Source organism: Ornithorhynchus anatinus, chromosome 17 (genome assembly GCF_004115215.2).
Source record: "Ornithorhynchus anatinus isolate Pmale09 chromosome 17, mOrnAna1.pri.v4, whole genome shotgun sequence".
Taxonomy (NCBI): Eukaryota; Metazoa; Chordata; class Mammalia; order Monotremata; family Ornithorhynchidae; genus Ornithorhynchus; species Ornithorhynchus anatinus.
Genome location: NC_041744.1, coordinates 36364939 through 36435462, shown reverse-complemented (window position 1 = coordinate 36435462; position 70524 = coordinate 36364939). Strand labels below are relative to the sequence as shown.

The 70524-nt window shown below is 51.6% G+C and overlaps 2 protein-coding genes and 1 long non-coding RNA gene across 4 annotated transcripts in view; 1 reads left to right on the top strand and 2 right to left on the bottom strand.

The window, feature by feature from the left end:
* The window catches only part of LOC100680940 (T-cell receptor-associated transmembrane adapter 1), a 29284-nt gene extending 3510 nt beyond the window's left edge, over positions 1-25774 (top strand). The window contains exons 2-6 of one of the 2 annotated variants that reach the window (XM_039914566.1): positions 4754-4861; positions 12447-12510; positions 18433-18494; positions 19936-20018; positions 24955-25774. In XM_039914566.1, coding sequence (XP_039770500.1) covers positions 4754-4861; positions 12447-12510; positions 18433-18494; positions 19936-20018; positions 24955-25245 — 608 coding nt within the window. In that variant the 3' untranslated portion in view covers positions 25246-25774. The remainder of the gene's footprint in view (positions 1-4753; positions 4862-12446; positions 12511-18432; positions 18495-19935; positions 20019-24954) is intronic. The other variant, XM_039914567.1, reaches the window with a different exon arrangement.
* Positions 25775-43040: 17266 nt separating this feature from the next.
* GUCA1C (guanylate cyclase activator 1C) lies at positions 43041-52524 on the bottom strand. The gene is made up of 4 exons (XM_029081832.1): positions 52333-52524; positions 47287-47436; positions 44743-44830; positions 43041-43189 (listed from the first exon to the last, which is right to left on the bottom strand). Exons 1-4 carry the CDS (start codon positions 52522-52524, stop codon positions 43041-43043), a joined length of 579 nt encoding a protein of 192 aa, XP_028937665.1.
* Positions 52525-60147: 7623 nt separating this feature from the next.
* LOC120638956 lies at positions 60148-62234 on the bottom strand. Its single transcript, XR_005661007.1, has 2 exons — positions 62147-62234; positions 60148-60590 (listed from the first exon to the last, which is right to left on the bottom strand). It is a non-coding gene; the product is annotated as an uncharacterized LOC120638956 (long non-coding RNA).
* Between the last annotated feature and the right edge of the window lie 8290 nt (positions 62235-70524).

The following is a 70524-nucleotide window of genomic DNA, read 5'->3' as shown; positions in this document are numbered from 1 at the left end:
TTTACAGATGGGGGAACTGAGTCCAGTCTAGATGCTCGGCCCAGGCAACTCAGGTCCCAGACCAGAGCGGGCAGTGGGAGGGGGCGGTTTACGTCGTCCTCCTGCTCACCTTCTCTGAGAACCGAGCAGTCGATTGTGCTTCGGGGCAGATCTGAGCCCGAAGTATAGAATGGTCCAAGTATAGAATGTCTCGAAGGGCAGGAGGAAATGTGAGACTGCAGAGAGGGAGAGAGATCGGGGCTGGAGATGGAGATTTGGGAATCATATCCAGGTTGCATAACGTTTTCAGGATAAGGAGGTGGTCGACAGCGTAGAAGGCCGCCGAGAGGTCGAAGAGGAGTAGGATGGAGTAGAGGTCACTGGATTTGGCGAGAAGGAGATCATCGGTGACCTTTGAGAGGGCGGTTTCTGTGGACCGAAGGGGACGGAAGTCAGACTGGAGGGAGTCCGGGGGTGAACTGGAGGAGAGGAACTTGAGACGGTGGGTGTAGACTAAAGTTTGGAGAGAAGAGGTAAGAGGGTGACGTGGCTATAACTGGAAGGAGCCGTGGGGTCAAGGGAAGGGGTTTTTTTAGAACAGGGGAGACCTGGGAGTGTTTGAAAGCAGTGGGGCAGAAGCCATTGGAGAGCGAGCAACTGAAGATGGCGGCTAGGGAGGGAAGAAGGGAAGTGGCGAGAATTTTGACGCGGTGCGAAGGAATGAGGTTAGATGCGCAGGAGGAAGGGGTAGGTTTTGATTGAAGACAGGAGATCTCCTCTAGAGATATTGCTGGGAAAGGTGGGAGAATTGAAGAAAGGGGAGGGACTGGGGAGGTGCAGGGGAGATTTTAGAGAGGTCACCCCTGATAGTGTCAAGTTTCTCAATAAAATAGGTGGCCCGGTCACTAGCGGCAAGGGAGGATGAAGGCTGGGGGACGGGGGGTTCGAGGAGGGAGTTGAATGTCTGGAACAACTGGCTAGGGAGATGGGTGCCGGTGTCAATAAGGATAGAGAAATCATTTTGCCGGGCAGAGGAGAGGGCAGGGTTAAAGCACGCAAGGAAAAACTCGAAGTGGACAAGGACGGCCCGATAACGAGATTTCCTCCAACGGATCTCTGCGGCTGATGCGCAAGAGCGTAGGAGGAGGACCGTGCGGGTGATCCAGGGCTGTGGGTTAGAGTTACGAGATCGACGGAAGGATAGGGGAGCGGGTGAGTTGAGTTCAGTAGAGAGGATGATATTGAGAGCGTCGAGGTCCCACAGAGACGTGTAATGGAGCCAAAATTAGAACCCCGGTCATTCATTCATTTATTCATTTAATCGTACTTGTTGAGCGCCGACTGTGTGCAAAGCACTGTACTGAGCGCTTGGGAGAGTACAGTATGAGGTCCTCTGGTTCCCTGGCCTGTGTTTTTCCCGGTAGGCCATGCCGCTTCCCTGATGATCCTATTGACGACCTCCTTAGCGTTCATGCCCTTATGGCCGCTTTATTCCGTGCCAGAACTTTAGTTGTAGGTGTTCCCTTCTCTGCTCCGTTAGAGTGTAAGCTCCTTGTGGGCAGGGAATGCATCACTTTGGCATTCTGTCCTTCCCAAGCACTCAGTACAGTGTTCTGCACCAAGTGAGCGCTCAATACCTATCACTACTATTAGATAATGTGATAATATGGTTATCTAACTCGCCTCCACGAGAGGTTTTGCCGACAGAGAGCTACGGGAAGGAGCACAGGGTGGGGAGGGAGGAGACCTGGGTTCCATCCCAGCTCTGCCACCGGGCTGCTGCGAGATCATCGACATTCATTCAATCGAATCGTATTTGTTGAGCACTTACGGTTTGCAGAGCATTACGCTGAGCTCTTGGGCGAGTACAGTACGACGATAGACGCATTCCCTGCCCACAGCGAGCTTACGGTCTGCAGGCAACAAATCTGTTAGCCGAGGAGCTAATAACAAATCTGTTAGCTCTGAGGAGCCTCAGTTTCCTCATCGGTAAAATTGGGATGACACGATAGCTACCTCACACACGACTTGGGAGCAGGAGATGATGGATGTAGAAATGCCTTAGGGAAAATCCAAACCTCCGGTATAAAATAAGAATATCTGTTATTTTCCTAAGCACCTTCACCCTCTTTGTTATTTCACAGTAACAAGGTATTATCATTCACCCTAATCATCATTATTGTAATTATCATTCTAATCTGGCTGGTACCCCTCTCAGGGGGGCACCCGGAGAGTTTCCAGTCCTCTACCAGTCTTGGCTACGGGAGGGAGAGTCGAACAGAGGCCTGTCCGTTCCGTTCCTAGCTCGGCCAGTGGCTAGCGAAGTGGGGGGCCACCTGCTACAAGTCGAAACTCACCCACACTGGGCAGCAGCGGCAGGGGACACAGTCAAGGGCGGAGACTCGAGCGTACGGCGCGGAAGCCTTCCGCTTCCGTATCTGTACCAAGAAAACTCTCTGGATCCACTACCGGAACGTTTGTAGATGGAGAGCGGGGCGTTCTGGGAGAGATGCGTCCGTGGTGTCGCTACGGGTCGGAAACGACTCGATGGCGTTAGGCAAGACAAATCTGGCCGGTATTTGTTAAGCACCTAATATGGTCAAGCACTGTACTAAGCATTGGGGTAGATACAAGATAACCCGGTTGGACACAGCCCTTGGCCCACATGAGACTCCCAGGCTAAGCGGGAGGGACAACAGGCATTCAATCCCCACTTTACAGATGAGGAAACTGAGGCATGGGAAAATTAAATCGCTCGCCCACGGTCACGAAGCAAGTGGTGGAGCTGGGGTTAGAACCCAGGTCCTCGGACTCCCAGGCCCTTGCTCTTCCCACTAGGCCACACTGCTGCTCTCACATATAATCATTATTATCATTTTATTTGTTATTTCTTATAGACCGTAAGCTCGTTGTGGGCAAGGAATGTATCTACCAACTCTTGTTATGTTGTATTGCACTCTCCCAAGTGCTTAGTACAGTGCTCTGCACATAATAAGTGCTTAATCAATTATATTAACTGAGCACTTAGGTGCAGAGCACTGTACTAAGCACTTGGGAGAGTGCAATACAATGTAACTATAATTGATTAAGCGCTTACTACATATCAAACACCGTTCTAAGCACTGGGACGGATGCACGTTAATCCCCCGTCCCACACGGGACTCACAAGTAGGATTTTGCCCTCACAACTGCCCCATGAAATAAGGAAAGGAAAGCATATTATTCCCAGGTCAACAGATGAGGAAACCGAGGCCCTGAGAGATGAAGCGGCATGCCCAAAGTCACGCAGCAGGCAAGCGAAGGAGCCGGGACTTGAACTCAGGTCCTCTCACTTCTGAACCTGGACTCTTTCCCCTCGCTCCCCTGTCTGGAATGCCGATTTTGGACAGAGAGTCTTTCCGGCCTCCTGGTGGGAAATCGGGCTTGAAATTCGGAGTTGGTAGCCTATTAATTCCTCCGATAAGACAATTCGAAGCCGGGTATTGAGTCTCAACGAAAGGACGCGATTATTTCTTCGCAAAGGCACGGGGCTGTTTCTGTTTGACGGTGTAATTGTTTGTCTAGAGTTGGTGAGAATGAGCTCAACAGACTCGGTTGCAATTTCGCAAAGACCAATTGCCTGTTCGCAGACTTGGAAAATTAGTCGGAGTCGGGAGCCATTTCCAAGAATAGATTAAGGTTGAAAGCCGCCCCTTCCCCCACCCCCAACCGGCCAGTAAACTGGAAAACGGCAACGGGGTCAACAGAAAGTCCTCAAGTCGGGCGGGACTTAATGCAGTGCCCTGCCCACAGTCAGCGCTCAATAACTACGACTGATCGATCGATCGACCGAGGACGGATGGGTACGGAGGTGAGGAGTAGAGGAGTACCATTCGGAGGTTAGGGCTTTCCTTCACACCGTCGGCCCTCCTCCCGTGACATTACGGACCTTTCCGGCTGAAATTGTCTACCGTGGGGGGTTTTCCGCCGTTTCCTATGCGCCAGGTACTGTCCTAAGGGTCGCGCTGGATACGTGCTAACCAGGTACTATCCAGTCCAGGTCCCGCACTGGGCTTACAGTCTTAACACCCATTCGACAGACGAGATGGCTGAGGCACTGAGAAGTTAAGTGACTTGCCCAGGGCCCTGCAGCGGACGAGTGGCGGAGACGGGATTAGAACCCTGGTCCTTCTGACTCACAGGCCCTCGCTCTATCCGCTAGATCAATCCAGTGATCAATAGTATTTATTGAGCGCTTACCATGTGCGGAGCACTGGACTAAGTACTCGAGAGAGTAATCAATAGTGTTTATTGAGCGCTTACCATGTGCCGAGCACTGGACTAAGTACTTGGGAGAGTACAGTGCGACCTAGTCGGGAGACACAGTGAGCTTAACGATGGCGGAACTTTGGCCTGGACTCCTGGGGTTAATAACATTAATAATAAATGTGGTATTTGCTAAACACTTACTACGTGCCCGGCACCCTAGTAAGCACCGGGGTGGATACAAGCTAATCGGGCGGGACACGGTCCCCGTCCCACATGGGGCTCCCAGGCTCAATGCCCATTTTCCAGATGAGGTAACTGAGGCACAGAGGAGTCAAGTGACTTGCCCGAGGTCACAGAGTAGGCAGGTGGAGGAGCCGGTGTTCGAACCCGTGACCTTCTGACTCCCAGGCCCGTGCTCCATCCGCATCGCCACGCTGCTTCAGCCAGTCCCCGGAAGAGGAGCGAGGCCGGCCGGGTTGAGCAGCCGGTATTCCGCCCCTGACCCGGAACCCCCTTTCTGTTTCAGGAACCGACTGCCACCTGTTAGTCTGGGTCTCCCTGATCGTTCTGATTCTGGCGCTGGTCATCTCTCTGTTCTTCAACGTTTCCCACTGGTTGGATTCCCGGAGAAGAGGTGAGAGACCAACTGAGTCACGGCTCCCTATCCCTTCCCACGTGGGATCGATCCTCCCTCCGGGGTCCAGTCCCAGTGTCCGATCGATCGATCGTATTTATCGAGCGCCTACCGTACGCCCTGACTGTCGGAGCAGCCTCAGTCGTTACTCTCATCATCTGGGCAATCGGTGGATCGATCGATGGTATTTATTGAGAAACAGTCAATCCATCGATTGTATTTTCTGAGCACTTACTGTGGGCAGAGCACCGTAGTGAGCATTGGGAAGAGTACAATAGGACCGAGTTCTTCCCTGCCTCAACGAGTTTACGGTCCGGACGGGGAAACGGGCATCTATACAGATAAATTCACAGCCTGACTTAATGGAACGAGCCGGGCCTGGGAGTCAGAGCACCTGGGTTCTAATCCCAGCTCTGCCGCTTGCCTGCTTTGTGACCTTCCACGAGTCACTTATTTTCTCTGTGCCTCAGTTTCCTCATCAGCGAAATAGAAATGAAATACCTGCTCTCCTTTCCCCTTAGACTAAGAGCCCCGTGTGGGACAAGAATTAGATTAGATTCCCCCGATTAGACTGTAAACGGGGCAGGGACCGTCTCTATCTGTTGCCGATTTGTACATTCCAAGCGCTTAGTACAGTGCTCTGCACATAGTAGGTGCTCGATAAATACTATTGAATGAATGAATGAATGAATGAAAGGAAATGGGTCTAACTGATTATGTTATACCTAGTTCAGTGTGTGGTGGAATGTTTAGTGCAGAATAAGCGAGAAGCAGCGTGGCTCAGTGGAAAGAGCACGGGCTTTGGAGTCAGAGGTCATGGGTTCGAATCCCAGCTCTGCCCCTTGTCAGCTGTGTGACTGTGGGCAAGTCACTTCACTTCTCTGGGCCTCAGTTCCCCCATCTGTAAAATGAGGATGAAGACTGTGAGCCCCACGTGGGACAACCTGATTCCCCTGTGTCCACCCCAGCGCTTAGAACAGTGATCTGCACATAGTAAGCGCTTAACAGATACCAACATTATTATTATTATTATTATCACTTGAGTGGGGGCAGACCAGGAGCAGGAGGAACTAGCCACCGCCCACCCTGCCCTCCCCTCAGATCTGGTTTTCTGCCCTTTCCCAACCTCCCAACCCACCGTGGTAGTCGCCTAAGGGAAAGAGCACGTGCTTGGGAGTCAGAGGACCTGGGTTCTAATCCCAGCTCCGTCACTTACCCGCTCTGGTAGCATCACAGTTCCTCAGTTTCCCCATCCAAGGGGTATTAAATACCCGTTCACCTTCCCACCTAAGCTGTGAGGCCCGTGTAGAGCGGGGACTGTGTCCGATCTGATTATCCTGTATCTACGCCCGCACTTAGTACGACGCTTGGTGAGCGTTGAACAAATACCACGGTTAGTAAAATAATCGTCTCGGCTCCCCGGATTGCCAGCTCTGCCGCACTGATCTATGGCAAATCACTTCACCCGCGTCGGTTAGCGCGGACTCCTCGGGTAGCGGCTTTAAATCTGTCACGCCGAGCTCCCCCGCTCATCTGGGCCTTGGGCTTTATCCTCCGATTTACGGTGTGCCAACATCATCTTGGCCTTGGGAACTTGATCCGTCAACTAGCTTGGAAAATGCCCCGGCTCTCTCCCTCCTCCTCCTCCTCCCCGCCCCGTGCAGCCGACACCTCTCTCCGGACAGGTAAGTCGTCCTGTGCTGCTTCAGCGGGCGCGAGTGACAGTCCGCCAATGCGTGGGACCGTGGGAATGATCCTTGGCTCCGCAAAGCTTTCTCCCAAAGTCAGGAATTCCCTGTTGATGAACCAAAGCCTATTCTAAGTGCTGGGGCAGATACAAATAAGTTAGGTTGGACACGGTCCCCATCCCCCGTGGCGCCTGTAGTCCAACTAGGAGGAGCATGATAGGGGAACCGAGGCACAGAGAAGTCAAGTGACTTGTCCAAGGTCACACAGCAGACAGGTGGCCAAGCCGGGATTAGAACCCAGGTCCTCTGACTCCCAGGCCCGTGCTCTTTCCATCAGGCCATTAGCGCTTCTCACTTACCTGAGAGACGGTGTAGCCTAGCAGACAGAGCGCATGCTGGGAAGCAGGAGACGTGGGTTCGAACCCACATCGGCCCCTCGCCTGCTGTGTGACCTCGGGCAGGTTACCTAACCTCTCTGGGCTTCGATTTCCTCATCTGTTCGGAGGGGCACTCCGTAGCCGTCCTCCCTCTTAGGCCGCGAGCCGCGTGGGACGGGGGCCGTGTCCGATTCGATCGCGTCTACCGCAGCGCTCGCTTAGAGCGGTGCTCCCCCCCGCACGGTGAGCGCTTAATAAATCCGACTGAATGAGCAGAGAGCGCTTGATAAACGCGACTACTGTGTAATGGCTTTCTCGGGAGACGTCTAGCACCAGCCTCGATGCAAGCACGATGCCAGGAAGCCTGGTGTTCTCTTTACAGCATCGCCCGGGGCGGGGGTGGTAAAACCTGAGACTTTTGCTTTCCCTGACTGACGGAAAATCCCTACCACGATCTCGAGAGCAGGAGGACTCTGATTTCCAGTTAGACGCCCCTCCCCGGCTGAAGATGTGGGTTCCGTCGGCCGGGGTCAAGGCAGTCTACCCTACTTCCTCCCTGTCATTCAGTAATGATCACGGTATCTGTTGAGCACCCGCTACGTGCTGAGCGCCCTTCCCGGGTGGGACTCGTACTCTGAGGGGGAGAGAGAACCGGCGTTTAATCTCCATTTTCGAGATAAAAAGATAGAGGCACAGGGAAGTCAAGCGACTTACCCGAGTTCTCAGAGCAGGTAAGGGACGGGGCCGGGATTAGAACCCAGCTCTTCGGACTTCCGGGCCTGTGCTCCTTTCACTCCGTCGGGCTCGTTTCACGTCGCAGGGAAGGCTCGGGCATCGCTTGGTGAAAATAGCCACTGGCTGGGAAGTCCCTTTTTCTGGGAGGCTTTCTTTGCTTCGCCTCTGGTGGCTACGAAGTCACGAATCTTCTCGCCAAACAAACGGCGTTGGAAGGAGCCGTTTCAGGTCCAGTAGACGTACTCTAAATGGAAGATTTTAGCCTCTAGACCGTAAACTCGTCGTGGGCAGGGAATCAGTCTAACCAACTCTATCGAACTGGACTCTCCCGGGGGCTTAGTACGGTACACGGTAAGTCGTCAATAAATCTCATCAATGACGATTTTAGTTTAGTTTACTTATCCCCATCTAGGCTGTGAGCTCGTTGTGGGCAGGGACTATGTCCGCCAACTCTGTTGTACCGGACTCTCCCAAGTGCTTAATACAGCGCTCTGACCGCAGTAAGCACTCGGTTAATACCGTCGATGACGATTGTAGTTTAGCTTGGATTATTTATTTAAAATGAACGTCTGGCCCTTCCTCTAGACTGTAAGCTCGTTGGGGGTAATAATAATAATAATAATGTTAATATTTGTTAAGCCCTTACTATGTGCAGAGCACTGTTCTAAGCGCTGGGGTAGACACGGGGGAATCAGGTGGTCCCACGTGGGGCTCACAGTCTTAATCCCCATTTTCCAGACGAGGCCCAGAGAAGTGAAGTGACTCGCCCACAGTCACACAGCTGACAAGTGGCAGATCCGGCATTCGAACCCATGACCTCTGACGCCAAAGCCCGTGTTCTTTCCACTGAGCCACGCTGCGAGAATATGTCTACCAGTTCTGTTGTATCGTACTCTCCCGAGCACTCAGGTCACTGGTCTGCCCACAGAAAGCGCTCACTAAATATGACTGATTGATGGATTGATCAATAGCGGCGTTTTCACTTCAGAATACACACGTTGAGTCCTCACTGATATTTTATCAAATCTTTACTCGATTATGATTGTTACCATAAAATGATCGGCATTACGCTTCTGTTATGCCCTCTCCTCTGTTAATCTGAAGCAAATATAGACCACATTGATGGCCATTTCCTAAACCTTCAAGAGCCCTGTTGTTTAGAAACACCCGATACACGGAAGAGGAACCTGGGTTTTTAATTCGGAACCGTTTTTCCGCCGCGCGTATCTTCTCAAAGAATATATCAGAACTCCAAGCGTCCTGCCAGGTGGTATCCAATGAATCAGTCAATCATTGGTATTTATAATAATAATAATAATAATAATAATAGTAATAATGTCGGTATTTGTTAAGCGCTTACTAGGTGCAGAGCACTGTTCGAAGCGCCGGGGGAGATGCAGGGTCATCAGGTTGTCCCACATGTGGCTCACAATCTTAATCCCCATTTTACAGACGAGGTAACTGAGACACAGAGAGGTTAAGTGACTCGCCCGAGGTCGCGCAACTGACGAGCGGCGGAGGCGGGATTCGAACCCATGAGCTATGACTCCCAAGCCCAGGCTCTTTCCACTGAGCCACGCTGCGGTACATTAAGTACTTGAGAGAGTACAGAAAACAGAGTTGGTAGACACGTTCCCTGTCCACCGCAAGTCGACAGCTTAGAGGCTAAAATCTTCTATCTGACCTGGGTCGATTCGACCTCAAAGAGCTCGTCCAAACGCTGTTTGTCCGCCCGGTAGTCGGAAGGACCCGGGTTCTAATCCCGGCTCCGCCACCTATCTGCTGTGTGACTTCGGGCGAGTCACTTGGCTTCTCTGAGTCTCAGTTCCCCCATCTGTAAAACGGGTATTAAGACTGTGAGCCCCGTGTGGGACGCGGATCGTGTCCCACCCGATTAGCTCGAATCTACTTCGGCACTTAGAACGATGCCTGGCACAGAGTAAGCGCGTGACAAACATGATTTGAAAAATAACAAAGAGGAGCACACCGTCTAGTGGGGGAGACGGGCGTTAATATGAATACGTAGTCTACTGCCGTATGCAAAAATTCTGTGGGTGGGGTGAATACAAAATACCCAAAGAGCCGGGCAGATACGGCTCTCTTTCTCCCCACGCCAATTCTCACTCCTTTCCCACCCAACCCGGCCCACGCAGTTGGCTCCTCTAACGTCAACCCGATCACCGCGCCTCCATCTCATCTCTCTCGCCCCCGACCCTTTGCTCGCGTCCTCCCGACCGCCCGGAACTCCCTCCCCGCTTCGTATCTGGCAGACCCCTGCTCTCCCCACCTCCAGAGCCCCACTCAGATTACATCAGCCACTCCGTCGGTGGCGTTTATCGAATACTCGCTGCGCTGAGCACTCGGGGGAGTACGAGCCAACGGAATCCGCAGGGACGTTCCCCGCCCGTCGGCCAGGAAGCCTTCCCCGACTAATCTCCCATCTTCTCACCCTAGTTCCCCTCATTCTGCATCAACCTCGCACTTGAATCTTCACCTCCGAGGACCCACGTTGCCCCTGGACACCTCGACCCGCTCGACGCTCGTCTATCTTTAATCTCGGTCGTTTCCCCTTCGCCGTATTGACCTCTGTGTTTCTCTCGCTCGACTGTAAGCTCCTTGTGGGCAGGAACCCCGTCTACCAACCCTACCGTGTCGTCCCAAGCTCTCAGTACGGTGCTCCGCGTAAACGCTCCGTAAATGCCTTCGGTGGCCTGGGTTCGAGACCGTAAGCTCCCGGTGGCGGGGAATGCGTCTGCCAGCGTCCTGAAGAAGCAATTTAGCCTAGTGGATAGAGCACGGTCTTGGGAGTCAGAGGGACCTGGGTTCTAAACCCGGCCCTGCCGCTTGTCTGCCGTGTGACCTTGGGCAGGGCACTTGATTTCTTCTGTGCCTCAGTTTCCTCATCTAAAAAATGGGGATTAAGTCTGTGACCCAGCCCCGTGCGGGACGTGGACCGTGTCCGACCTGATTTTCTTGGGTCAGCCCCAATGCTTAGAACGGTGCTTGTCACATACTAAGCGCTTAACAGATACCAGCATCACCGTTACTAAGAGCGTAGTCGTACTGTTCTCTCCCAAGGGTTTAGCACAGTGCTCTGCATACCGTAAGCGCTCAGTGAATGCCATTGATTGACTGCTGATTAAGCGACCTCAATAGCCAAAGTTTGGGAGGAGAAGAGGGATCAGTAGCCCCAGTGTCTGCAGAAGGTAGCGACGGCGGCCATTTCCCCCAGATCGGGTCTGGGATCCTCCCTGAGAATCCAGCCCCGTCCCTCTTTTCCCAACCTCCCTCCTCCCCCACTGAATCCCGCTCCCCCCATCCCGGACTCCTTCACGGCATTCCGGCCCCATCCCTCCTCCTCTGCCAAACCCACCCCCACCGCGGCTGAAGCAGAAGGAGACTCGAGACCTCTGTCAATTCCAACTTCCCCGCTCTCCTATTCAGCCACTTGGTTCATTCGATAGTATTTACTGAGCGCTTACTAGGGGCGGAGCACTGTACTAAGCGCTCGGAATGGACAAATCGGTAACAGATGGAGACGGTCCCTGCCCTCCGACGGGCTCACGGCCTGATCGGGGGGGAGACAGTTCTTCCTCGCACTCGTTCATCCATTCGATTGTATTTACTTAGCGCTCGCTGTGTGCGGAGCACTGTACCGGGAGCTTGGGCGAGTACCATCCGACGGTAAACACAGACATTCCCTGCGCACAACCAGCTCCCATCCACAAATTGTGTGGCGTGTGTCTTTTCCTCTTAGCTCCTGGAGTACAGGGACGATATATTCCTCCCCCGTTTCTCTCCCCCCAGGCCCTTCAGACCCTGCTCCACCCACAATATTATATCATTTATTTATTGCCGTTGTTCTCGTCCGTCCGTCTCCCCCGATCAGACCGTGCGCCCGTCGGAGGGCAGGGACCGTCTCCATCTGTTACCGATTTGTCCATTCCGAGCGCTTAGTACAGTGCTCTGCACGTAGTAAGCGCTCGATAAATACTATTGAATCAGAGAAGCAGCATGGCTCGGTGGGAAGGGCCCGGGCTTGGGAGTCAGAGGTCATGGGTTCGAATCTCCGCTCTGCCCCTTGTCAGCTGTGTGACTGTGGGCGAGTCACCTCACTTCTCTGGGCCTCAGCGACCTCGTCTGTAAAATGGGGATTGAGACCGTGAGCCCCACGTGGGACAACCTGATTCCCCTGTGTCTCCCCCAGCGATTGGAACGGTGCTCTGCACCTAGTAAGCGCTTAACAGATACCGACGTTATTATTATTATTATTATTATTATTATTAACAATCCGTGCTCGATATATTCGATTGACTGATGGATTGGATTCAAAGGATCCCCAGATCTGCCTCTTGCAGGGTCCGGCCTATCGTTGGGTCGGGGCGTGGGGGAGGGTGGTGTCTGCCGTTCCTCTCAAGCAGCGCGGCATAATGGAAAGCGCACGGGCCCGGGAGTCGGGGGTCGGGGGGTCCCAATCCCGGCCCCGCCACCTGTCAGCTGCGTGACCCCGGGCAAGTCGCTTCACTTCCCTAGGCCTCAGTTACCGCGTCTGTAAAACGGGGATTACGACTGCGGGCCCCACGTGGGGCAACCTGATTAACTTGTATCCACCCCAGCGCTTAGAAGCGCTTAACAAATACCATCGTTACTATTGCAATCGATCGTATTTACTGAGCGCTTACTGTGTTCAGAGCACTGTACCGAGCGCTCGGGCGAGGACAACACAACAGTGAAAGCGACACATTCCCTGTTCCTTTAACGCGTGCGCCCTCCCCTGTCTTCCAGAGAAGGTCATCGACGGCTACGTCGATGAGGACGAGGACGAGGACGTCGACGACTACGTTCCAAGGTGCGTAGGAGGCGACCGTACCTCTCGGGCCTTTCGGCTTCAGGGGTGAGGGGAGCCACGGGATCTTGGAGTTACCGGAGAGTCCGCGACTCTGAGGAGGTGATTGGCTCAGGAGACGTGCCTGGGAGACTCAACCAGTCGGTTGTATTTATTGAGCACCTACTTCAGGGAGAGCACAACACTGAGCGCTTGGTCGACTGCAATGCAACAGAGTTGACAGATGCGTTCCCTGCCCACCACGAGCTTACAGTCTAGAAGGGGAGACGGATGCTGATATAAATAAGTTACCGTCAGTCAAATTAAACGAATTAAATTAGTGCCGTGGAGCTGGTAGGGGAGATGAATAAAGAGAGCAGGTCAGGACGATGCAGAAGGGAGTGAAGAGGAAATAATAGTAACGTTGGCATTTGTTAAGCGCTTACTATGTGCAGAGCACTGTTCTGAGCGCTGGGGGAGATCCAGGGTAACCGGGTCGTCCCACGTGAGGCTCACGGTTAATCCCCATTTTACAGACGAGGTCACTGAGGCACAGAGAAGTGAAGTGACTCGCCCACAGTCGCACGGCTGCCAAGTGGCAGAGCCGGGATTCGAACCCATGACCTCTGGAAATGGGGGCTTAGTTGGAGAAGGCCCCCTGGGGGAGATCTGCCTTCAAGACGGCTTTGGTGGTGGGGAGAGTCATCGTCTGTCCGCCGGGAATTGGGAGGCCCTTCCGGGCCAGAGGCTGGACGCGGGCGACGGGACGGTGGCCGGGTGTTTATCGTGAGCATCCCGTCGGGATCAGCGAAGGAGATTTCCTCCTGCTCACTCTGTGACAGCTTTCGCTGTTGCTGCTGCCGATTCTTGGCCCACGGCTCAGCGGGGCTTGGGGGACCGAAGGTGGCGGTGATGGAGGTGGGGGTTGGCGGGAGACGACACTGGCCCCAAATGCTTCCGGGGCTTACGGTCCCGGCAACACGGATGTATTTTTCAAGCGCTTAGTACAGTGCTCTGCACACGGTAAGCGCTCAATAAATACGACTGACCGAATGAATGAATATCAGAGAGCGTTGCTGGGGGGTTTTTGCACAATAATAATATCGATTACGGTATTTAAGCGTTTTCTGTGCGTCAAGCACCGTACTGAGCTCTGGGTTAGACGCGAGATAATCGGATCCAACGCAGTCCACCGACCTCGCGGGTCAAGTCGGAGGGAGAAGAGGGATTGAATCCCCGTTTTAGAGATGAGGTGACTGAGGCCCAGAGAAGTGAAGGGACTCGCCCGTGGTCACAGAGCAGGTGAGTGGCAGGGCCAGGATGAGATCCCAGGTCTTCTGACTTCCAGGCCGTGTTCTTTCCACTAGGTCAACAGTGTGGTTTTTTTTTTTTATGGCATTTAATAATCATAGTATCTGTTAAGCGCTTACTATGTGTCAAGCACTATGTTAAGAGCTGGGGTAAATACAAGCAAATTGGGTTCGACCCAGTCCCCGTCCCACATGGGACTCACAGTATTAAATCCCCATTTTACAGATGAGGTCAATGAGGCACAGAGAAGGACCGAGTTCACCCGGCAGACGAGTGGCGGAGCCGAGATTAGAACCCAGGTCCTTCTGACTCCCGGCTCCATGCTCAACGCCCCCCCCCCCCCCCAAGGCCACCCCGCTTCTCTTCTTCCTATCGAGATTGTTGTCGTTTTCGCCCTTATCGTTACGTTGGTTAAGCCCGTCCTGTGCGCTGGGCACCGCGGTAGAAGCGGGGTTAGGAGATCGGGGATCGGAAAATCTTCGACCAGGGACACCTCCCCGCAGACGGCGCCCCGAGACCCCCAGCCGGACGCGGCCCTGTCCGCCGGCCCGGACTCTGCCCTCGATTGCCGGGAAATCGCGTCGGCGGCCGCCGAAAGAGCCGAGCGCGGTGGACTGGAAATGAGGGCTCAGTTTGGCACCACAGAATTCTCACCCAACCCCGGCGGGGTTTCCTGCGCTCGGGGTGTTTGAGATGTGGCCCGAACCGAGCGTAGGAGTACTGTCTTCTTCTATTCTGAGCCTTCTCAGTGTACCTGCTCCCGACCTCACATCCTCACTTCTGGGGGTGTCCCTGTCTCGAACTACCCTCTCGCGCCCCGCTCTACGCGGTCTCCACGGCGAGGCCTACAAGTCACAGCGCCTGGGTTCTGCTCTCTTCTCTGCCTCAAGCCTGCTGTGTGTCCGTGGGCAAATGGCTTGCCTTCTCTGTGCCCGGGCGTTCTCATCGGTCGATCAGTGAGTTGCGGCTCTATACGTAAGAGCTGTGGGGCCGAGGGGGGGGGGGGGGGGGGCGGATAAAAGGGAACCAATCCAAGCGCAAAGGCGACGCTGAAGGGCCCGGGAAAGAGGAGACGAGCGCTTACCGTGTGCGGCGCACCGTACCAGACGCTCGGGAGAGTACGATACGACAGAGTCAGTGGACCCGCTCCCTGCTCATAATAAACTTCCGCTGGAGCGGGGGTCTAGAAGTCCCAAGGACCCGGGTTCTAATCCCAGCTCCGCCCCTGTCTGCTGTATGACCTTGGGGAAGTCAATTGACTTCTCTGGGCCTCAGTTTCCTCATCTGGAAAATGGCTTCCTAAGCTCCCGCGGGCAACACGGTCCAATACAACTGACCCCATAGACACATTCTCTGCCCAGGGTGAGAGTAAAAGTAATGATAATGATGTCAAAATGATAACAAGCAAGGGCTTACTGTAATACGTCCATCATGGTGCTAAACGATAAAATAGTCAAGATTAGTCAGACAGAAGGTTCACGGTCTACGGGGTGGGGAAGAATGGGGTATTTTACAGATGAGGAAACGGAGGCCGCAGCAGGCAAGCGGTGGAGCCGGGTTAAGAACCCAGGTCTCCTGACTTCCAGTCCAGCGCTCACTCCTGGGCTCGTTAGTAGAAATAATAGCGATCGATCAATCAGTGGTATTTTTTGAGTCCTCACCGCGTGCAGAGCACTGTACTAAGCACTCGGGAGAGCGCGACGCGACAGAGCAGATACGGTCCCTGCCCATAACGAGTTTGCAGTCTGGAAGAGGAGACGTACATTAATACGAATAAAAGACAGTAACGTGAATGAAAGTGATCGTCGTGATTATTATTCACCCACTGTACGTCTTCCCTTCTTCGGAAAGCAAAAAGCTCTCCACAGACACACACACCCCTCTCTACCTGCTCAAGGAGTAATTCAGATGCTCACGATACCGTGAACCTCCGCTGGCATCGGAAGGGAAAAAGCGTTTGTTTCAACCTGTTGGTGTGGAAACTGCATCTGAAGGATGGCTCATTTGGGGTGATTAATCACCAGAGACCTGCGGGGACAGTCGGAGAGGCCGTTATCCATCACATCTTGTTTTCGTGCGCAGGGAACGAAATGACGTTCACAGTCGGACGGGACTCATCGTTCGCAGGGCTGCATCTGATATCCGCGCGGGCCCGGGGAAGGGGTGGACGGGGGCCCGATTCAAAAACGTACGGGTTTGGGGCCTTTAACCGGGCAGGGCCGAGAGGGCCGGCGTCTCCTTCGTCTCCGCGTCCTGACCCCGGCTCCGGTCCGGGAGAGTGGCGAGAGGGGTGGAAGGAGCTCTGCTTAAGCACGCACGCGTGATGTGTGCTCTCCTTCTTCGGCTTTTACACACCCGTGCGTGCCCAAACACCCGCTCACAGAGAGCGAAGAGAAACCTCCCCTCGTTAACACAGGGAAGCAGCGTGGCCTAGTGGAAAGATCGCAGACCTGGCGTCTATTCCCGGCTCTGCCATTTGTCCGCTGTGACCTTGGGCGACTCGCGTGTTCATTCGGTCGTATTTATCGAGCGCTTACTGTGTGCAAAGCACCGTACGAAGCGCTTGGGAGAGCACAATACGACGGCGGACGCATTCCTCGCCCACAGCGGGCTCCCGGTCCGGAGGGGGAGATGGACATTAGTACGGATAAATAAATTTCAGATGTAATAATAATGTTGGTATACGTTAAGCGCTTACTATGGGCAGAGCACCGTTCTAAGCGCTGGGGTAGATACAGGGCGATCGGGTTGTCCCACACGAGGCTCACAGTCTTCCTCCCCATTTTACAGATGAGGTCACGCTGAGGCGCCGAGAAGCGAAGTGGCTCGCCCACAGTCACACAGCTGACAAGTGGCAGAGCCGGGAGTCGAACCCATGACCTCCGGCTCCCAAGCCCGGGCTCTTTCCGCTGAGGGTGTATGAAGGGAGGGGTCAGGGCGATGCAGAAGGAAGTGGGAGAGGAGGAGGAGGAGAGGGCTCAGTCAGGGAAGGTTTCTTCGAGGAGCCGTGCCCTCGATAAGGCTTTGAAGTGGGGGAGAGCAATTATCTGTCTGATACGAGGAGGGAGTGCGTTTCAGGCCAGAGGTAGGATGTGGGCAAGTGGTCAGCGGTGAGAGATAGACACGATCGAGGTGCCGTGAGAAAGTTAGCGTTTGAAGTCGCTGAACTTCCCTGGGCCTCAGTTTCCTTTTGTGTCGAATGGGGATTCAGTACCTGTTTCCCTCCCCTTTAGACTGTGAACCCGATACGGGACGGGGACTGTGTCCCACCTGATTATCTTTAATCTACCCTGGAGCTTCATACAGTGCCTGGCACAGAATAAGCGCTTAGTAAATAGCAGCTTTATTGTTTTAATTGAGCGCTTACCGTGTGCAGAGCACTGTATTAAGCACTTGGGAGAGTACAATATAACAATGAACCGACCCATTCCCCGGCCCACAGTGAGCTTACGGTCTAGGGACCAGTTTACAGTCTATTTTTTATCAGAACCATTGGGGAATCAATCCATCATTGGCATTTACTGTGAACAGAGCCCCGTATTCGGGAGAGTAAAATACGACAGCAACATGGCCCAGTGGGTAGAGCACGGCCCAGTCGATCGACTGATGGAGTGTGGTTAGGTGGGGGAGGTTTTCTTGGTGTAATCACTCAGACACCCCCTCATTCACTCCCAGGAGACTCTCTGATGGGGGTCCCCAGCCCAGCCCCCGGCAAGGGGATGCGCCGTCGGTGAATGAGGGTTGAATCTCCGCACCTTTCGAAGACTGGGGACTTTGCTGTTTTTGTCCTGGAGAGAAATGAGTTCTAATGATGTTTAAGAATTGTGTATTTGTTAAGCGCTTACAACACGCCAAGCACTGTACTGAGCACTGGGCTAGGTATAAGGTAGAGAACTCTAACAGAGGGGTCGCAGTCTGTGTGCAGAGCAGTCAGCCTATCGACGGCACTCACTGAGCGCTTACTGCGTGCAAAGCTCTGTACTGAGCTCTTGGGAGAGTGCGGTAGAACAATATTCCAGGCACGTGCCCTGCCCACAGCGATCTTACAGGCTAGAGCGGGAGACAGACGTCGTCATGAATGAATAGATGACAGATGTGGACGTAAGTGCCGAGGGGCTGGGAGGTGGGCGAATAAAAGGAGGAAGTCAGGGGGACACAGAAGGGAGTGGGAAAAAAAGGAAAAGAGGACTTAAGGTAGACCTCCTGGAGGAGATGCGCCTTCCGTAAGCGTTTGAAGTGGGGGAGAGTAATGGTCTGCGAGATATGAAGAGAGAGGGTGCTCCAGGCCAGAGGCGGGACGCGGGCGAGAGGTCGGAGGCGAGATGGACGAGATCGAGGTACGGTGAGAAGGTGAGCATTAGAGGAGTGAAACGTGCGTGCGGAGCTGTAGTAGGAGTGTAGCGAGGTGAGATAGAAGGAGGCAAAGCGATGGAGTCCTTTAAAGCCGACGGCGAGGGGCTTCAGTTTAACGCGGAGGCGAGTGCGGAACTGTGGCCCGAACAATTTTTGTAGAAAAATGAGTCCACGGGTCAAAGAAGAGGGAAGTAGGTGTACCGTGGGGCCAGAGAATGCTATGTGCTAGTCAACCACATCCCAAGGGAATGACAATCTTTTCTTCATCTGCCCCAACTACAGAGAGGAAGAGAGCTACACTGAAGATCCGCCGATTTATGGTAACCTCACTCAAGTATCTGCTGGTGAGTTGTACTTCATCATCATCCCGTTAAGCGGCTGCGCATTGGGTACACGTTCTGGGAAGAGGGAGAGATCGAAATTGAGAGAGGTCACATCTCTTTCGATCTCTCGGTTGTTTACAGCTGGGTCCCCTCTACAGATCACTTTCGTCGCTCTTTGAAAGCCGACGGGGTTTCACATCTTACCGTTGGTCTGGCTTATTCTAGACCGTTGGCGCGTGCGTCTCTGTGAAGCGTTTCGTCTGCCTTCCGCTCTGTGAGCGTGGAGGTGCCGGGACGCCTCGTAGAAGTGTTAATTGTCAGCTGCAAAAAAAGCCTCTCCCTGCTAGTAGTTTTAATAGGAGTAATAACATCCGTGGTGACAGAAGTAAAAACAGTTGTAGTGAAATGGTGTTTATTGTGTGCCTTTAACAGCAGTCGACAGGTGTCAAATCTCTGGTCTCGCCGAGGACGGAACCTGGCCTCAGCCACCGGAGCACCTGATCTGGTCTGGTCTGGCCTGGCCTGGTTTGATCTGGCCTGATCTGGTCTGGTCTGGTTTGGCCTGGCCTAGTCCGGTCTGGTCTGATCCGGTCCTCCTTGTTGGATATCCCTCAGGCGGATTCGGTTTCCCTTTCGCCTTTCGCCCGAAGTCCGGCTTCTCTTGAAACAGCAGAGGTGGAGAATCAACCTGGCAAATTCATGGAGAAGGCTACCTCTTTCTCTTTCTCTCTCGCGCTCTCTGATTCTCTATGCCTCTCTTTCTCTCTCGGTGGTATTTTTTAAGGGGAGGGACAAGATCATCGAGTCTCACACGGGGCTCGGAGTCTGAGTAGGAAGAGAACCGGCAGTGAGTCCCCATTTTGCAGCTGAGGGAACGGAGTTAAAGAAAAATGAAGCGACTTGCCTGAGATCACGCGGGAGATATGTGGCGGAGCAGGGATTAGAACCCATGTCCTCTGACTCCCAGGCCCTCTGTCCCTGTCTTTATCTCCCTCTCTGTCTCTCTTTCTGACTATGTCTCTGTCCCTATCTTTATCTCCCTCTCACTGTTTCTCTGTCTCCCAAACTCCCTCTCTATCCCTGTCTCTCTCAAGCCCAAATCTCTCATCATATGGCAGAATCAGGGGCCGAAGTTCTCCCTCACGCCGATGTGTGCCTTTGGAATGCACTGGGGCCGTTTCTTCTTTCTTCCAAAGTGGGATATTGATCCTGATGTCAGCGAGGCTTCGGGGAAGCCTCGCCTGGGACCCTGGGGGACGAACGGCCCCCTCCAGTAGAGGAGGACAGTGCGGGGACGGGCCCAGACTTTTTGTTCCTGATTGCCAGGTTCGGAGGGGCGGGGTGGGGCGGGGGGGGAGGCGGGTGTCCCAGTTTGTGCCAGAAAAGAGCATTCCGGGGGGGAATTTTGAGTCAGTTCCCATTTCGGGTTTCTTCCTCCTCACGGTGATTGTTTCCCTCCCAGAACCAGTGACCGAAAGCTGCTATGAACAGATGCGAGCCCGGCCTCCAAGGTCAGGGAACCAAGAGCAGGAACCCCCTGTGAAGGTGAGTGCCCCCCCGCCCCTCTCCCGATTCTCTCCCTTCCCCCCACCTCTAGACTGGAAGCTCGTTGTGGGATTATACTCTCCCAGATGTTCAACACAGTGCTCCGCTCGCAGTAAGCGTTCAATAAATCGGATGGATTAGAGTTGTGCCGTGGCCTAGCGGAAAGAGCGGGGACCCGGGAAGTCAGAGGAGCGCCTCTGACTTCCAATCCCGGCTCCTCTGAGTCCCCGCTGTGTGACCTCGGGCAAGTCGATTGACTTCTCTGTGCCTCAGTTCCCTCATCTGCAAAATGGAGATTCGGTCCCTGTTCTCCCTCCTACTTAGGCTGTGAACATCATGTGGGACAGGGACTGTGTCCGACCTAACGAGGTTGTATCTACCCCAGCTTTAAATACGGCGCTTGGCACATAGTAAATGCTTAACAAATATCACAGTGATTACTACTATATCTCACTGACCGCTTGGGATGGAGTTATCCAACACGCTTTCATGACCGCTGAATCTCGGAAAATAATAATAATTACTGCGGAATTTGTTCGGCGCTTACTGTGTGCCGAGCCCTGGACTACGAGCTGGGAAAGATACGAGATAACCGAGTCGCACAGCCTAAGTAGGAGGAAGAACAGGAAGTGAATCCCCATTTTATAGAAGAGGTAACCGAGGCCCAGAGGAGTGAAGTGACTCACCCGAGGTCAAACAGCAGACAAGTGACGGGGCCCAAATTCGAACCCAGGTCCTCTGACTCCGAGTTCAGTGCTCCTCCCGCTAGGCCACGCTTCTTCTCTGCCCCACTCTGGCCACCAGAGCTGGGGCTGTGGGGACAGGCGTGATGGTTGGACGTCTATTCCTCTGTTTCCAGTGGTCACTGTTATATTGTACTCTCCCAAGCGCTTAGCTCAGTGCTTTGCACACAGTAAGCGCTCAATGACTGCGACCGAATGAAGTGGTAAGGCCCTGGGCATTGGAGCAGTTCTCCCGGGAAACTCCCAGTCCAGATTGGGAAGTGACATCAATGTGGGCACCGAAATAATTGGAAACGCCGGTGGGGCGTGAGCGGGGGCCATGGATGGGGCAGTCCCCTCTTAAAAACGTGCTCTTCGGCGCCTTAGATTTTCCCGTGACGAGGACGTATGATTTCCGCTCTGCCCAAGGGCCTCAGAGATGCCGGAAACTCTGCCCACTTGGGGATCTGCTGCTCAGAAACCCCAGGGATGGCATTTCTTAAGCTGCCCGCTGGAATCTTTTTTTATTGTTTTAATGGTACCTGTTAAGCGCTTATTATGTGCCAGGCACAGTACTAAGAGCTAGTATAGATACAAGCTCAATGGGTGGGACACAGTCCCTGTCCCCGGTGGGACTCAAAATCTTCATCCTCATTTTACAGTTGAGGCACAGAGAAAGGTGGGGGGGGGGGGTTGTTTTTTTTTTTACTTTTGGGGGGTTGTTTAAATGGTATTTGTTAAAGACTTACTAGGTGCCAGGCACTGCGTTAAGCGCTGGGGTAGTTACAAGCTAATCAGGTTGGACACAGTCCCTGTCCCGCGTGGGGCTCACAGTCTTCGTCTCCATTTTACAGATGAGGCCCAGAGAAATGAAGTGACTTGCCCAAGGTGACCCAGCGGACAGGTGGCGGAGCCAGGATTAGAACCCAGGTCCTTCTGACTCCCAGGCCCGGGCTCTATCCACTGGGCAACCCTGCTTCTCTATTTGCCCGCAGAGTTTCATGAGGCAGATTTTCAGTCACTCCCCTTGATGTGCTCAGCCTCCCTTGGCTAGAACGAACCTTGTGATAAGTGCTCTTCCACACAGTGGACTATCAGCAGCTATGCTCAGCTCCCTCCTCCCTGCAATTTGTTTTAGTGCCCGCCTCTTGTAAATTCCACTAGGATGAAGGATCGTGTGTACTGACTCCTGTACTCTCCTGAAGGCTCACTACAGTACTCTGCACAGAGAAAATGCTTTTTTACGGTATCTGTTAGGCGTTTAACTGTGTGTCAAGCACAGTTCTAAGTACTGCGGTAGATACAGTTGAATTAGATCGGAGCCTGGGGCTCTCACAGTGTAACAGGAGAAGAGAGACGTGGAAAAGTGAAGTGACTTGCCCAAGGTCACATAAAAAGCATCTGGCAGAGCCAGGATTAGCATCCAAGCCCTCCGACTCCCAGGTCTTTGCTCTTTCCAGTAGGCCATGCTGCTTCCCAAGTGCTCAATAAAGATCATCGATTGCTCGATGGATTATTAGCTCCCAAGGGATTTCCTACGCCGGGAAGATATTAAGGATGGGTAAAAGTCCAATCATTCCCCCTCCCCCTAACATCGACACCCTCCTCCTCACAACAGCCTGAAGGCCGGACCAGTAGCCCTCTTGGCTTGTCCAGTTTAGCTAAAGACGCTGGCTGCGCATCAGACGAACCCCGGAGTTGCCCCCCTCTCCAAAGGCGAGGACGGCTTCGTCGCCGGTCCGGGACCCCAGAGAAGCAGTGTGGCCTAGTGTACGCGGCCCAGGCCTGGGAGTCAGAGGGACCTGGCTACTCGTCCTGGTTCTGCCCACCTGTCTGCTGAGTGACCTTGGACAAGTCACTTCACTTCTCTGCACCTCGGTTACCTCATCTGTAAAATGGGGATTAAGGCTGTGAAGGGGGACAGGGACTGGGTCCAACCTGATTAGGTTGTAACTTCCCCAGTGCTTAGAACAGTGCCTGGCATGTAATAAGCGCTTAACAAATACCATTAAAAAAAAATTACCACAGAACCATATTCCTCCCGGGGAAATAGTCCAGAAAAATTCTACCCTCCGTCAGTCAGTAAATCAATCAGTAGCATTTATTCAACACTTACTCTGTGTAGAGCACTGTACTGTACACTCGAGAGCATCACCATCATCATCTCCGGTGATATTTATAAAGCGCTTACTGTGTATAGAGCACTGAACTAAGCGCTCGGGAGAGTGCAGTATAACAAACTTGGCGGACACGTTCCCCGCCCACAGTGAACTTCCAATCTAGAGGAACTGTACAGTCGCCATTGCCCGATTCCAAGTGCTTAGCACAGTGCTCAGCAACCGGGATTATCTTAGAGGTAGTACACGTGATCCACGTCTCCAGGGAGCTTCGAGTCTAGCAGGGGAGACAGACCCAAAAATAGCAATAATAATAATAATTGTGGTATTTGTTAGGCGCTTACTATGTGCCGGGCACTGTACTAAGCTCTGGGGGGGGTGGATACAAGCAAATCAGGTCCCCCTTCACCCCACCCTAGGCCAACCTATACTTTCGGGCCTCTCCGCAAGGGTTCCTTGGGTTTTTGACCTCCTCCATCTCCCACCTACCCCACCTCCCAGCAGGGCCCAGGGGCAACTAATTGTCCAGGGGCCGGGAGAAGTTGGAAGAAGGTGCAACAGGACAAGAGGGCGACTTTCTTACCCTTTGGACATTTGTTATTCACCCCATCCTCAGCCCCGCAGCGCACATGCCCATATCCAGGAATTATTCATTTACATTAATGTCGTTCGCCCCCTCTAGACTGTAAACTTGTTGTGGGCAGGGAATGTTGGAATAATAGTGTTGGAAGAATAATAACGATTATGGTATTTGTTAAGCGCTTACTATGTGCCAAGCACTGTTCTAAGTAAGCGCTGGGATGGATACGAGGTAACCCGGTTGTCCCGCGTGGGGCTCACAGTCTTAATCCCCATTTTGCAGATGAGGTAACTGAGGCACAGAGAAGTTAAGTGGCTTGCCCGAGGTCTCACAGGAGACAAGTGGCGGAGTAGGGATTAGAACCCACGTCCTCTGACTCCCAAGCCCGCGTTCTTTCCACTAAGCCATGCTGCTTTTCTCTCCCATGCGCTTAGTACAGTGCTCTGCACACAATGAATGCTCAATAAATATGATTGATTGATTGATTGATTGATTGATTCTCTTCTGCCCTGAGCCCACCGGCCAGAGACTCGGCTCCCAGACCAAGGACTTTCTGGGCAAAGCCCCCCGGGATAAAAAGGGAGGAAAGTGGTCTGAATCCCAGATTTCCCCATGTTGCAGCAGGATTTACCCGGATGGACATAGCTCTGCGGCTTCTCCTAGAAACAGAGATTAGCACTCACTGGCACTGGTTGGTAGAACACGTTAATCCTGTCTTCTGAGCCCAAGAAACCTTGGATAAACAACAAAGTTTCCCTAAGAATGATTCTGGTGTTTATGAAGTGCTTACATTATTCCCCGTCTCCCTAGTCTGAAGAAGTAAGCCTAAATAAACAGGAGAGATGTTTCTTGCTGGTCTGAGACAGAGAGTGAGAGAAAGAGAGAGAGAGAGGGAGTCAGAGTGAGATAGGGAGGGAGACATAGAGCGGGAGGAGAGGGAGAAAAAACAATGAGAGTTGGAGAGGGAGAGAAGAAGAGAAAGAGGGAGGGTGGAAGAGAGAGACTAGAGATAGAAAGAATTAGACAGAGAGGGGAGAGGACGATAGAGAAGAGAGATAAAGAGGGAGAGAGGGAGAGAGAGGGAGTGAAAGAGAGTGAGAGAAGAGAGGAGTAGAGAGAGAGAAAGAATGAGAGGGAGAGATAGAGGAGAGGGGAGAGGAGAAGGGGAGGAGAGAGAAAGAGAGTGAAAGAGAGAGGAGAGAGGAGAGAAAGAGGGAAAGGTAGAGAGGGGGAGAGAAAGGGAATGAGGGAGAGAGAAGGAGAGAAAGGGAAAGGGGAAGAGAGGAAGAAAAAGGGGGAAAGATAAAGAGAAAGGAAGATAGAGTGAGAGAGGAGAGACTGAAAGAGAGATAGAAAGAGTGAGAGGGGGTAGAAGAGGGAATGGGAGAGAGAAAGAATAAGAGGGAGAGAAGGGAAATGGGGAGATGGAGAAAGAGAGAGAGGGAGAGAAGAGATGGGGCCCTGGAGGTTAGAGCCAAGACAAATATTAACAAGTGAATATCCGCCCTTCTCCCTAGGCACAGACTGACATCCAGATGTGCTACGCCTCTCTAGATCACAGCTTCAAGGGGAAGCCCAGGAAGCCCAGGAAGCCCAGGAAACCGAAGGTCCAGGCAGCCGACCTGGACGAAGACGAGCAACTGTCCCCGAACGGCCCCAAGACCCCCCTTACCGCCTACCACCAGAACGAGTCCTTCCAGGCGGGCATCGCCGAGGAGAGCATCCACGACGATCCCATCCGCCTCTTTGGCTTGATCCACGCCGAGAGGGAACTAGTCAACGGGCAGGATGGCAACCCCTCTCGGTGATCCGGAAGAAAATGGCCTCCAGCCCCGTGACCCAGCAGAGATCCCCACGGACCGAACGGGTCAGGGGCACGGCTCAGTCTCCTCGTCACCGCGGGCAGGTCCGCACTGACCGAGGCTGATGCCAACCGGACTGGCTTTCGCCGTTCCTCCAGAGCGGATGGAAGTTTCCGGGATCGGGGGAGGATTCTGGGAATAATGGACCCAAAGGTAATGATCACCCATGGTGGTGAGAAGCTCACAGCGTGCTTCACAGTGGGGTCGGGGTGAGGGACAATGACATGACACAAATGTACAGAAAAATGAAAAGTGAAGATTCTTTCTGTGAACGGGGCCTACTCAGTTCTCTGGCTCACTCCCGCCTAACTGGAGTAGAGTGTGGAGCTAAGTATTCTCCGGAGACCACCTGAGACCGAGAATGAAATGAGATGAAGAAACAAGGGAAGGGAAACCACGTGACGGAGTGAAAAGAGCAGGGGCCCGGAAATCAGAAGACCCGGGTTCTAATCCAGCTCTGCCACTTGCTTGCTCTGCGACCTTGGACAAGTCACTTCACTCCCCTGCCCCTCCGCCTCCTTAACTGAAAAATGGGGATTCAATTCCTGTTCTCCCTCCTACTTAGACTGTAAGCCTCAAGGGACAGGAACTCCGCTCCGGCCATCACGTGCCTACCCCAGTGCTTAGTGCTCGGCACATAGTGAGCGCTTACTGTATACCATTATGAAACAAAATCAGAGACAATGCCATCCCAAGCCCCATCCCCCGCGAGAGAACTCTTTTTTCATCCCAGTGTTCGGCCAGCCTGCTGGGGACCCTACTTCCCGCCTGCCAGAGTTGGAAGACGCTAGAACGTGTTACTTGGGATGGGGCTCGGAGAAGGTCCGAGTCAATAAGCAGATTAAAGAGAGGCAGGGTGGCCTAATGGATGGAGCGCGGAAATTGGACGACTCCAACGCCTGGACTGCTGACTGTGGTCTCACATGTAAGGGGCTTTGGCAGTCGTCTCCATCGCCGGCTGCAGGTCGCGGCGAATTTGGAAAAACGAAGACACGGAGAGATTCTCCGAGTCGGGACTCCAGTCATTAGCCGAGCGAGGTCTCTCCGTTTCGTCCTTTATCGTCAGACTCAAATCGGACTTAAACCTTAAAAGAGAGGGGACCACAGGATTACTGCAAAGGGGTTTGATCCCGGCGTGTTTAACGCCTCACTGTCGATCCAACAGTCCTGCAAATGCCCGATGCTTCCGACTGCCTCCTGGTGACCGCTAGGAAAATTAACTTCCACTTCCAGGGACTTAGAATGAAGACTTTATGTTCGGCTTTGCTGATTTTCTTGTGAAAACTTGTAAAAATCTTTCTAACGTTTCATTTTCAATTTGAATTCTGTCCACTGTGACTTTGCCTGCAATGAACTGAATTGTTCAGTCAGCCCGAACCTGGGCAAATGAACCTCTCTTAGAAGCAGTGAATAAGGTAAAAAGTAACTTCCTCTCCAGGAGACGTTTTCATTTCAGTAAAGATTTGACACTTGGTGCTGCAGAGACAAGAATTGATGGGTTGGTACGAACAGAAAACAAATCTCTTATGCAGCACGTCTGTCACTTTCCCATAAACAACTTTGAAAAATGAAGGAAATCTTATAGCGGCGCGCAGGTTCATCGGAGTAGAAACTGCTTCCATTTTAACCACCCGACTTGTCTGATGAAGATTCTGCATTTTTAAGAGAGTGATGGAAAGAAAGTGGGGATCGATGAGGCGAAGACAGGCTCGTTACCCTCCGCAAAATGCAATGCCTCGGAATTAGGAAGCTGATTAGCTACCCCGGCACTTAGTACGGTACCTGGCATGTAGTAAGCGCTTAAATACCCTTTGAAAAAAAAATGCTGTCATCGTAATTCTCTATACACACAACTAAAAGTCTCTATCCGAGACAAGAAGCTGAAAGGTGTCACTCAGTTCCGTTACCTGGGGAGCCCGTTGTTCCATGATGCACAGATAGACAAGGAGGTAGAAAATGAATCCAAAAGTCAGTGCCAGCACGGCGTCAAGATTCAGGGCATTCGTAATACCCGATCTTCTTTATAGCTGTGCTATCTGAACCCACCTAAAACAACAGGTTTGGCTTTTACAGCCACTCAACCAATGCCACCTTCATGCCACACACGCCGCGTGCCCTAGTGGAACGAGCACGGGCCTCGGAGTCGATCGGAGTCCTCCCGGCTCTGCCGCTTGTGTGCTGTGTAACTTTGAGCAAGTCACTTAACTTCCCTGTACCTCAGTTCCTTCAACTGTATAACGGGGATTCAATACCTGTTCTCCCTCCTATTTAGACTGCGAGCCCCATGCGGGACAGAAACAGTGCCCAAATTAATTAACTTGTACCTAACCCGGCATTTAGAACAGAGTTTGGCACATAGTAAGCACTTAACAAATACCATGATATTAAAAAAAAAAATCTGGAGAGACAGGTAGTCCATCAGTATCAAAACTACGTCCAATCCACTGTGCTTCGTCTGTGTGGATCGAAGGAGATGAATGGAGAAGTGCCAGTTGTCTAAGACCGTAAGTCTGTTTTGGACGGGGAATGTGTCTGCCAACTGTGTTGTATCGCACTCTCCCAGATGCTTAGTACAGTGCTCTGCAAACAGTAAGCACTCAGTAAATACCATTTTTGAATGGCATTTATTAAGCGCTTCCTATGTGCCAGGCACGGCGGTAGATAGAAGCTAATCAGGTTGGACAGAATCCGTGTCCCACATGGGGCTCACAGTTTTCATCCCCATTTTACAGATGGGGTAACTGAGGCACAGAGAGATGACGCGGCTTGTCTAAGGTCACACAGTAGATTAGAGCTCAGATCCTTCTGACTCCCAGGCCCGTGCACTAGCCACTAGGCCACAGCTGCTCTATGGTGAGCTGAGATATGATAAGTGTAAATAGGGTGGACAAAGGGAAACACTTCATAGTTCCAATTCATTCATTCAATCAATCGTATTTATTGAGTGCTTAATGTGTGCAGAGCACTGTACTGAGCGGTTGGAAAGTACAATCCGGGAACAGATAGAGACAATCTCTACCCAACAACGGGTTCACAGGCTAGAAATGAAGCCACCAAGCCCGTCTTTAGGATACAGTAGCAGGGAGAAGGGTGACGGAAGCTGTAGAAAGGTTAGCCTGTCCAGCGGCAATCAGAAATGGCAGGATGAAGTTGGAGTGGAGTCTTTGGAAAGATAACAATAATAACAATTATGGCATTTGTTAAGCGCTTACCACATGCAAAACACCGTTCTAAGCGCCGATGAAGACGCCAAGAAGGAAACTAGAGACTGTAAGCTTGCTGTTACCAATTACCGACTCTGTTAAATTGTACTCTCCCATGTGCTTAGTACAGTGCTCTGCACACTATAAGGGCTTAATAAATATGATTGATTAATTGATTGATTGATTGAAGCAGAAAGCACGGCCAGACCCTGTGGTTAACAAATACCATGACACGATCATGGGTAATCCATAAAGCCATGTGGTGCAGAAAAGATTGTACAGTCATACATTGGCCTTTAGACACTGGCCAATGTCATCATCAGGAGTATCAAACTTAAATCCTAAAAGATACCCCCCTTCCTTCTTTCTTTCTCATTTTTTCTTTCTTTTTCTCTCTTTATTCCTTCCTTTATTTTTCTTTTTTCCTTCCTTCCTTTATTTTTCTTTCTCTTCCTTTTTCTTGTTCTTTCTTTCACTTTCTTTCTCTTTCATCTTTGTTCTTTATCTCTTCTTCCTTCCTTTCTTTTTTCTTCCTCTCTCTCTCTTCTTCTTCTCTCTCCCATCTTTCTCTCTACATGTATACTTAATCAATCAATCAATATTTATCAAGTCCTTACTGTGTGCAGAACATGGTACTAAGCACTTGGAAGAGTATAATACGGTGGAACTGATAGACACACTCCCTGCCCACAAGGAGTTTACATCCTGGAAGGGGACTAGCTGTTAAAATAGATGAAGGATATGCGCGTAGATCCTGCGGGGCCGAAGGTGGGGTGAATATAGTCAAAAATTGTATTCTCGGGGGTGGGAAGGAAGGGTCGTCTCCACTGATTGCGTGTCAAGCTGCCGGATAATGGTAGAATAGGTGACTGGCTTCTGGAACATCAGAAAGATACCTCACTAAAAAGACTGGACCTGTAAAGTGGAATCTTGGTGAGTGGTCTTTCTGGAACCCCCTATTCTCTACGGAGTATGGGATCCCGTTCTGACTGAGAGCAGAAACACGAGGCATCTCCTCAGGGTACGCGAGTTCTCCAGGCTAAGGCAATGGGCAGCTCTTTGTCCTCAAACCAGTCCATTCTTTATTCCCTCCCAGCGTAGGCCAGAATTGCCTGGAGTATAAATATCAACCCCAGCACCTCTCACCTTCCTTACTCTCTGCAGTCAATCTCTCTTTAACTGTATTAAGCCCTGGGGTGGATACAAGCAAATCAGGTTGGACACAGCCCCTGTCCCACATCGGACCTCAGAGTCTCACTCCCCATTTTCCAGGTGAGGTAACTGAGGCCTACGGAAGTGATGTGACTTGCTCAAGGTCACATAGCGGACGAGTGGTGGAACGGGGATTAGAACCCACGACCTTCTGACTCACAGGCCTGTGCTCAATCCTCTATGCTCTGCTGCTTCTATCAATCGACAGTATTTACTGACCACTTACTAAGTGCACAGCACTGTACTTGAAGCTGGGGAGAGTACACTACAACGGAATTAGCCCGTCAATGGGCAGGGATTGTCTCTATCTGTTGCCGAATTGTACATTCCAAGCGCTTAGTACAGTGCTCTGCACATAGTAAGCGCTCAATAAATACTATTGAATTGAATTAACAGACATGTTCCTTGCCCATATTTAATCTGATGAGATTGGACCCAGTCTATGCCACATCTGGGGCTCAAAGTCTTAATCCCCATTTTATGAGTGAGATAAATGAGGCGGAGAGAAGTGAAGTCACTTGCCCAAGGTCACCCAGCAGAAGTGACGGAGCCGAGATTAAAATTCAAGTCCTTCTGACTCCGAAGCCGGTGCGCTATCTATTAGGCCAAACTGCTTCTTTGTGCTGGAGCGGCTTCTGCGTATTTTTATTCTGTGTTTCCCAAGCCCCTACTACAGCTGACCAAGTGGGCGTTCTATAAATTCTACTGTTACTAGTACAGAGTTGGTAGCAGGTAGTGGAGTTAGAATCAACTAGAGGGTTTTACTCTTTCAAAGCCCAAATCTTTACTCATCTTAAATTATTCGATTTTAGCGGCACGTGGACGATAAATCCCATTTCCACGTTCAGCTAAATTCACGTGCTCCCTAAAAGACACTTTGCAGCTGCGCACAACTGTTTGTTAGGAGTGCTACGGAGAAGTCCCCAAGAAACTGAAGTGATGGTGAGGGGCGGGGGAGAGTCAGAAGAGAAAACACCCAGATGAGTAAAGCCCAGGAAATTTCTCCTTCATCCCAACATCTTCCCAACTCTCGAAGGCTTTGACCATCTCCCAACCGCTTAGTATATAGAACAGGGCTCTGCACCCAGTAAGAGCTCAATAAATACAGTTATTTGATTGACTGACTGATTGATTCAACGGAGGAGTCCAAGCTCTGGCTTTGGGGCCCAGAGAAAGTATACCGAGCACATTACTTACCCGTCAAAGGAACGTTACCTTATTCTGCTGAAAGGGTCTTTCCCTCTAGACCGTGAGTTCTTTGAGGGCAGGGAGCGTCTCTACCAACTCTTGTTAAATCGTACTCTCCCAAGCCCCTTAACTTCTCCGTAACAAACACCGTTAAAGAAGTGCCTGGTACGGAGCTCTGCAAACAGTAAGTGTTAAATAAATGCCACTGATGGATTGGATAGCGTTTTTCCTAATTAAGGGTGCCACCGTACACTTGACAAGAATCAGGTTTAGACCGGCGTTTTGCAGTGAAAAGGTTTAAAAGCTGCCCTGAGCTGGAAGTGTCTCTGCTCAAGCGTTATGCGGCTCCCTGCCTGAAAATCAGCATGACCTAGTGGAAAAAGCCTGCACCTGGGAGTCAGGAGCCCTGGGTTCTAAACCCAGCTCCACCATGTACCTGCTGTGAGACCTCGAGCGAGTCGATGCACTTCTCCGTACCTCCGTTTTCGCATCTGCAGAATGGGTATAAGGCACCTATCCTCCCTCCCTCTTAGACTGTTGAGCCCTGTGTGGGTTAGGAACAGGCTCTGAACCGATTCTCCTAGATCTGGCACAGTTCTTGGCAGACAGTAAACGCTTAACAAATCTCACTGTGATCATGGCGATGATGACGATGATGTCGATGACTATTATTATTATCATTATTACCGTTGTTATCGTCATTATCTGCCGCTCTCTTCCCATGTCAGGTCAGGGTTTCTCACACCTTGGGTGAAGGAAAGCTTGTGGTTTGGCAAGACCTCCCCCTTCACTCAACCCCTCCCAGCTCAGACCGTTTAATTAAGTAGCCGTACCTCCTGCAAGAGAGGCTCCTCTTCCGCTCCAAACCGGCTCTCTTCATTTTTCTTCCGAGAAAGACCTCATCGCTCTGACTATATTCCTCGTCTAAAGACTAAGTAAATTCCGATCGGCGCTAACGGCCAAACGGAATGTATTTATTTTCCCAGATAGATTTTAATTGCCATAATGACAACACGGTAGAACATTTTCCCGAGGTAATAGCCTCCCGCGGCCACACAAACGGGGTAGAGGAATGAAGCTAGTTGGTTCGATTCAGCGGATATGGGCTCATTCATAAAAACGCATAGGTGCTGAGAGTTTCTGCCCGGCTCTAATTATACCCTTTTAACTTCATTATTCCAACAGAAACCAGACCGGTTGACATTAGACAGACTTCACATCCAAGTTGATGGTTTTTCTCAGAATGGCCGTTTCTAAGCATACGACATAGAGGTCATTAGGCATAAATAGGATTTATTTATTAATGCCTTAGAGTGTACTCTCCATTGCCTGTGCTAATGGAGGAGAGCATTAGTGCAGATAATTGAATCTTTCGATATTTCAGACACATGCACGTTCTCTCTCTCTCTCTCTGTCTCTCTCTTTCCACAACCCCCGCACTTCAGACCCAACCCCTCCAGGCTCAGCTTCCCTGTGGCTGTGCCAGCTGGCTCAACAATCAGAACTGTGATATTTATCAAGCACTTACTCGAACTTACTATATGCCAACCTCTGCACTAAGTACCGGAGTGGATGCGAAATCATCGGGACAGGCACGTGAGCCTCCTCATTTCTACAGATGAAGAAGCTGGGGCGCAGTGAAGGCAGGTGACTTGCCCAAGGTCACACGGCGAGCAAGTGGAGGACCCTGGGCAAGTCGCTTCACTTCTCAGGGCCTCGATTACCACGGCTGTAAAATGAGGAGAAGTGTGAGCCCCGTGTGGGACGGGTACCGTGTCCAACTCAATTAGCGTGGCTCAGAGGAAAGAGCCTGGGCTTGGGAGTCAGAGGTCTTGGGTTCGACTCCCGGCTCTGCCGCTTGGCAGCTGTGTGACTGTGCCTCAGTCACTTAACTTCTCTGTGCCTCAGTGACCTCATCTGTAAAATGGGGATTAACTGCGCCCCTCACGTGGGATGACCTGATTACCCTGTATCTCCCCCAGCGTTTAGAACAGTGCTCGGCGCATAGTAAGCGCTTAACAAATACCAATATTATTATTATTATCTACCCCAGTGCTCAGTACAGTGCCTGGCACACAGTAAGCACTTTACTAATACCGCAGTTATTTTTATCCTTCCTTGGTCCGAATGATGGTGAGATCCTGTGTCTAGTTGGGGAGGATGTGGGACACGGACTGGGTCCAACCCGATTACCTTGTGTCCACCCCGGTGCTTAGCACAGGGCCTGGCACATAGTGAGCGCTTAACAGATACCATGAAAAAAGTATAGAGACGAAGCTTCGCTCAGAAGAAAAGTGAAAAGAGTCGGTTTGGAGTGGAAGGGGCGTCTCCCTTGTAGGACTTGCGGCTACTTAATTAAGTGTTCTGAACTGGGAGAGGCAGAGGGAGCGGTGGAGCCTTGCCAAACCACAAGCTTTCATTCACCCGAGATGTGAGAACATCTGTTCTGGCTAAGGAAGAAAGGGACAGATAACAATAATAATCGAAATAATAGGATTTTTTAAGTGCTCACCAGGTGCCAAGTCTTTACCGTTCACTCTCCCTTCTGCATTGCAGGCACTTGAATCTCCAGGCATCGAGATGATAAGCGACTCGCCCAGGGTCACACAGCAGGCGAGTGGTGGCGGGGATGAGAATCCAGGTCCCTCTGACTGCCCAAGCCCGTGTCCTATCCACTGGGCCACACCGCCTCTCCGCGAGATAAGATCTTATCCGAGAGCCTATTAATGGAAGGGCCGGAGTCCAGGCCCTGGGTGAGATGCTGTACTGTCCAGGGGGAAATCGGATTGCCCGGTCGGGCCCCAGCCACACGGCTGGTCCTGCCGTTTTCACTCATTTAATCGATCACTAGCATTTATTGAGTGCAGACTCATTAGCACACGTCCCCCCTCTTCCTCATCTCGCACTCCCTTCCGCGTCACCCTGACTTACTCCCTTTGCTCTTCCCTCCTCCCAGCCCCGCAGCACTTACGAATACATCTGTCATTTCATTTATTTGGATCGATATCTGTCTCGCCCCACCTAGACCGGGAGCTTGTTGGGGGCAGGGGATGTCACTGTGTTTTGCTGGGTTGTACTTTCCCAAGCGCTTAGTATAGTCCTCTGCACGCAGTAAGCGCTCAATAAATACGATTGAATGAACGAATGGACCCCCCCCCCCCCGGGAGAATAGAGAGGGGCGAACCAGGGAACGGTCACTGTAGGGGTTTAGGTTTGGGAGACAGCTGAGCAGGCCGTGCCCTGAAGAGAAGAGGGCAAAGAAGCTGGCAATCTGGAAGGGCAGATCTGTCAGCAGCCATTCATTCTGAGACCTGGCAGCAAAGCCTCCCCCTTCCCCCGACCGCCGAGAAACCAGAACGGACGGAGTCGAAGCTGCGGCCGAATTCGGAGGAGAAAATTTCCCATTCAGAACTTCAGTGGCCTCGTTTTTGAAAGAGAATAATGGGGCGTGCCATGACATGGGAAACACGGCTCTCTTCTTGTCAGACTTCTCTAATCAGCGTATCAGTCATCCGGCACAGAAATGGGCCATTTAGATCATTTCGCCGGCTTGGAATTTGGGTGACGTTTCGTTCGGGCCAGGGAGACTGCAAGCTCGCTGGGCTAGAGGAGGAACAGACCGTCAAAGAGTGACCTAAAAAACTATCGCTCGTGGCTATCTGGGGGCTTATCTGCCCGATTTTAATCAATCTACCTACTTTTTGAGCACTTACTGTGTGCAGAGCACTGTACTAAGTGCTTGGGACAGCACAGTAGAACAGAGTGGGTACACAAATTCCCTGCCCGCGATGAACTTACTGTCTGGGGGGAGAAGGTTATCATCTGTTTAATCAATCAATGACATTTATTGATCGCTTACTGTGTGCAGAACATTGTACTAAGTGCTTGGTATATACAATATAATAGAGTTGGCACATAAATTCTCTATCGAACACTTGGGAGAGTACAATTTAAGAGTAAACACATTCCCTGCCCACAGCGAGCTTGATGTAGCAAACCCTTTGACCTAGAATTAGCCAAGTTTTCAGGGAAAAGCTATACGGGTGCCCTTAGAGGAAGCAGCGCGGCCTTGTCAGAACTCAGGAGACCTGGGTCCCAAACCCACCTCCTCCCCTTGCCTCCCGGGTAGCCTTGGACAGCCTCCTGAATTCTCTGTGCCTCAGTTTCCTCATCTGTATGATGGAGATTAAATCCCCCCTTCTCATCGTCCCCCAGACTGTGAGCCCCATCCAGGACCGGGATCGGGTCTGAACTGACTATACCGTATGGACCCCTCCTCTCAGCACAGTGCTTAGAATATAGTTTACCCCAGTGACTGTCATTATTATGAGCGCTATCAAATGCTTCCGTGGGTAGAAGAAAACAATAAAGGAAAGAAAATGAGCCCAACAGAGGGCTCTTTTCTCCCCGATCCGCTTTTTTGACAGGCTCGGTCGTGGTGCTTTGGGAGGGCTTTATGACTCCCTCAGAGGGGAATTAATAACAGTCCCTTCCTTTCAGGCTTGAGAGGGAAGGAAAACAACCACATCCCCAGTGAAAACAACCAGCTGCTCGTCTGACAGACAGTTCCCGGGGAATAGACGCCGCTAATAGACCCTTCGACTCAGGACCGCTGTGTTCTGGGCCGGCTGCACAGAACGCTTCACGCACATCACGTCAGCCGTGGGACGCTCGAATCCGTCAAAGGCCAAGAGTGATTCAGCACAGGACTCTTCTTTCACCCAGCTGCCTTCAACCTAGCCGGGTCCCCGAGTCAATCAATCGATCGATCAGGGTCATGTACTGAGCCTTTGATATGTGCAGAACACTGTTCTAAGCGCTTGGGAGAGTAGAACGGAATTAGTGGTTACATTCGTTCTCTGCCCACGGTGAACTCACAGTCCAGACGGGGAGACAGACATTAATAGGGTTAGTGCCAAACAAATGCAAACGCGCTTCCCACCTCCCTCTTCCAGATCCAGCGTCAGGATCACGGTGGGAAGGTCCAAGGGAAAGACAGGGATGGACAGAGGCACTTGCCTCCAGGCCGGAAGATCATCTCTAGACTCTAAGATGGTCTCTAGATAATAATAATAGTTGTGGTATTTGTTAGGTGTTTTCTTTGTGCCAGGCACTGTACTAAGCGCTGGGGTAGATACAAGGTAATTGGGTTGGACAGAGTCCCTGTCCCACACGGGGCTCACGGTCTTCATCCCCATTTTACAGTTGAGGTAACTGAGGCCCAGAGAAGTTAAGTGACTTGTCCCAAGTCCTTCAGCAGATAGGTGGAGGAGCTGGGTTTGAAACCCAGGTCGTTTTGACTCCAAGGCCGATGGTCTATCCACTAGTCCAAGCTGGCTCGTTAATAATTATAATAATAATGATGATGATAATGGCATTTGTTAAGCACTGGGGGGTAATAATATTAATAATAATGATGATGGTATCGGTTAAGGGCTTACTATGTGCCAAGCACTGTTCTAAGTGCTGGGGTAGATACAAGATAATCAGATTGTCCCACCTGGGGCTCCCAGTCTTAATCCCCATTTTACAGATGCGGGAACTGAGGTACAGAGGAGTTAAATGACTTGCCCAAGGTCACAGAGCAGAGAAGTGGCGGAGCAGAGATTAGAACCCACGACCTCCGACTCCCAAGTCCGGGCCCTTTCCACTAAACCACTCCGCTTCTCCATGAGCACATAGTAAGTGCTCAGTAAATACCACTGACTGATCGACGGATCGAATGGCCTTCCGCTAACCATAACGATATTCAAGCAAACAGTTCCTTCAAGCACCCTAGCGCTAGGTTTGAAGAGAAGACAGGGACGGGTGAGATCTTGCCAGTTACATTGCTGATCAAATCGAAACCAAAGGTTCGCACTCCAAAGACCTCCCCAAGTCCCTCTTGAATGTACAGTGGACTAGCCGTGTGTAAAATCCACAGATCAGTGGCATTTGTCGAGCGCTTACCGCGTGCAGAGCACCGTGCTGAGCGCTCGGGAGAGTCAAGTACAACGGTCAGTAGACATATTCCCCGCCCGCCGTGAGCTTACGGTCTAGAGGGATTATATACAAGAGGGTGCTGAATCGATCGATCAATGGTATTTATCGAGCGCTTACTCCGTGTGGAGTGTGGTGAGCCCCCAGCAAGCTGCCTTATTAGCGACTGTGATCCCGCCGACAGCAAGAAGAAGGAAGAGATTGGCGAAGGCGCTGAGGGGCTCCACCTGAGGCAGGTGATTGCTGGCCTGTGGTGGGCGAAAGCTGACTTCTGTGAATGGCAGAAAGTCCTCAAGCACCTGGAGCGGAGGCACGCAGAGGAGAAGCAAGAAGGAAGCATGTTGGAAAGCAGCAGCCCTTGGAAGCAGAGAGCAGAAACGTCGGTAGAAATGGCTCCTTTGACCCCGGACTGGCATTGGACCCTTGGTGGATTGGAGTGAGTGCGTGTATGTGTCACTCCCCTGCGTGTTGGTAAAACCAAGTAAAAAACTTTCCTCGGTAACCTCGGTGATCAGAAGGTGGGGTTTGAACTCTATTGCGTGTCACCGAGGCTTCCCCGGTCCAGGAAGGTTCTGTTTAATACGAGCTGGGGGTGGGGGGGCTTATGACAGAGCACCGCACTAAACCCTTGGGAGCGTCTATTACGGTTGGGTTCCCGGCCTACAACGAGCTTACAGTGTAGAGAGAGCGTATATGGGAAGACTGAGGATGGCTGCAGTTGGCTCATGGCCTTATCGGGTGTCGGGGTGTGAGAAAACGAATCAGGGAAGGCTTGCTGGAGGAGGCGGGATTGGAACGTGGGGGGAGCTGGGATCTGTCGGATTTGGGGAGGGCGGGAGCTCCGAGATGGGGGGATAGCGTGAGGGAGGGGATGGAAATGGGAGAGTAGAGAGCGAGTCCGTATCTTGTCGTGGGCGGGGAACGTGTCTGTCAGAGCTATTGTATTGTACTTCATTCATTCAATCGTATTTCTTGAGTGCTTACTGTGTGCAAAGTGCTGTACTAAGCGCTTGGGAGAGTACAGTATAACAAACAGATGCATTCGCCGCCCACGGAGAGCTTACAGGCTATTCTCCCAAGTGCTTAGAACAGTCCTCTGGACACAGTAAGCGCTCAATAAATACCCTTGATCGATTGATTTGATTGAGATGAGCCGCTTGGGTTTGAAAGGCAGGTGAGAAGCAGCGTGGCTCAGTGGAAAGAGCACGGGCTTCGGAGTCAGGGCTCATGAGTTCGAATCCCAGCTCTGCCACTTGTCGGCTGTGTGACTGTGGGCGAGTCACTTAACTTCTCTGTGCCTCAGTTCCCTCATCTGTAAAATGGGGATTAAGACTGTGAGCCCAACGTGGGACAACCTGATTCCCCTATGTCTGGCCCCCAAAAGTCTCTTCAGAGACAGGAAGTGAACCTGGCCATGGCCTTGTCAGTGAACGGAAGGTTTTTGCGAGAGAGATTTGAGGAGAACTTGGGGAGGTGATACGATGGTGTCCTCGTTTGCTGTGTGACCTCGGGCCAGCCACTTCACTTCTCTGGGCCTCATCAGTTTCCTCATCTGTAAAAATGGGGATTAAATACCTGTTGTCCTTGATCTTAATCTGGCCATTAAGGAGTGGTCAGCTGTGAGTGTTGAGTTAGTGGATCAGTGAAACTGCACAAAGACCTGGGAATCCGAGGGCCTGGGCTCTAACCCCAGCTCCGCCACCTGCCTGCTGTATGACCTTGGGCAAGTCGCTTACCTTCCCTGTGCCTCGGTTTCTTCATCTATAAAATGGGGAGGATCCACTCTACCTGGTCTCCTTCCTACTTAGACCGTGAACCCCTTGTAGGACAGGAACTGTACCCGACCCGATCTTGTGCCAACCGCAGAGTTTAGCGCTTGGTGCGCAGTGAGCGCTTATCAGATGCCGTAATTGTTATCACTGAGCGCTTACTGCGTGCAGAGCACTGTACTAAGAACTGGGGAAACTATAATATGCTCCCAAGGAATTTACAGTGCGCGGGGGGAGATGGACATTAAAATAAATTCCGGGAAGGAGAAACCGTAGAGTATACGTATCTAAGTGCTGCGGGGCTGGGGTAATTATCAAAGCGTTTAAGGGAACACAGCCAAATACACAGTCGATGGTGAAGCGAGGGCGACGAAGGAAAATGAGGATTTAACTCTCCGCTAATGCTACGTCTCTGAAAAAAATCTATCAAGACACTGTGTTCTTCAGGACTTACTAACCAGGGGATATTCTACTCTCTCGGGTGTTTCGTTCGGGGCTCGGCACTCAGTAGAGCACTCAGAAAATACGAAGGATTGGTTGATTGAAGGAAACTGTCGTCCCCGGGTAGGTCTAGGCGGGCACACCGCCTGACTGAGTTTCGAAGGGCCGAGCTAGGAAATAGCCTCCTGTAGTTGGGAGCCAGGAAAATCACATTATCGTGGAGAGCCTCATCTCCCAGCCTGATGGATGATTCCCTGCAAAGGACGAGGTCGGTGAGCGGGAAAAGCGTCCCTTGGCTGTTGGATTTTGAGGAGGTTCTTGAGCCCGCCGTTGAAAAGAAATTGACTGAGCTGAAAAAAACCATCAGCCGGTTATAAAAATTTCATCAGACGCTCGTTCACGTCTGACTTTCGGGGTTGGAATGAACAGTCTCGGCCCCGGGAGAGTGGAAGGAGACTATCGAAAATGTTCTGACTGGCCTCTCTGACTGCCTGCCTCCTCTCAGACGCTATGTGCCAAGGGAGGCTCTCCATTCATTCATTCATTCATATTTATTGAGCGCTTACTGTGTGCAGAGCACTCCACTAAGTGCTTAGGAAAGTACAATACAGTAATAGAGACAATCCCTGCCCACAACGAGCTCACAGTCTGGCGGGGGAGGCAGACATCAGTAAACAGACAACAGTGTAGATAAATAAAATGACAGATACATACGTAAGTGCAGGAAGGGGGTTTTGTGTTTCAGGGCCTGATTCCCCGCCCACGTTTTGGTGGAGGGATGGCCAGTGAAGGATTAGGGTGGCCTAATGGAAATAATAATAATAATTATAGTACTTGTTAAGTGCCAAGCACGGGGGTTGACCCAAGTCAATCAGATTGGACAAAGTCCCTGTCCCCCGTGGGGCTCACACTCTCAATCCCTATTTTACCGATAACTGAGGCCCAGAGAAGCCAAGCGACTTGCCCGAGGTCACAAAGCAGGCAAGTAACAGAGCCGGGATTAGAAGCCGTGGCCGTCTGACTCCCAGGCCCGGTCTCTATCCACTCTACCACGCTGCTTCTCAAATGAGCTCAGATGACAGTCCCGCGGCTAGGTCAGCGTGGCAGAGCTGGCCCGGAGCCACCTGCAAGAACAACCTGTTTCTACATTGCCCGGAGATTGTCTCCTAATAATAACGAAGGTATTTAAGAGTTTTTTACTATGTGTCAAACACTGTTCTAAGTCCTGGGGTAGGTACAAGCTAATCGGGTTGGACACAGTCCTTGATCCCACATGGGGCTCACAGTCTTCATCCCCATTCTACGGCTGAGATCACTGAGACCCAGAAAAGTTAAGTGACTTGTCCAAGGCCATACAGCAGACAGGTGGAGCCCATGTCTTTGCTGACTCCCAGGCCTGTGCTCTATCCACTAGGCCACACTGCACCTGGACAAGCGATCTCTGTCTCCATTCCCCGGAGGCTGTCTCCTAATAATAATAATAATAATGGTATTTAAGTGCTTACTATATGTCAAACACTCTTCTAAGCCCTGGGCTAGATACAAGCTAATCAGGTTGGACAAAGTCCTTGTCCCACATGGGGCTTGCAGTCTTCATCCCAACTGAGGCCCAGAAAAGTGAAGTGACTCGCCTAAGGTCACCCAGCAGGCAAGTGGTGAAGCTGAGTTTAGAACCCAGGACCCTCTGACTCCCAGACCTGGGCTCTATCCACTAAGCCACACCGCTTCTCCTGATCTCCCCCACCCTAGTGAGCGGAGTTTCTTCTCACGGAAGGCCTCTGAGTTTCTCGGGAAGGTCTCGACTTGCTTTGAATTTAATTTTCATGCTTAAAGGTTAGTATGATAAAAAAAAAAGAGAGAGAGAGAGCAGCAGTCCCTCCTGTAGCGTGGGCTATTTCCGGTTCCTGTGGACAACCAGTTCTCGTTCTTTCTCCGTCTCTCAGCGGGGTACAGCCCGCACTCCCTAAAAAACATCTGGGCACAGTTCGAAAAGAAGGGTGAAGAAAGGGGTCTGGATAAGTGGCCAAGCTGCGAGGTGACGACCATCCTCCCGCAGTGCTCCACGGCTTCCCCGTAATGGCTGAAGCACTTCGTGGAGAAGCAGCGTGACCGGACCTGGCAGTCAGAAGATCTGGGTTCAATCAATCACTCAGTCGACTGATCCAAGGTATTTACTGAACACTTACTACGGGCAGAACACTGAACCAAGTGCTTAGGAGGGCAAGACGGAACGGAGTTGGGAGACCCGTTCCCTACCCACGAGATGACAGACTAGAGGACGAGCTGACTTCATAGATTGTGACACCTTAGAGGGACAAGGGCCTGTGAATAATTGCCCCCTGTAGATTTTTTTCCCAGCGTTTAGAACAACGTTCTGCATACAGTGAGGATTTAATAAACACTATTACTAATCCCCGTTCCACCACTGACCTGCCCGTGCGACCTTAGACAAGTCACTTAATTTATCCGTGCCTCCGTTACCTCGACTGTAAAATGGTGATTCGCTACCAATTCTCCCTCCCCTTTACTATCCCAGCGCTTAGAACAGCACTTGGCAGGGAGTAAGTGTCTAGCACATACCACAGATTATTACCGGTGGAGAACTTCCCACTAGAGGATTTTAACACGCGTCCTGAACAATTTCGAAAGTTTCCGATGTGAAGACTCGTCCCATCCACTTGGAACTCAGCGTTCTTCCTCCGCCCGGTAAAATCTAACCCTGCCTGGTGTGGCTAATGGGTTCCCGAGCTAGAAACAGAAAACTCCAAAGTTCTAACCCATCAGGAAATTCCATTCATCATTCCATTTTTTTTAGAAGGGATAAAAAGGAATTAAATGTCAGAGCTCTAATGTCAGGGCTGTTTAAAATGTCAAGTGCTTAATGTTGCAGCTCCTCGCTGTCTTGCCGTATTGATCAAACCAGCAGCTGGGATAATAACTGCCAAAGATGTGTCGCCCTTTCTGAACCGGACACACGTTTTTGTGACGAACCGGGGAGGAAAGATTCTTGGGGTCCGGCTCGACGACGGGTTGGTCTGGGACATTTTCTAGAGGTCGGGCAGAGGAAGAAAGGTTCGGGGATCGAGTCCTCGGCCAGGTCAATAGCGGCTAAATCCCCGGACGCCCGTCTCTGGAACGCTAAACCTGGGGAGGTGCCGCCCAGATAATCCAGTCCTATTTCAAGCTGTGATTATTCCATCTAAGCCGGTGTTAAGTTAAGGCGATCCCTGCCCCATTGGACCGATTGGAAGTCGATCCATCGCTCTGTCACTGTAATTATAACTGCTGGAGAAAGGGCCGGTAGTGATTCTTAAGGACAGGGCGGGTCTGTTTGCTTTCCTGAAATGGCTAGGGGGAAAATCCCAGTGTTCTACTCACGACTCGGGTCCAGGAATGGAGAGCGAGATGGGTTCCGGGAATCCCCCTGGGAGGATTCATGTGGAGAGATGGATTTTCTGGTCACGTAAGGCCAATCAATCAATCAGTCGTATTTATTGAGCGCTTACCGTGTGCAGAGCACCTTACTGAGCACTTGGAAGAGTACAGTATAAACCACATTCCCTTCCCACAATGAGCTCACAGTCTACAGGGGGAAGCAGACATGAATATAGACATATAAATTACGGATTTGTACATAAGGGCTGTGGGGGAGAGTGAGTAAAGGACGCAAGTCAGGCCAGCGCAGAAGGGAATGGGAGAAGTGGAAAGGAGGGCTTAGTCGGGGAAGGCCTCCTGGAGGAGATGTGCCTTCAATAAGGTTTGGAAAGAGGAGCGAGTGACCGTCTGCCGGACGTGAAGAGGGAGGGTGCTCCGGGCCGGCGGCAGGACGTGGGCAAGAGGTCGGTGGTGAGGCAGGGGGAGACGAATGGTCCGAGAGCGATGTCCGGAGGGTGAGGGCCCTGGCCCGCCCGGCCCCATCTCCAGCCGCCGGACCTCCTCGGCTCGGCCTTCAATCCGCAGCCAGAATCTCAGGCGCGGCGTGGCCCCCATCCCGGATCACTTTCAGGACGTTGGAAAGGTCGAAGCTCTTGGAGATCAACTCCAGGAGGTCCCGGTCTTTCTCGATGCCACTGAGGAACTCCTCTAAAGTCAACTCCCCTGCGGCAGAACGGGAGGTTAGCGAGGGAAGTTAGCGAGGAGTGGGTTGCGTGCCCGCTTGGGATTGCGGGGGTTGGGAACTCTGAGGGTGGGGACTCTGAGGCCGTTACTGCTTCCAACCTGATTAGCTCGTTTCTACCCCAGTGCTTGGAACAGTGCTCGACACATAGTAAGCACTTGGGAAATATTATTATTGTTATTACAGAATCCACCTGCCCTTCCCACTGACACCCACACAGACCCCAGGTTTGTTTTTTTTTAATGGTATTTGTTAAGCAGACTGTAAACCCGTCAGTGGGCAGGGATTGTCTCTATCTGTTGCCAATTTGTCCATGCCAAGCGCTTAGTACAGTGCTCTGCACATAGGAAGAGCTCAATAAATACTATTGTACGAATGAATGAATATTTAAGTCGATGCTCCTCACAAAAACAGATGGACTCTAAAATAATCTACCACACTGAGCGCTGAGGTAGATAGAAGCTAATCGCGTTGGACACAGTCCCTGTCCCACACGGGGCCCACGGTCGTAATCCCATTTTACAGATGCGGGAACGGAGGCACAGAGGAGTGAAGCAACTTGTCCGAGGACACACAGCAGACAGGTCGCTTCATTTCTCTGGGACTCAGTCCCCTCATCTGTAAAATGGAGACGACATAGATTGCGAAACAGCGTCGTCCAGGGACTGTGTCCCATCTCATAACGTTGCACCAACCTCAGTGTTTAGCATCGGGTACGCTCTTTAAATGCCATCGTTAGTATTTTCACCCCGTTATCCCCTTCGGAACAAAGACCCTACGTAGAGGGTTTGTGCCGCTTCCTGCGTTTCTTTATCTTTCACACGGCATAGATTGTATCTTTTGAGTTGTATGAGACGATGGAGTCTCCCTGGCATTCGGCATAGGAATGGCTACCGCGAATGTAGCGTTAATGCATGAAATTATGTAAAATAGTCACAGGGAGTAACTTTTGTGGATTAGTCATTCGTTGCACTTTAACGTATGAGTTCTCAGTTCGGTGCATTCCAGGTGCTTAGTAAATTTGCAAAACTCAAACATACAGGTAGGCTCTCCAACAAATATAAAATTGATGGGCCTCACAGAAACAGATGGACTCTAAAATAATCTAAAATACCGAGCCAAATCTCGCTCTCGGATACTCGTTTAGCGAATATAGCATTTGGACATTTAAGATAAGAATTGAAAATCTCACATCAAGCCATCATCCCCCCCCCACCCCCACCCCCGGCGTTCCAGAGAAGCAGCATGGCCCATTGAATAGAGCATGGACCCAGAAGTCAGGACCTGGATTCTAATCCTGCCTCCACCACTTGTCTGCCACACGTGACCTTTGGCAAATCACTTCACTTCTCTGTGCCTCCGTTCCCTCATCTGTAAAATGGGGATTAACACTGTGAGCCCACTGTGGGACCGGGGCTGTGCCCGATCTGATTAACTTGTATCTATCCCCGTGCTTTGTACAGCGCCTAGCACATAGTAAGAGCCTAAAAATACCGTTTAAAAAAAAGACCCTCTAGGGACGAGACTTCCTTACCGTCATCATTCACGTCGATCTTCTGAAACACGGTGGCCGTGAATTCTTCCGCACTCATAGTCTGCTGGCCGTTGATAGCCTTCACAGCCTGAAACCCCCAAATGATCATTTGCCTTCCCCCTCCGGGGACAAAGGCAGAGGGGCTCGGGACATGATCTTTTATCATTCAGTCCCGTTCCCGCTTTTAAAAATGAATAAATAGTTCAGATTTTCATTCAATCCCATATAATGAGGCTGGGAAATTTAATTAACAGACTCCAGCCTAAAGGATTACCACCTTAATTTGCATGGTATTACGGATTCAGGGAGAAGGATTCCGGGTGGCAGAAAGGCAGAAAAGGGGCCAGGGTTTGGAGGCCAGGGCTGCGGTCTGGAGGCATTGATTATGTAAACCCGCTTTCCTTCCCCCCATTTTTTTCCTAATAGTATTTGTTAAGCACTTACAAAGTGTCAAGCACCGTCCTATGTCCTAGGGTAGATACAAGTTAATCAGGTCTGATACGGCCTTAGCGCTCGGCTTCAGTGCTTAGAACAGTGTCGGCGCTGAGAGCAGTGCTTGGCGCAGAGTAAGTGCTTAACGGATACCCTAATTATTATTATACAGTCTCTGTCACACACAGGGCTCCCGGTCTGAGGGGGAGGAAGAACGGGTATCCCCATTTTGCGGTGGCGGAAACTGAGGCACAGAAGAAGTGAAGCGCCTTGCCGAGGTCGCTCAGCGGGCAGGTGGCGGAGCCGGGATTAGAACCCAGGTCTTGTGGCGCCCAGGCTCTATACATTAGGCCACACCGCTTCTCTTCTTCCCCCTCTTTCTCCGTCACCCTCTTTCCACATGCAGCTGAGTCGGGGAGGGCCACATTCCCAATGGGTTTGCGCTTCCCAGCCCTTCCCCTCTTACGGGATTAGGCCGCAGCCCTTGTCCATTCCCAGCCAGGTCCCCCATTGCTGGAGGACTCCAGACTCCTCTACTGGTTCAAACAATCATATTTACTGAGCACTTACTGGGCTGTCCTAAGCGCTGGGGAGAATCCAACGGAGTTGGTAGGACACGTTCCCTGCTCACAAGGAGCGTACAGATTAGAGGGGGAGACAGACATTAATAGAAAAAATTACAGACGTGAATGGGAGCAAGCGTGGCTCAGTGGAAATAGCCTGGGCTTTGGAGTCAGAGGTCATGGGTTCGAATCCCGGCTCTGCCACTTGTCAGCTGTGTGACTGTGGGCGAGTCACTTTACCTCTCTGTGCCTCAGTTACCTCATCTGTAAAATAGGGATTAAGACTGTGAGCCTCATGTGGGACGACCTAATTACCCTGCATACCCCAGCGCTTAGAACAGTGCTCGGCACATAGTAAGCGCTTAACAAATACCAACATTATTAAATTCAGGTTCAAGGTTGATGAGGAAGGGAGGGAGAGAGGAGGAAAGCATCCCACTGATTCCACGCCCCCACCCCTGCCGCCGAGGGAACCGTTTCCGGTTTTCTGTCTGGACCCGCCGCTTTCAAGCATCAACAGGCGTTCCACGGCCTAGTTAAAGATCTGATTAATATGCCCCTGATCCCGCAGCGATTTAACTTTGATGAAAATGTCACCCCCACGGAGGAAGATGGGAGCCCAGCGTCTGTGTGAAATGTCGATCTGCAGACAGACACGTGAGCGCAAAGACCACTTTGCCTGTAGCCGTCATGTCTCCCCAGCAGCCCCCAACATCCATCCACAGATCGTCCATCCTTTACGGTCCCCCCAAAAGTTTGGGGGATGAGTCTCCTCGGTAGTGGGGAACGGGGTGGGAGGAGGGCAAGAGGGATGGCTGTGACTTCCTGCATTTTTTTTTACCGACTCCGAGTCGACTGATAATAACAGTGGCTTCTGTTAAGCGTCTGCTACGTGCCAAGCCCTGTGCTATCTCGGGGGAAGATACAAGATCGTCACGGCCCACGTGGAAGGAGAACAGATACTGAATCCTCCTTTTGCGGATGAGGGAGCTGAGGCCCAGAGAAGTGAAACGACTTGCCCAAGGTATCGCAGCAGACGAACGGCGGTGCCGGGATTAGAGAAGCAGCGTGGCTCGGTGGAAAGAGCCCGGGCTTGGGAGTCAGAGGTCGTGGGTTCTGATCCCGGCTCCTCTACTCGTCTGCTGCGTGACCTTGGGCAAGTCACTTAACTTCTCTGTGCCTCAGTTCCCTCGTCGGCAAAAATGGGGATTAAAAAAGGTGAGCCCCACGTGGGGCAATCTGTTTATCCTGTCTCTACCCCAGCGCTTAGAACAGGGCACTGCACATAGTAAGCGCTTAACAAATACCATAATTATTATTATTAGAACCCAGGTCCTCTGAGGCCCGGGCCCGGGCTCTCTTTTCACTAGGCCACGTTGATTTGGGGGGGGGGGGGGTTTCTCCACGGGAAGAGGGAAATCCTTTTCAACAATTTTAACTTTCCAGAGTGGCAGGGGACTCGTCCCCCGTTTGAGGCGGGCTCGGGTCTGCCCGGGGTCAGTTTAGGCGACCCCTTTTGACCTGGGGCGGGGCAGGGACGAGGGCTTACCGTGAAAATGCTCAGCAGCTCCTTCTTATCGATCGAGCCATTTCCATCCGCATCGTAGAGCTTAAAATACCACTTCAGTTTTTGGTCTATTTTCCCTTGTATAACCAGATTGATGGCAGCGATGTACTCTAAATAATCAATAAATCCATCCTACAAAAAGAGAGGGAACGGGGATGGTCGCGTTAACCAGCGCGCTCAGCGGTGATTGTGGCCTATTAGTGTCTGGGAATCCGGTCTCTGTGGCCAAGACTTTGCCACGCTCATTTTCCGTGATGCTTCACGCTTAAGCAAGGGACGGCATTCCGAAGAAAGCTGACAGTTGAAAGCTTCAGCCGTACAATTAAACCCTCTTAGAGGCACATCTCTCCGCGGCACATCATATCCTATCCAGATTGACATCCGTTTGATTGTTTCTTCACACTTTTATCATTTTTTAAAGATATCTGGTAAGCGCTTGCCGTGTGTCAAGCCTTGTCCTAATCGGGCCAGGTACAGTCCCCGTCCCACATGGGGACCTCAGTCTGAGTAGGAGGGAGAACAGGGAATGAAAGGCCCATTTTGCAATCGGGGAAACAGGCACTGAGAAATTAAGTGGCTTTCCCGTATAAATTCATGCGTTCGTTCAATCGCATTTGAATGCATATGGTGTGCAGAGCAAGGTGCTGAGCGTGTGGAAGAGTACAATACAAACAATAAACGGACACGTTCCCTGCCCAGAACGAGTTTATACTATAGGAGGGGGGAGACGGACATCAGTGCATTTAAATACATTACAGATATGTGCACAAGTGCTTCGGGGCTAGGAGAGGGGAATGCCACCCAGGTGGAAAAAGCGGGGTGCTTTAGCTAACTCGGGAGTGCCGGAGGGCTAGAAGGGGGAGATGAAGGGTGGGACGGTGGGAGGTTAGTCATGGAAGACTTCTCAGAGGAGATGGGCTTTCAGGAGGGCTTCTGTTGTATTTCAGTAATAATAAAAGCCAGGCTTCTGTTTTCTGTTAAGCATTTGCTTTGTGGACAAGCACCGCGGTCAGCACGGCGTAGGAATAGGATCAGACAACAAGCACTTAGTACCGTGCTCTGCACACGGTAAGAGATTAATAAATACGACCGAATGAATGCACAAGTGAAAAGGATTGTAGCTCCGAACAAAACCGTCAGAGCCTTCCGGACGCTCTGATATGATTTGCGTGGAGTGGGAAGGGAGAAGCTAAGACCTCCTTGCCCCAGAACATTTCAGAGCGTGATAATAGCAATGACAATGATAAAAAAGCCTAACGGCCGTTGCCTTGGAGTCCTTTAGCCCCTTTCATGTTTGTTTTTTCTGAAAGCTCTTTGTTGGAAGGGCTAGATTTCGTTCTTAATGCTGCCTGCTCACAGACCTTGTGAGAGCATTCGATTTCATCAATAGACTTGAGTTCAGGCAAACTACTGAAAACATTTATCGGGATCCCAGGAAAACTTCATGACGAAAGGACCGGCTGTGTGAGAAATGAAGATTTATCGATTCCTTTCCCTCCTCCGTTGAGAAGCAGTGTGGCCTAGCGGAGAGTCCACAGTCAGAGAGCCTGGGATTTCATCCCACTCCTGCGTCTTGGCTGAGGTGTGAGCTGGGGGCAAATGACTTAACTTTTCTGTGCCTCGGTTTCCTCGCCTGTAGAATGGGGATTAAATGCCCGTTCTCCCTCCTTAGGCAGTGACCCACATTTGAGACAGGGACTGTGTCCTACCTGTTCGTCTCATATCTACCCTTAGTGCTTTGTTCAGTGCTTGGCACGTAACCGGTGCTTAGCAGATGACTCAATTTTTGTCATCGATGGAGTAAAGAGGGGCTGTGTACTCAGCCCAGCCTCGTCCGACTGGCTGCCGTTAGTCACGCTCTAGTAGTACGGAAGCTAGTGTCACAATCTGAATTTTAATCCTTTGGGAGATTCTTTCAACCTGTTAGGCCGGGAGCATCCTCCCGCGTCCCCGTGTCACTCCTGTGCTCTGAAAAGAGACACCTCAGACTCATCAATCCCCATCAACAGTATTTACCGAGCGCTTGCTGTGTGCAGGGACGTATTAAGTGCTGGGGAGGGCACAATGCAACAGAGTTTGTCCACACATTCCCCGCCCACAGCGAGCGTACAGCCTAGAGGGAATCCATCGGGAAGAGAAGCTGGTAATCTGCTGGTAATCACCTCACCCCTCTCCTTCCTTGCCCGATTTCCTACGACAACCCGGCCCTCACACTTCATTCCTCTAACGCCAACCTACTCGCTCTACCTCCATCTAATTAGTGCTCAATAAATATGACTGACGGATTCATTGAAGCCAACATCAGGCAGCATTTCCGGGGGGAGGGAGCGTCCCACAGTGGACAGGGCTGCCGAGTGACTTTTAAGGATCGGGAAGGCAATCTAAAAGGCAAAGGAGCCCAGGAAGGCTGGTTGTGACTTAGAAGAGAGAAGCACTGTGGCCCAGTGGGTGGAGCATAAGCGTGAGTGTCTGGGGATCCGAACTGTTCTAGCCACCTCCACGCCCGGGAAAACAAATCTCAGGAAAAAGTGAAGGAATCAGGCAGGAGCGAAGAGAGTGCTCAGTTGAATGTGGGGAGTGGGTGGTTGGCGGGGGCAGACTGGGATGATAAGAAGAAGAAGAATAATAATAATAATAATAAGTCCTTACTGTGTTCCAAGGGCCGTTCTAAGCGCTGGGAAAGATACAAGTTAATCAGGTTAAGCACGTGGGGCTCACACTCTTACCCCCCATTATACAGATGAGGTGACTGAGGCCCAGAAATTGTGAAAGGAATTGCCCAAGGTCCCACAGCAGACGTGTGGCGGAGCCAGGATTGGAACTCAGGTCCTTCTGACTCCCAGGCCTGTGCTCTATCCATTCTACCGGTACGAGAGGGCCAAAGTAGAGGGCAGTGAGGGGGTACGGATCCCCAGGGACTATCCATTTCTGGTCAGTAGGTCTCCATGGAAAATAGCAATCAGTGGTATTTAATGCACACTTCCACTGTGAGCAGAACACTGTGCTGAGAGCTTGGGAGCAGCGTGGCTCAGTGGAAAGAGCAGGGGCTTGGGAGTCAGAGGTCATGAGTTCGAATCCTCACCCTGCCACTCGTCAGCTGTGTGGCTACGGGCAAGTCACTTCACTTCTCTGTGCCTCAGTTCCCTCATCTGTAAAATGGGGATTAAGACTGTGAGCCCCACGTGGGACATCCTGATTCCCGTGTCTACCCCAGCGCTTAGAACAGTGCTCGGCACATAGTAAGCGCTTAATAAATACCAACATTATTATTATTATTAAGTCACTTAACTTCTCTGTGACTCAGTTACCTCATCTGTAAAATGGGGATTAACTGTGAGCCTCTTGTGGGACAACCCGATTACCCTGGATCTACCCCAGCGCTTAGAACAGTGCTCTGCACGTAGTAAGCGCTCAACAGATACCAACATTGTTATTCTTATTACAATCCGACAGAACTGGCAGACACGTTCCCTGCCCGCAGCGAGTTTACAGTCTAGAGGGGGAGACAGATGTGAATGTTAATGCAAGGATTCAAATTCAGATTCTGCCACTAGCTTCCGTATTACTCGAGCATGGCTAATGGCTAGATGTTAAGGTACAAGATAGCCAGATCCGACAAAGTCTCCATCCTGCGCAGGGGGAGGGAAAATGGGTATTTAATTCCCAAAATCCAGATGAAAAAACTAAGGCTCGGAGAAGCGAAGTGACTCGCCCGGGGTCCCGCAGCAGGCAAATGGTGGGGCCGAGATTAGAAGCCAGGTCCTTTGACTACCAGGCCCGGCCTCTACCCACTAGGCCGTGCCGCTTCTTGACCTGTCTTCTCAGAAACCCTAATCCATCTAAGGGTCTCACATGATATTTCTCTTCCAGCCGGTCGATTGACATTACTGCTAAGGAGAAGCACACCCAGACAGGAAAGAGGAAGATGTAACATGGGGAGAGGAAACTGCCATACTCCTCGTCAATAAGGAACGTGTCTACCAACCTTGTTGGGTTGAACTCTCCCAAGCGCTTAGTACAGTTCTCCGCACACAGCGAGCACTCAGGAAACACCATCAACTGATCGATTATTTGATTGGAAAAGATGTTAGCGACACATTACGGTGACGCAAATCTCATCTGGAGGTCATTTACCCTTTGAAAAATCGATCTGCTCTCAAAAATACACCTGTGGCATTTAGTCCGGTGCCCTGCACGCAGTAAACGCGCAGTAAATACCACTGATTGTGTTTCAGTGGGGAACTGGAAGATGAAAACAGAGGCATGAGGTGAAGATTCAAACTAGACTTTAGGAAAGATACACTATAACATCTCCTGGCCACGAGACCGATTCCAAACAGAATGAGCAAATAGTCCTTCTTCCGAGGACAGATTGAATTGACCGCCTATAATCGGGGGGGGGGGGGGGGCGCGGGGGAAGAGTTGTGTAAGTCTAAACGAGAGAACGAAAATGACTTCGACTCTCTTTTCCTATTTTGATTTCTTCAGATCCACCCTAACAACCCCATCTTCACCCAAAATACATCTGTAATCAACATTCCAGTCTGAAACGGCGCTATCAGCTGCCTAGCTGATAGACGGCCGTTCTTGTGGATTCCTCGGAAAGTATTGTCAAGCGGATTCTGGGACATGGATCGTATTTAATCGATCAACCGTATTATCGAGCACGTACCGCGGGCAGAGCTCGGGGGTGTAAGTGCTTGAGAGAGTACAGTATAAGAGTATAACGAACATTTCCCCTGCTTACCACGAGTCTACAGTCTAGAGGAGGAGACAGACGTCAATATAAAAAGATAAATTACGGATATGCACCTAAGTGCCGTGGGGCTGAGGGAAAGGTGAATAAAGGGAGCAAATCGGGCCAACGCAGAAGGGAGCGGGAGAAGACGAAGTGAGGGCTGTAGTCACGGAAGGCCTCTTGGAGGAGATGTGCCTTCGTTAAATCTCTGGAAGTGGGGAAGATGATTGAGGAGGACACGGTCCACTCTGAAATTTGGGGCGAGCCCAAGAAGAAGAAAAGAGCCTCACCTTATTCAAGTCAAAAGTGTGGAACACCTGGTCAACGTACCATTTCGCCTGAGGATTCAGATTCTGCAGCCCCAGGAGAGATTTGAATTCGTGCAAGCAGAGCTGTCCAGAAGGGCACTCACGCATAAACTTGGCATACCAGTGGTGCATGTCGGTGCTGACGATCTCCTCCGTGGAACCACCGGCCCCCATGACGCCACTAGGTTTCAAAATTCTCAACGGACCGGGTCGGGCTCTCCCGCGGCCATGGGAGATCTGATTCGGGGACCCACGGGTTAAGTCGGATCTCCCGTGCGGTGTTAGAGACGTTGGTAATCCTCTTACGGATAAGGCGGCGATGCATTTAGAAAATGGAACTCCCTGGGAGGTTATTGCTCTTGTGGAGTTTTAATGCAGTTGGTGTTTTGGGACATCCAGTATTCCGCTACGGCAGATGATCGTAGAAAATCTAGGCACTGTACCTGGTACGAGGCCCAGTAGAAAGAGCACAGACCTGAGAGTCGGAGGGCCTAAATTCTAATCTCGGCTCTGCCACAGACCCGCTGTGTGACCTTGGGCGAGTCACTCTGCGTCTCTGCCTCAGTTCCCTCATCTGCAAAATGGGGATTCAGTGCCTGTTCTCCCTCCTACTTAGACCGTGAGTGGGACGTGATTATCTCGAACCTACCCCAGAGCCTAGTACACTGCCAATTCTGTTATTTTGTACTCTCTTAAGCACTTAGTACAGTGCTTGGCACACAGTAAGCACTCATTGATTGATTGGCAGAGGAAGGGTTTAAGACACACCAACGCAAATACCACAATCAATCCATAGTATCTATTGAGCGCTTACTCAGTGTAAGCACTTGGGAGAGCACGGTACAACGGGCGTGATCCCGGCCTACAGAGACCTTGCACTGTGGGCAAGTCACTTAACTTCTCTGTGCCTCAGTTCCCTCATCTGTAAAATGGGGATTAAGACCGCGAGCCCCACGTGGGACAACCTGATTCCCCTGTGTCTACCCCAGCGCTTAGAACAGTGCTCGGCACATAGTAAGCGCTTAACAAATACCAACATCATCATCATCATCATCATCAATCCGGAGGGGGAGACAGATAGGAGTTCTTCGATTCTCCTTCTCTACCCCCACGGAACTTATGTACATCCACCAGTGGATAGAGTATGGGCCGGGGAGTCACCGGGTCATGGGTTCTAATCCCAGCTCTGCCACCTGTCCGCTGTGTGGCCCTGGGTAAGTCACTTCACATCTCTGTGCCTCGGTTCCCTCATCCGTAAAATGGAGGTTAAGACTGTGAACTCCATGCAGGAGAGGGACTGCGTCCGACCTGATTTCCTTGTTCCCACCCCAGCACTTGGTATAGTAAGTGCTTAATAGATACCAGAATTATCATCATTATTATCGGTGGCGTTTACTAAGCGCTTACCGGGTACCGATCACTATACTAAGCATTTGGGAAGATATGATACGGTAGAATTGTAGACACATTCGCTGCCCCGCAAAGAGCTTGCTCTTCAGAGGAGGAGACGAACATTATAGCTAGAGAAAAACAGCAGAGCATGAAGATGTGGAAATAAGGGCACGTGGCTGGACTGAGCATCAGAATTAAGCATCTTGATCAGGGGTTATTAGCCAAGCGAATTCCTGTACTCTGTTTCTTCCTTGACTTGTATTTAATTTTATAATAATAATAATAATGGTATTGGTCACGCGCCAACCACTGTTCTAAGCACCGGGGTGGATACAAAGTAATCAGGCTGTCCCACGTGGGGCTCGCAGTCATTAATCCCCGTATTACAGATGAGGTAACTGAAGCCCGGAGAAGTGAAGTGATTTGCCCAAGTCACACAACAGACATGTGGGGGAGCTGGGATTCGAACCCAAGACCTTCTGACACCCGGGCCCGGGCTCTTTCCACTAAGCCCTGCTGCTTCTCCCCCATTATCTATCTCCCCCAGGAGATTGCAAGCTTCTCGAGAGCAGGGGTCACGTCTACCTTACTCTAATGTGCTCACCCAAGTGCTTACTAATAATAATAATGTTGGTATCTGTTAAGCGCTTTACTACGTGCAGAGCACTGTTCTAAGCGCTGGGGGAGATACAGGGGAATCAGGTTGTCCCACGTGAGGCTCGCCGTCTTCCTCCCCATTTTACAGACGAGGGAACCGAGGCACGGAGAAGCAGTACAGTGTTCTGCTCGCAATAAAGCTCTATCGATGACTACTGACTGATTGATTAATCGATAGGAAACATCCACAACATGCCCCCAGAGGGTTTGTCCAGTTCAGCGGAGCCCCAACGGGAAGTCTCTTACCTTCTCCTTCCCTTGTCAGCTGGGTGACCTTGGGCAAGTCGTTAAACTTCTCTGCGCCTCAGTTATCTCATCTGCAACCTGGAGATTAAGACCCTGAGCCCCAGCTGGGACACGGACTGTGTCCAACCTGATTAAAATATATCAACCCCAGAGAGACCTGGGTTCTAATCCTGACTCTGCCACCTGTCTGGGGTGTGACCTTGAGCAAATCACTTTTTTTGTGCCTCAGTACCCTCATCTGTAAAATGGAGATTGATTAAGTCTTTGTGGCCACGAGGGACGAGGGCTGCGTCCAAGCCGACTGGGTTGCAAGCGTGGCTCGGGGGAAAGAGCCCGGGCTTGGGAGTCCGAGGTCATGGGTTCGAATCCCGGCTCTGCCACTCGTCCGCTGTGTGACTGTGGGCGAGTCACGTAACTTCTCTGGGCCTCAGTTCCCTCATCTGGAAAATGGAGATTAAGACCGTGAGCCTCGCGTGGGACGACCTGATGACCCTGTACCTACCCCAGCGCTTAGAACAGTGCTCTGCACACAGTAAGCGCTTAACAAATACCAACATTAGTATCTACCCCGGCGCTCAGTACAGTGACCGGGACATAGTAAGCGCTTAAGAAATATCGTTGAAAGAAAAAAAAAAAAGTCCACTGTCGGGCACGTGCTCTCTTGCTGTTAGCCGATCTGCCCGAAAGATCCAAGGGAACGTGAGCTATTTTTATATCATCATCGCTTTTATCGATGAGTTACTGCTGGGCCGCTGGACAGGATAAGGCTGGGACTCATTCAGCCCAGCTCCGACCTAGCCGGTGCCTTTGAGGAGATTAAGGTGAATCGGTTGAGTGGTTCCCAGTTCTGACGTTGAATAACAGGCAGTTCCCAGTCCCCAAACAGATGCGCATTATTCCACGGTAATAACGGAATCGGCCACCGGCCGGGGGCCGAACAACGGGGCTTTGGACCCTGGGACCCAGGTCACGTAAGCCAGGTTGATACAAAACCAGGGAGCCCCTTCGAACGGTTTACACGAGGAGATTTCCAGAAGGCATGATGAAGAGGTCAACTTTCTGAATTAAAAGGGTAATCTGAACTGCCAGACCCCAGTGCCCCCTGTCAGAGCTCAGCGGTAGGGTGATCGCTCAAGGGGATTCCTTCCCGGCCGGGGATAGCTTGCAAGTGAAACGAACTCACCCCTGCCGGGGGAAAGCCTCAAACGTGGGAAATTTCAGTTCCCGCTGGCTGGACTTGAAACTTCCCCAGCCCCGGGATTGGCCCGGAAGAGGATCTGGGCTACCTCTCCCGGAACGGCACTCAGTGGTATTTACTGAGCGCTTACCAAGAACCTGGGAGAGTCCACTTCCATGAGGTTGGCGGGCACCTTCCCCGTCCACAGGGAGCTTCCGTACTGGAGCTTCTTACGACTCTAATCTGAAAAGTAGCACGGCCTAATGGCTAGAGCACGCGCCTGGGAGGCGCGAGGACGTGGGTTCTAATCCCGACTCCGCCGCCCGTTCGCTGTGTGACCTTGGATAAGTCGCTTCACTTCTCTGTGCCTCAGCTCCCTCGTCTGTGAAAGGGGATTGAGACCGTGAGCCTACAGGGACTGCGTCCGATCTGATTATCTTGTACCTACCCCGGTCCTCGGTGCAGTGCCCGGTACGTAATTAGTGCTGAAAAAATGCCACGATTAATTGTCATTATTATTCCTGGCTGCGTTTGGATCGGACTGAGATTCCTCTAATGGCGTTGCCCTCCACCAAGCCTTCTTCTCCCTATCCTCTTCTCTCCTACAGGAGAAGCAGAGCAGCCTAGCCGTGTGTCCTTGGACGAGCCGTGAGCCCGTCGTTGGGTAGTTGGGTCTTAATTGCCCTCGTTAAGCACTTTTTAAGTCCCAGGCACTCTATTAAGGACTAGAGCAGACAGGAGATGATCCTTGTCCCCCGTGAGGCTCACGCTCTAAATCAAAGGGAGGAGGATTTTCTCCCCTTTTTACGGTTCACGAGAGCAGAGAATAATGCTACTGATGCTAATAATGATGATGGTGTTTGTTAAGTACCACGTGTCTAGCACCGTTCTAAGCGCTGGGGCAGATATAAGCCAATCAGATTGGACCGAGTCCCTGTCCCACAAGGGGTCATTCACGGGAGATCCCCACGGTACAGATGGGGAAACTGAGGTGCAAAGAAGTGAAGAGACTTGCCCGGGGTCACACAGCTGTCAAGTGGCAGACCGGAGTTTAGAACTCGGGTCCCGGGCCTGTGCTCTTTCCACTAGGCCATGCTGCGTATCGGTGTACGCGGAGTTCTATACGGGACCCGCGTCGGGTACAGTTACAGAGGAATAAAGGACATAACCTCCGCTTCCGAGCCGCGTACAGGCCAAAGGGGGTGGTAATCGATCGATCGATCGATCGTTGGTTTTTATTGAGCGCTTACCGTGCACAGGGCGCTGTATTAAGCAGTCGGGAGCGTGCAGTACCACACGGTTGATAGACCCGTTTCGGTGGAAAATAAAGTGACAGTAATACAATAGCTGAAAGAGCGATTAGAGAGAAGGGTCTCATTTACATGGCAACATTGCAGAATTGCTTTTCATCCTAAATGTTGCAAGTGGGAGCTGTGCAAAAGATTTGTATTCATTTGCACATCCTCGTTTATACCTCTCCTGATACCGAGGAGAGGAAAGCAGCAAAATCACCTGTTTTCCTCCGCGCTTCCTCTCCGTTCCATCTCCCTAAGCCGCCCTGCCCAGAAGGACCACGGAGAATCTGTCTCGGAGGAAATGAACACCCTGAACCTCATTTCTCCTTCCGAGAGGACTGATTCCCACGGGTCCTGGAGCTCTCCGGAGACCGAGACCCCTATTAGATCCCCTGCTCCCCGTGGCGTTCCCTGAGACGGCGAAGTTATCCCGACAGGCGGAGGCCAACGGAGAGCTGCTGCTTCTCCTCGCCTCTACCGTCGTAATTTCTCCCTTCTCTCTCCCTGCTCCCGTCTCCGTCCCGGGAAGCTCCGACCGACGCTATCCCAGGTGAGGACGAGGGTCAGTTCAGCCCGGGGTGGCCGTCTACCACTCCTCGGCTTCCCCTCTCCATCGCCCGCTTTCCCTTTGGAGCAGCATTTTGGATCGCAGGTCTCTACTGGATCCAAACCCTTCTTGAGCCTATCTCAGCTCTCCGCCTTCCTCTCCTGTTGGCTCCCCGCCCACAGTGATGAAATCATGGGGAAAGGCAGGCACCTGGAAGAACCCAGACTCGGCAGCCGCATCCCCTGGCCGAAAGGAACGAGAAGCGGCACGGCCTAGTGGAAAGAACCCGGGCCTGGGCTTCGGAGGACTTGCGTTCTAATCCCGGCTCCGCCACTTGCCTGCCGCACGGCCTTGGGTTAGTCGCTTCATTTCTTTCCACCCTCCGTTCCCTCATCTGTAAAACGGGGGTTAAGACTGTGAACCTCCCAGGAGGGACCGAGTCCAACCTGATTAGCTTGTATCTACCCCAGCGCATGCTACGTGCCAGGCGTCGTACTAAGTGCCTAACAGATCCCCTAAAAAAAAAGCCACTTCACTTTTGGGTGCCTCAGTTACCTCATCTGTAGAATGGGACTTCAGACGGTGAGCCTCTTGGACCGTGTCCCACCTGATCATCTTGTATCTACACCAGCGCTCAGTACGGTGTCTCTGCTCCTCTAGCTCCAGCTTGCTCGCCGTGCCCCAATCTCGTCTATCTCGCCGCTGACCCCTTTCCCACATCCACCGCCCGGCCTGGAACTCCCTCCTCCTTCGTGCACGCCGGCCCGCCACTCTACCTCCAGAGCCTCGTTAAAATCGCATCTCCTCCAAGAGGAATCTGCCTGTTAGGTTGTTCCGGTGTACCCTCCCGAGCGCTCCGTACGGTCCCCTGCGCACAGTAAGCGCTCAATAAATACGGCCGACTGACGTTCCACCACTGCCTCGGTCCTTCCGAGGCCCGGGAAGAGCTCGGTGGAGCCTGGTTCGATCGGAGGGCTCCGGGGCTTTTTGAAATGGTCAGGGAGGTCGTACTTTCTCCGCTGTGGGTGGGGGCTTGGAGATCATCACAACCCACCCTCTTCCCTCCCCACCTCCGCCGATACGCCCTGTGGCTTGTGGGTGACACGAGAGGCGGCCCAAGTTACTGCCGATTCCCCGCAAGGAGAGGAGTCACACCTTCGCTGGCTCAGATTTGCAGGGCCCAACCCCAAGCAGCCCCTTGCCTCCCTGGCCAAAGTCAGGCAAACCTATTAAAATGGGGTTCCGGGCTCTGCCTGTGACGGGGTAAATAATAAATAATAAATTTTGGTATTGGTTAAGCGCTTCCTACGTGCCGAGCACCGTTCGAAGCCCTGGGGTAGATACAAGGTGATCAGGTCGTCCCACGTGGGGCTCACCGTCTTAATCCCCGTTTTCCAGATGAGGCAACCGAGGCACAGAGAAGTTAAGCGACTTCTGATAAGTGGCAGGGCCGGGATTAGAACCCACGACCTCTGACTCCAAAGCCCGAGCTCTTTCCACTGAGCCGCGTACCCCACCAAAGGCTTCTGGGCAAACCCCTGGTCCCGACCTGCTTTCCCATTCTGGAGCATCGGTTCATCGATCTTATTTATTGAGTGCCCACGGTGTGCAGAGCACTGGACTGAGCGCTCAGGGGAGTATAATACAACAGAGTTGGTAGACACGTTCCCTGCCTACCGCAAACCTACGGTCCAGAGAGGAAACCCTGAGGCCTCCAAACCGACTGGTTTGGCTCTGGTCCGGCAGAGGACTCTAGTCTGGAACCCGGGTTCTAATCCCGACTCTGCCCGTCGCTCGCTGTGTGACCTTGGGCGTGTTCATCCGTTCGTCCGATTGTATTTACTGAGTGCTTACGGTGTGTGGAGCACCGTACTAAGCGTTTGGGAGAGTACAATACAACCACACGCGGACGCATTTCCCGTCCACAACAGTCTAGAGACAAGCTTCAGTCTAGTGTCATTTCCCTTCTCCGTGCCTCAGTTCCTCAAATGGAACACGAGGGTTAAATCCTCCTCCCTCCTACTTAGACCGTGAACCCTGTGCGGGACGGGGACCGTGTCCAACCTGATAAACCTGTATCTATCCCGGGTCTTACAACAGCACATGACACAGAGCTTAACACACACCATAAAAAAATGCAGGCTCCCGTTCTGGCTAATTCCCTAAAAACGATCGAGCCAAAACGCGCGCGCTGGCATGACAGGGTGAGTGAGAAGCAGCGGGGCCTAGTGCAGAGAGCACGGGCTTGGGAGTCTGAAGGACCTGAGTTCTGATCCGCCCCCCGCCGGCCGTGCGACCCCGGGCAAGCGACTTCACTTCTCTGCGCCCCAGTCACCTCATCTGTAAAACGGGGATGAAGACGGCGAGCCTCACGTGGGAGAGGGACCGTGTCCGACCCGATCGCCTCGTAACTACCCCAGGTAGGAAGCGCTTAACGGACACCATAAAAAATGAAAAGAAAAAGAGAAATGCAAGGCAGAAAGTGGGGGTGAGAAGCCAGAGGGACCCCGTTTTACAGGTGACGAGCAGCCAAGGGGTGAACACGTAGGGCCAACGGCAAGGCACCGGGGGGACGAGGAGTCCGAAATAGACCGCATTAAAAGCGAGCCATTAAAAATCCGTTCACCCGGCTCGGCGGCACCAGGCAGGGCTCTGACGACGACAGATTGAGATTTAGAACCTCCTGCCACCAGATAAGGCCCCGAGTCTGGGATTTCCAGCCAGCCGGTCTCCGGCCAAGGCTAACGCGTCTCAGACGCTTGACGGCGCAGTGTCACTCTGGCGTCTTCAATTTGCCAACAGACAAGGTGAGAGAAAGCCTCTCCTTTTCCCGCCTGGGCCGTGACAGCCTCCGAGGGTTTCTTCGCTCAGCCGGCCCCGGTGCTCGGCGATCACGTCCGCCTTCTCCCCCGTTTCCTGCTGCGAGCTGAAAAATTAAACCGTTAAGGCGTCATTTGCATCGCTGAAAGGCAGGGTCTGCCAGCTTCTCTTCTCCCAGCGGGGATACAGCCATCCCGTCGTCTGCGTGAGGGACCGGGGCGGGATCTGTGGGGGGAGATTTTCCTCAAGACTATATTCCCCGGCGGCGAGATTCACCCCACGGGTCCCCCGGGGAGGTGATCCATCTCTCAGGGGTCGGCCCTGCGTTCATTCGTCATTTCATTCGGTCGTATTTATTGAGCGCTTACCGTGTGCAGAGCACTGTGCTGTGCCCTTCCCTTCTCTGCCTACGGGCCCTCAATAATCGGCCAACCCCGGGTAGTCCGGCAGATAGGATTTTGTTTGTGAGAAGCAGAGGAGATTGAATGCTGGCATCTTACGATGGCAATACCTCGGTTAATAGCGGCGTCATCGCTATCGCTACTCCTAATCGTAGTATTCGTTAAGCTCTTCCTCTGGGCTTACGCTGTTCTAAGCGTTGTGTTTCTGCTCTAAGACAATCGGTACACACACAGTCTCTCTGTCCCACATGGGATTTATACTCTAAAGGGGAGGAAGGCCGGGCATTTACCTCTCATTTGGCAGACGAAGAGACCGGGGCCCAGAGAAGCGAAGTGATTTGACTGGGGTCACACCCCAGACAGGGAAGGGATTCGAACCCAGAACTCCTGACTCCCAGGCCCACGCTCTTCCCACGAGGTCCACACCGCTTTTTGAATAGCACTCGACTTCTGCCCAAGCGCTTCCACGTCAGATCACGTCATCTGATCCTGCCGTCCTTGGGAGACTGGGGGACAGGTGCTGAAAGCGGAGGGAGGGCAGGTATTTAATGCCCATTTTACAGATGTGGAAAACGAGGCCCAGAGGGGTAAAGTGATTTGTCCAGCGTCACGCAGGAGGGCAGGGGCAGAGCAGGAAATAATGAGGGAACTGAGGTACAGAGAAGTGACGTGTCTTGCCCAAGTTCCCACACGGCAGCGGATGAGAACCCAGGACTTGTGAGCTCCCTTCGCAGCGTGGCTCAGTGAAAAGAGCAGGTTTGGGGGGTCAGAGGTAGTGGGTTCTAATCCCGGCTCCTCCACTTGTCAGCTGGGTGACTTTGGGCAAGTCACTTCACTTCTCTGTGCCTCAGTGACCTCATCTGGAAAATGGGGATGGGGACTGCGCGCCCCACCTGGGACGACAACCCGATTACTTTGTATCTACCCCAGGGCTTAGAACAGCGCGTGACACATGCAGCGTGGCTCAGCGGAAAGAGCCCGGGCTTCGGAGTCAGAGGTCATGGGTTCGACTCCCGGCTCTGCCACTTGGCAGCTGTGTGACCGTGGGCGAGTCACTTCACTTCTCTGGGCCTCAGTGACCTCATCCGTAAAATGGGGATTAACCGCGAGCCTCACGCGGGACGACCTGATGACCCCGTATCTACTCCGGCGCTTAGAACAGTGCTCGGCACATAATAAGCGCTTAACGAATACCAACATGAAACACTTAACAGACGCCATTAATATTCTTATTCTCATTATTTCACAAAGGACACCTTACTTCCAGTCGCAAAGTGAGGTCCCTCTTGCCATCTAGTGGAGACTCAACTAGTGGAGACTCTTCCCACTTCTCCTGGACTCTCCCAAGCGTTTAATGCAGTGCTCTGCGCACGGTAAGCGCTCAGTAAATAGCACTGCTTGACTGACGACAGCTGGGAAAGGATCCGGGGCCCCGCCCGGCCTCAACCTTCGTAACCGTTGGCTCACAGATTCGTTCCGATGCCAGGGCCCTGGACCTTGATTCCTCGTACCGTTGGTATCTGTTAAGCGCTTACTATGTGCAGAGCACTGTTCTAAGCGCTGGGGAAGATACGGGGTAATCGGGTCGTCCCACGTGAGGCTCACCCTTAATCCCCATTTTCCAGATGAGGGAACTGAGGCCCAGAGAAGTGAAGTGACTCGCCCGCCGTCACACAGCTGACGAGGGGCGGAGCCGGCATTCGAACCCATGACCTCTGACTCCCCAGGCCGCGCTCTTGCCACTGAGCCACCACCCCCGACCCGACGAAGGGATGTCAAGGGGAGAAGGTGAAAGGGTTTCTCTCTCTCAGTCTGAGCACTTTGAGGTACATTAAAAGAGTGAGCGAGCACCTTAATCAAACCATCGATGTATCAATCAAAGGTGGTTATTGAGCGCTCACTGTGTGCGGAGCGTTGCGATAAGGGCTTCGGAGAGCTCAATGCAAAAAGGGGAGAGTATAAGATTGACAGACACGTTCCCTGACCGAGTTAAGCTGTCCAAGAAGCTCTCACTCCTCGCTGAAGTCACCTTGGATAAGTCGTTTAACTGCTCTGTGTCTGTTTCCTCCCCCATAATAATGTTGGTATCTGTTAAGCGCTTACTATGTGCAGAGCACTGTTCTAAGCGCTGGGGGAAATACGGGGTAAGCAGGTGGTCCCTCACGAGGCTCACAGTTGATCCCCCTTTTACAGATGAGGCACAGACAAGTGACTCGCCCCCAGTCACACAGCTGACAAGTGACAGAGGCGGAATTCGAACCCGCGATCTCTGACTCCAAAGCCCGGGCTCTTTCCGCTGAGCCACGCTGCTTCTCTAAGTACTTAGTACAGTAGTAAGCGCTCAATAAATACTATTGAATGAACGAACGAACGAACGAACGAACGAACGAAGGAATGAATGAATAATTCACCCATATAAATTTCTTCAACGGGCTCCTCCTAAGCAAAAGGGAGGGGAAGCTTTTGAGCGTCATGTGGGGCAGGGACTGTGTCCGACTTGATTACCTTGTATCTACCCCGGGGCTTAGAACAGTGTTTGGCACCTAGCAAGCACTTAACAAATATTATTATTATTATTATTATTAAGTACCACGGGATGTTCCCTGCAGAAGGTGGCATTTGGCAGGCAGGGCCGCAGCGCCACCCAGCGGTCTTGGGGAACCCTCGTCTGGGCGTTCGCCCGAACGTCTCTCACAGGCCACTCTTTCGATCCTATTTACTGAGCGGCCTAGTGAAAAAGAGCACGGGCTGGGAGGCAGAGGACCTGGGTTCTCATCCCAGCCCCTCCACTCGTCTCCTCTGGGCCTTGGGCCAAGTCACTCAGCTTCTCTGGGCCTCAGTTTCCTCGGCTGTAAAACGGGGATTGCATCCCTGCCCCTTCTACTTGGGCCCCTCTCCGGGTCGCGCTGGAGAGTTTCCAGTCCTCTGCCGGTCTCGACTAGGGGAGGGAGAGTCAGGCAGAGATATATCCGTTCCTTTCCTAGCTTGGGCAGGGGCTAGCGAGCGGAAGCCAGTCGGCTACGAGTCAAAACTCCCCCGTGCCGGGCAGCGGCGGCACGGGAGAGAGTGGAGGGCTTGAGACTCGAGGTTACGGCGGGGAAGGAGGCCGCGGTCAACCACTTTGGGATTTTTACCAAGAAAACGCTCCGGATCCACTACCAGAACGATTGCAGATGGAGGTGGGGCGTTGGGACACTGTGGGAGAGATGCATCCTTGGCATCGCTGTGGGTCGGAGACGACTCGACGGCATAAAACGGGACAAGAGCTTCTACTTAGACTGAGCCCCGTTGAGGTCAGGGACAGTATCCGACCTGATTATCTCTTTGTCAACCCTGGTGCTAAATACAGTGCCCGAAACATAGGAAATGCTTAACAAATACCAAAACAAAACACGTATTGATCTGGTTCCACTTTGGCCTGACGATCTTGCAAGCGCTTGACACGGAGAGGAGCTTAACGGTTACCTCAACAACTGTGGGGACTGAGGGAAACCCCTAAAGTTAGAGAATCCCCCGATTAGACTGTAAGCCCATCAATGGGCAGGGATTGTCTCTGTTGTCGAATTGTAATAATAATAATAATAATGTCGGCATTTGTTAAGCGCTTACTATGTGCAGGGCGCTGTTCTAAGCGCTGGGGTAGATACAGGGTCATCAGGTTGTCCTTCGTGAGGCTCACAGTCTCAATCCCCATTTTACAGATGAGGTCACTGAGGCACCGAGAAGTGAAGTGACCTGCCCACAGTCACACAGCTGACAGGTGGCAGAGCTGGGATTCGAACCCATGACCTCTGACTCCCAAGCCCGTGCTCTTTCCGCTGAGCCGCGCTGCTTCTCTAATTGGAATTGTCCATTCCAAGAGCTTCGTACAGTGCTCGGCACATAGTAAGAGCTCAATAAATACGACTGAATGAATGAATGAAAGAAGCAGCGTGACCTAGGGGATGGAGCGGGGGCGCGGGAGTCGGGAGGATCTGAGTTCTAATCCCAATTCTGATACCCATCCGCTGCGTCACCTAGGGCACCGGGCCTCAGTTCCTCCTAACTGCAAAATGAGGCGTGAGACTTTGAATCCCAGGTGGGACAGAGACTGTGTCCAGCTTAATTAGCTTGTATCCACCCCAGAGTTTAAAAAATACCATCAGACCGCTTCATCTTCAGCAGGACCATTCTGGATGAGGGGAGAAACTGACCATAACTGACCCCCTCCTTCAAAGCCTTACTGAAGGCCCATCTCCTCCGAGAGGCCTTCCCAGACTAAGCCCCCCCGCCCCTTTCCTCTTCTCCCACTCCATTCTGTGCTGCCCTGACTTTCTCCCTTTTTTCTGGCCCGCTCCCAGCCCCACAGCACTTAGGCACGTCTGTAATTAAAGTATATTAATGTCTGCCTACCCCTCTCTAGACCGTAAGCTCACTGTCGGGCGGGGAATGCATCTATTTATTGTTACATTGCAATACGCCAGCACCTGGTACGGTGTTCCGCACACAGTAAGCACTCCAACAGATAAGAGTGAATGGATGATCGATGGATCGATTGAGATCTGTCATTCCTGCACACTGATTTCAATTTATTTCCACCGGTTTGCGAGCTTCAAGCCGGCGGGGGAAGCGTCTCCTAACGCCACTGTATTCTCCCAAGTGCTCAGTATTATACTATGCTCACGGGAGGAGCTCTATATATAATAAGAATTGATTACAGCCTAAAATGGGTATCAAATAATGTCTCCAGCTGGCCGAACACAATCACGAGTGTCCCTGGCTCATCAGAAATCAGAAGCGTCTCAGGTGAGGACCCCAGATGTGAGAAAAGAAGAGGGAGATCTTTTTTTTTCTGCACCTTTGGAATTTAATTTCATTCCTTCCTTATCTTCGGGGAGAATCGCAGTCTTCATTATTTCACTGTAACTGCAAGCGGAAGAGAAACGGATGTAAAGCTATAGGCAACGGGGGGCCTGGGGTCTCTCGAGAATCGCTAAGATATTAGAGATCGGCAGAACGGAATACAGAACGATGAAATTTATCCCGACGGCTAGAGGGAGAACAGACACCCAAGTGAAAATATCTGCTCGAAAGAGAAGCTTTAACTCTTCACTGTGTTTAATACCACCCGACACGTTTTGTTTATTTTCGTCGCGGTTCTTGGAAGAGCCTGGGACACATCAGAGGAGAAAAAGCTTGGTTTTTTTCTCGTTGTTTGTTTTTTTTTAATACGTGTGAGACGGTGCTTGCGTTTGGATTTAAGACCTTGGGCCTTTGGCCCCACCCTCAACCCCACAACCTTTATGTGCCCATCTATAAATTATACATTCTAAATTAGCGATCGATATCAGCGTCCGTCTCCCCGTCTCGATCGAAAGCTCCTCTCGGGCAGGGATCGTGTCTACCAGCTCTGTTGTCCTGTACTCTTCCAAATGCTTAGAACAGTGCCCTGCACACGGTGAGAACTCAGTGAATACCACCGACTGATCGATCGAGTGATTGTTTTCGATCAAGGGGATTGCTAGTAACACTAGGGAAGCAGCATGGCATACTGAATAGAGCACGGGCTTGGGAGTCGGAAGGACCTGGGTTCTAATCCCGGCTCTGCCGCTTGTCTGCTGTGTGGCCTTTCGCAAGTCACTGTACTTCTCTGTGCCTCAGTTACCTTATCTGTAAAATGGGGATTGAGACTGTGAGCACCGTGCGGGACAGGGACTGTGTCCGCCTTGATTCGCTTGTATCTACCCCAGCGCTTAGTACAGTGACCGGCAAACAGTAAGCACTTAACAAATATCACGATTATTACTACTATTATCATTACTAGCGCAACAAGACCCGATACACGGAGCTGTCTCGACTTCACCGAGGGAGGTTTGGTGTAATCTGTTCACTTTTTTGCTGGAGAAAATGGGGGAGCTCTCTCTCTCTCTCTCTCGCCTCTGAAGGCATCGTCGATTGCTCAAGCGTGTTCTGCCTCGGTCCAAGTTCATCCAGGTTGCTTTTCTGGGCAGATACGTGGTGCGGTGTGTAGTCAGAGAAGAGGTTCCTCTTTTCAAGCAGAAACTTCACCAGGGATCAGGCGACAGGGAGGCGGAGTGAAAACGGGGAAAACGGTTTTTCCACTTTCCATCCTAGTGGAAAGGGCGCGGGCCTGGCGGTCGGAGGGTCTGCATTCTAATCCCGGCTCTGCCACGTGCCCGCCGTGCGCCCTCGGGCAAGCCACTTCACTTCTCTGGGCCTCAGTTTCCTCATCTGTAAAACGGGTTGCGACATAGCTCTCCCTCTTAGATTGAAGGCCCCAAGGAGGAGAGGGACCTGATTTTCTCGTATCTATCCCAGCGCTCAGTACGGTGCTTGGCGCATCGTACGTGGCTTAACAAATGCCACTATTCTTATTTTTGAGAGAGGACTCTATCACTGAGCTACTGCTGTAAAAAGCCGTGTGATCAGAGAAAACATTTACTCTTCTAGGTCGCCAGAACACCGTGCCGTACACGGCACCGGGCTAAAAATAAAAATAATCTGAAATAGTCACAGCTGGATATGCTATAGAGTTATTTCTTTGCTCATAGAATTTAATTTTGACTCTTTCTCAAATGTGCTTATCACACAGAAAACTTCCAGTGCTAAAATTCAGGTAACTTTTAAATCCCGTCTGTAACTGGGGGGAAGACGTATAGTCTATAATACGATTTTTTAACTCAATTCTCGGGCTAAAATTCTTGCAAAATGTTTCTTTCTTTCCGTTTTAAGACCTTAAATTTCAAGCTCTCAAGCTCTTGCCCGTTGGACGGTAAGAAACACCGGCTCACTCCATCTGGTCATTGAGCTCTTAGTTTCTTCTTTGCATACCAGACGTGCTTTTTTCTTTAATCCCTTTTCTCTAACAGATAAATAACCGCTCTAAGAAAATCGGATACCTGAGAATTTATGCTTCAGAGTTTAAATTCTCACTTGGCACTTCACCAAAGAAGGAACTGTAATGAATGTTACGAATCGAGGTGCTGTCCAGATTACTTCCCTTGCAGCCTAGAGATTCTCCTTTCCGAATTAGGCGGGGGTTTTTTCAATCCTTCCTCCTCCTCCCGACAACCACTGTGCCGTATACTGAGATTCCGTGAAAATGTCTGACTCGCGGAGCCTCTTGCAAGTGAGATGGCTGCTTGCGGACCTCTTTTCTAAATAATTTTCACCACTCCCGGTGGGTTTACCTAGACTATCCCGGGGAATGAAGAAGAAAAGACAACAAAGCGCGACCATCCAGATCATACGCGACTACCCTCTGGAAGGATGTTCTTTCCGTGCCCGGCATGGGTACCGCTGAAGCGGTTGATCAGTCAACCGATCAGTGGTATTTACTGAGCGCTCACTGTGGGCAGTGCACTGTACTAAACGGGTAGCTTTCCCTCATGGGTGCTGCTGTCCCTCTGAGGACCTTCACCCCACCTCTCTCCAGTGCCAGACTGTTCAGCCCACCCTGTCCCCCGCTACTACGGGGGTCCAGGAGAGAGAATCCATCAAGCGATCGTATTTATTGAGCACGTACCGTGTGCGGAGCTTTGGAAGAGTACCACAGAGTCGGTCGCCATCTTCCCTGCCCACAGTGGGCTTACAGGCTAGAGGGGGAGAAAGACGTTAATACGAATGAATAAATTACGGATATCGACATGAGCGCTGTGGGTGTGGGCGGGAGGATGAATAAAGGGAGCAAATCAGGGCGACGCAGGAGGGAGTGGGAGAAGAGGAAAGGAGGGCTTAATCGGGGAAGGCCTCTTGGAGGAGGTGTGCCTTTAATAAGGCTTCGAAGATGGGGAGAGTGAGGTCCAGCCCCATATGAAGAGGAAGGGCAATCCAGGCCCGAGGCATGTGTTCTCCGCCACGCTGCTATGGAGGTTTTGATGATGATGATGATGGTGCGTTGAGGCGGATACAAGCTAATCCGGCTGGACCCGATCCCCGTCCCACTTGGGGCTCACAGTCTTAATCCCCGTTTTAATAATAATAATACTGTTGGTATTCGTTAAGCGCTTATTATGTGCAGAGCACTGTTCTAAGCGCCGGGGTAGATACAGGGTAATCAGGTTGTCCCACGTGAGGCTCCCAGTTAACCCCCACTTTACAGATGAGGTAACTGAAGCCCAGAGAAGTGAAGTGACTTGCCCACAGTCACACGGCTGCCAGGTGGCAGAGCCGGGGTTCGAGATGAGGTGACTGAGGCACAGAGAAGTTCAGTGGCTTGCCCGAGGTCACCCAGCGGACAAGTGGAGGAGCGGGGGTTAGAACCCATGTCCCTGTGAGAAGAAAATCCTAACAAGAAAAAGTCTCTGAACCCACCTCCATCCCAACCTTGCATTAGCTAAAGGGCCACGGAATAGTCACGGATGCTGCTGGTGAAATTATCAGGACGATGTCGTTTCATTTTTCCCGACTCTAATTGCAAATCCGTAAACCCCCAAACGAATCAAGCCTGTATTAAGAGGCTTCTAGCAGACCAGCCGTGAGTTCGGTTCACCCATCTGATTATTCCATGGAAGCGTTAGTCTTTCCGGAGAGAGGCTCTTTGGCATACGAATTTCTGGGAGGGAAAAGGTCGGGGTGGACCCGGTACAGAAACTGCCTCTGTAAAATAGAAAATTCAGTCCATCACAATAGACAACCCAGACGAGGCGTAATCGACATTAGCCTGCGGTTTCTGACCTGTTTGTCGGTTGCTTTAAGGCGCTGACCTTTAATGCCGCTTCTGATCCAGATTTCCTCACGGGACTCACACCGCTGGAAAAAAAAAATCACTTCTTCGACCTCATTATCTAATGCTATTTTCAGGATGGTGACCCGGAATTAATTTGTGTAATTCTAGGTGTAAATCATTCCCGTCTCTCTGACGCTTTCGGTGTGCTATTACTCTAATGCCCAGGCTACTACCTGGGTTATGCTATCTATATAGTTCACACGAAGTCACCGAGGAAACCGGAGTCCTGCAGCAACAATAATAATAACAACTGTGGTATCTGTTAAACACTTACTACGCTGCCAGGCACTCTACTAAGCACCGGCGTGGATACGAGCAAATAATAATAATGTTGGTATTCGTTAAGCGCTTACTATGTGCAGGGCACTGTTCTGAGCGCTGGGGTAGACACAGGGGAATCGGGTCGCCCCTCGTAAGGCTCACAGTCTTCATCCCCATTTTACGGATGAGGGAACTGAGGCCCAGAGCAGTGAAGTGACTCGCCCACAGTCACACAGCTGACACGTGGCAGAGCCGAGTATCGAACCCATGACCTCTGAGTCCCAGGCCCGGGCTCTTTCCACCGAGCCACGCCGCTTCTCTCGTTCGCTTCTCAAACCGGGTCGGACACAGTGCCCATCTCACGTGGGACTCCCAGTCTCAATCGCCATTTTACAGAGACCCAGAGAAGTGAAGTGACTTGCCCAAGGTCACATAGCAGACAAGTGGCAGAGCTGGGATTAGAACCCAGGTCCTTCAGATTCCCAGGCCTGTGTTCTACCCACTAGGCCATGCTGCTTCCTCTCCTCTGTTTTTTCAGGGTACGGGTCTTCTAACGCTACTATACTGAACTCTTCCAAGCACTTAGTACAGCGCTCTGCACAGAGTAAGCCCTCAGTAAATAAGGCCTCAAAAAATACCATCGATTATCA

Excerpts from the sequence above, each read along its gene's own strand:
- GUCA1C (XM_029081832.1), bottom strand. The coding sequence starts at position 52,524 with ATGGGGGCCGGTGGTTCCACGGAGGAGATCGTCAGCACCGACATGCAC. Across the intron at positions 47,437-52,332 it reads ACACTTTTGACTTGAATAAG|GATGGATTTATTGATTATTT; the intron begins GTGAGGCTCTTT and ends CTCTTTTTGTAG. Across the intron at positions 43,190-44,742 it reads GATCGACGTGAATGATGACG|GGGAGTTGACTTTAGAGGAG; the intron begins GTAAGGAAGTCT and ends GTTCTGCCGCAG.